This window comes from Lissotriton vulgaris, chromosome 4_1, assembly GCF_964263255.1.
Source record: "Lissotriton vulgaris chromosome 4_1, aLisVul1.2, whole genome shotgun sequence".
In the NCBI taxonomy this organism is placed as follows: Eukaryota; Metazoa; Chordata; class Amphibia; order Caudata; family Salamandridae; genus Lissotriton; species Lissotriton vulgaris.
The window spans coordinates 231,769,498-231,841,586 of record NC_141691.1 but is presented as its reverse complement, the minus strand read 5'-3'; the positions used below and the strand labels follow the sequence as shown (position 1 = coordinate 231,841,586).

The 72,089-nt window shown below is 45.5% G+C and overlaps 1 protein-coding gene across 1 annotated transcript; it reads left to right on the top strand.

Annotated features, from left to right (window-relative positions):
• The first annotated feature begins 36,862 nt into the window (after positions 1 to 36,862).
• On the top strand, positions 36,863 to 40,535 carry NXPE3 (neurexophilin and PC-esterase domain family member 3). Its single transcript, XM_086918573.1, has one exon. The coding sequence runs from the start codon at positions 37,402 to 37,404 to the stop codon at positions 39,073 to 39,075; it is 1,674 nt and encodes a 557-aa protein (XP_086774699.1). The 5' UTR covers positions 36,863 to 37,401; the 3' UTR covers positions 39,076 to 40,535.
• Positions 40,536 to 72,089: the final 31,554 nt, after the last annotated feature.

Sequence of the window (72,089 nt, the reverse complement as noted above, 5' to 3'; positions counted from 1 at the left end):
CTGGAGGAACTAGTGGCGACTACCATCGAGAGGGAGAGTGTGGTTGGAGTTGGGGACCTGGATAGCTCAGCCAGAGCTACAGCTAAAGGTAAGAAGCATGCGCATCATGACACACCCTACCAGACACCTCCCCTTTAGACCCAATGCACAGCCAAACCCCAGCCCAGTACTGCTACCAACAGACATGAGAAATGCATCATGGTAAATGTAGTCAGCAGAACTAGGCAAAAATGCCAGTGCAGAAGCATAATTAAAAGAACTGTGAAACTGAATCAAAGTATTTGAAATGATATGTGCAATGCTTTAATTGTAGTGACTGTAATACATCAGCACTCAATTCACAAATGCTTCTTTATACCTAGGGGCACCATCAGGCGGAGGAGCAGGAGCTACTCAAGCACCAGCACCAGCACCATCTGCCAGTGCGGTGGCAGGGCCAAGCACCAGTCAACCAGCACAGGAGGAGGAGGAGGATGAGAACACCAGTGCCCTGGGAAATGAGGAAGACCTTGGACATTCCCTCACATTTCTACACTCCCCCCGACTATCTGGCACGCCCCCATTGCAGTTCTCCCCAGAGAACTCACCACCACAGAGCCACCCTGCACCTGCCACATCTTCTGCCAGGAGTATTATTGTAGCTCTATTGAACCCCATCGAGGGAGCAGCGGGTCAGGCCCCAGCTAGCAACCCAGTTACACCTGTGGCACCCCAGCCCACACAGCAGGGCAGCAGCAATCCCCGGAGGCAAGAACATCCAGCAGTGCACTTCCAGCATGGGAAGGCAGCGTGTTTCAAGGGCTGGAGGGCAGTATGGTAAAGATCCAGAGGATGCAGGCTAAATCCATCTTGGCCTGCCAGCGCCAGTTGCGGGTGCATAACCTGCAGATGGGAGAGATGGCGCAGGGGTTCAAGACATTTGTAGAAAGCAATAAGGACATTGCTACAGGTCTTGGCCGAATGACCACTGCCATCACGCAGCTCTGTACAAAACTGGATGAGCACGAGCTCTCTCGCCGCAGGGATGCCCGCATGCAGAATAGAGCTATCAACCGCCCTGCTGCTGCTACCGCCCAGCTATGCCAACGTGGGGCAAATATGGAGGCCAGCCTGACCCAGAACACGGCAGAGGTCACTAGGGGCATGGCCCGCATTACGACCGCCATGGAGGCACTTATCATTTCGAACACTGTTGTCAATCCAGCCCTGGACCTGGGCGAGGCTGGGGACAGCAGCAGCCGCAGCAGCCCGGCCAGCGCAGTGTCAGAGCCGCGCCGGAGCAGCAGGCGCTCTGCTGAGGCTGCTGGATATGCAGAAGGGGGAGCGGCACATCCCAGTGGGGCTGCTAAGCGCAGCAAAAAATAAGACTGCCAGGGCGGGTGAGGCAACCCGGACAATTGACATTTAACCACTTTTTGTTTACATTTTCTTTTGTTGCACATCAGTGCAGTAACGTTGTTGCAACATTATTAAATATTTCATTTCCTAACATCCATTGACCTGTCTGTGCATCTGTACTCACTCAGAAATAGTTTTCTGTAATCTCCTCACGTCTGTATCTGCCATCACTTGGCGTAGACACCCCAGTAGGTTGTGTTTGTGGCACAGCAACGTCGTCGTCATGGTCCTCGTAGTCTGACAACTCCACCTCAGTGCCCTTCTTCACCGCAAGGTTGTGCAACATTACACAGACAGCTATGATCTTGCAGCAGGTGATGGGGGTATAGTGCCTTGCACCTCCACTCTTGTGCAAGCATCTGAATCTGCTTTTCCAGATGCCAAAGGTCCATTCAACTACATTCCTTGTGCTTTTGTGGGCCCGGTTATACCTCCTTTGGCTGGGTGTAGAGGGGTTGAGGTAGGGGGTGAGTATAAATGAGCGGAGGGCATATGCACTGTCGCCTAGAAGGAAAAGGGGTAACATTACTCACATGCATACATGTATTTCACTTAGCTACTTTGTGTTATGGGGGTCTGATGATGTGTCTCACCTAGGAGGTATCCTTCACCAAATTCGCCAGCCATCAGCCGTGCATAGATGCCGCTCTGTTGAAAAATGTAGGAGTCGTGGGTACTCCCTGGGAATTTTGCGACCAGGTCTGTGATGGTGCACTTCGCATTGCAGATCACCTGAACATTGATGGTGTGCGTAGACTTCCTATTGCGGTATATGTATTCGATGTCAGCAGGGGGGCAAATCGGAATGTGCGTGCCATCTATACAGCCGATGATTTGGGGAAATTGTGCCATCTGGTAAAAGTCAGCTTTTGTTTGTACCAGTTCCGCATGGGTTGCAGGGAAAGAGATGTATTGGTCCATCCTCTGTATCATGGCATCAAGGAATTTGTGGAAAAACCTTGACAGGCTGCTCTGGGTCACCCCTCCTACCACAGCTACTCCACTTTGATAGCTGCCAGACGCAAGCAGGTGTAGGCTGCATAGCACCTGCACGTGCGCAGGGATGTGGTGTGCCCTTGGGGTGGGGTGGTCCAACAGTGGTTTGAGGTCCCTGATGAGCTCCAGAATGGTGTCTGAGTCCAGCCTGTACCTCTGTAGGATCTCTGCCTCTGTGAGCATGAACAGGGTGATCCTCTGTCTGTAGACCTGTTCCTCTCTTTGCCATTCCCTCTCTCCTTCCTGCTGTAGCCGTAGCCGCCTTGCAATGACATAAAAAGCAGCCATCCTGCAAGTTGCAATGCATTTTGGGTCTATTTTTATAGGTTGAAGTTGGTTACCACCTGATTGTAATCCATGGTAAATACCGATTTTGAAATACCGATTTTGAGCCAAAATCGGTATTTCTATGCTTCCCTACATCTCTCTCTCTGTCCGATTCGGAGATTTACAGATTTGGTAACTCTACCGAACGGTAGGTTATCCGATTCGGAATTTGTCCGATTCGCTGTCTCTACCGATTCGATACATGGACCGAATCAGTATTTTTTCCGATTCGGTATCACTACCGATTCGGTACATGTACCGAATCGGTATTTTTATCGAATCGGTATGTTACCGATTCGTTCTCTTACCGATTCTGGGTATTTCCGATTCGGATTATTTCCGATTCGGTAGCCATTCCGAATCGGTATATATACCGATTTGGACGATTTTCATTGCCCTACATCTCGATGGCTGGATACCGATCGGTAAGGGCCGAAAATCGGTATGTTCGGCCGTTACCGATCGGTAACGGCCTACCTACATCGGGCCCTAGGTCTCCTCCCTTCAGCAGCAGTAAAGCAGACAATCCACTTCTGTCTGAGAAGGTATACTCCATCCTGTGCCATGATTAACCAGGGGCATACAGATACCTTACTTTGCTACTTAGGCAAAACATTTGTGATGCACATCTTAAGGGTAAACATCAAAAGATATGGCTTATTTGCAGAAACTCGTTTCAGTGTTTGCATTACATTTACATTATTTACCCTATAAATTCTCCCATTTTGATTTGACCATGACAATACTTAATCATTCTACATCCTAAAGCTCTGGATACTTCCCTATATATGTATTCAGCATTACTTTTACAATGCCAACCTCTCAGTTGATCAGCAGTGTAGCAATAGCCAAGCAGTGAACTGACTGTTCACCTGATTCTGCAGCCACTCCAAAGTGACTAATACATCAGTATCCTACATGTAAACACTGATATTTCTGTCTATAATTTTGCATCCCTGAAGTGTATGCTATCTCAAAAAATCTATTCTATGGATCTAAAAACCTGCATGAAAATGTTGACCTTCACTTAAAATCGCTGATAATCTCTCTTTTTTTTGTTCTAATGTCCATTTCCTTGCTGTGCATCCTCTGTATGCCTCCTATCTGAGTACAGTCTACTCTAAATCAAATGCACATTTGCCATAATCTCAGGTATTGTATTAGTGCAACCTGCCCACACCTCATCTTAATGATCACAACTTCTTCTTCTTAGAAAGTCATGTCCTGCAACCTGGCAATATATAATCTGCTCTAGTTTATCTACTAATCCCACACACCTTCTGCATGAGCATACCTCAGCTAAGTGATACTAATTATAGTCCATCTTAAAGGCACTGGACTAAATTCATGAAATAGTCTCATTGAGAGAACAAGACTAAACTCAATGCCAACAATAACCAGTCGCCAATTGATTAACCACTTACTTTAGTTCCTGGAGCACTGTGCTGTCTGATGTAAAGAGCTCCAATGTCTCATTAGGGGTAGTAAGTGCTACATAAATATCATTGCAATACAATACATACTAAGTGAGCTGTTAACTTTGTCTACTCTTGGTCCTTCCTTACTGTATCGACTCATCAGTAAATGGCTGCTGAGGGGGCAACGGTCAGACAAGGAATCAACCCTGTGCTGTCATCTTGGGTTAAAGGTTGAGTGATCTCACTTCTGCTACATACCAGTGATTCTGGTTGATCACTCACTTGCTTAGCGAGTTGTCACATGTTTGACACACATGGCCTTAGCAGTAGTGCACAGAGACCGTTCCTTGCTGCACATAAGTAAAACAAAGAAATTAGAGGGAACGTCGGTGGTGTGAAGCAAGTTCTGTGCGGGAGGTTGACAATGAGTCTGGCTGCTGAGTTCTGGATGGATTTTACTATTCTAGTGAGTTGCTTGGTGATCAACCATAGGGGGTGGTCCCATAGACCAACTTCTTGGTGACAAGGGCGTCAGTGACAGTTTTTCTAGTTTTGCTTGTGAGCCACATGAAGATATCTTTCAGCATCTTCAGGGTGTGGAAGCAAATGCAGTGACAGTGTTGACTTGTGCAGTCATGTCCAGTTTGCTGTCGATGGTTCTTTTGAGGTTCCTGGCGTTGGTCAGACCAGGTAGAGTGCCATGGTAAGAAGTTCATGTCATCTTTCCCCTCAATACTCGACTCCTTTCCTCTCATCTTCCCACACAGCCTCTCAATTTCTCTTGGCTCAACTTTTTTTTGCTGGTTCTGCCCCCTTTACATCAACTTCTCCCTTTACACTCTCTGCTCAGCTCAAGGCCCAAAACGAGTCAAGCTTTCACAGAAGGCAATGGTGCCTTGTGGTTACAGCTACCCACCATGGATCTCGAGGAGCCAGGCTAGCATTCTGGCCTTAGATCAGCACCCTGTGAATCCAAGAAAATCTCCATGCTGGAAAAACAATTAAAGTAGTCTTTGTCTGCTGTGAAGATCTCTTATGTTAAAGGCCAAAGCTTTTGCGATATTAAGCTGCCTAAAATACAATATGGAGCCTTCCTTTCACCCAGACTTAAGTCTCATCGTACAAGATTTAAAACATACAAAAAGAAAACATTAAGCTTTAAGGTCATAAAGAGATACCCATCCGGTGACTGACTGCACAGTACGAAACTGGAAAATCTGTGATGACTCACGGCTTCCCTGCTTGACCAAATTGTGTGATCCTACGCAAATGCTTTATTTCACTAATATATATTTTACTCGTTATCATACATCAGAGCATTTTCAAATACATGCATTCAGGGTGTGCACTGTATGACACCTCTGTTTTGTGATGTAATAGACTTTTTCATTTTGCTCGGTGTTGACTAAGAATCTAGCCCATATATTGGTTATATATGAACTGTGAGATGCCTATTAGACACGGCCAATTGAGTATTGTGATTTTGCTGTCGCTGCATTTTCCAACTAGTTATGTATTTGCTGTATTTGCCACATAAGCCATCTTCTGTATAATTTTCAGCTTTGAAAAAAAATTTGAGCTCAAACGTTACTAAAAACGCAGCAACTCACATTGCTGCACAGTGGAAAGCCCTTTTGACTGATCATCTTTTTGTTGCTTATTGATGTATTTGCTTTTGCTCATCGACGATAATCTAAGGGTACCTGTCGCTGAGGACTATTTACTGCTTTTCACTTCCAAATGATTAGCAACAGGCTCCCATGCAATAGCAGCCTCAGAACTAAAATTCCATAACCGGATATGTCCCACTCAAGTCAAGTCAAGAAATACTTTATTCGGTTCAATTTTCAAAACCATAAAAGTACAAGACACACATAAAAAATGGTCCAGAAATCACAATACATCATTAAAAGGAAAAAAGGCAAGCATTAATAGAAACATTACAGAGTAAAATACTAGATTCAGTTATACAATAGGCAAAGTTAGTAATGGCTATTCTGCATCCAATTGATCTTTTTACCCAGTCTCACTGCAATGGTTAAAAATGTGGCCACAATATAAATTTCCCAGATATCAGTTAACATCTGAAGGTATAATAAAGCTGGTTTAACCTGCCTGAACCCTCTCCCTTTTAACAGGGGAATGATGAATTTTTTCCTAATGGCTTTGAAGTGGGTACAAAAGAACAGGTAATGGGCGGTGTCCATAATTGAGTAGCCATCACAGTTACAGATGTTCAGTTCCGAGTCCCTGGTCCAGCCAGGGCGGCCGGAAATTAACAAATGGACTTTGTTCAATCGGAACTTAGTCAGAAGGTACCTATGGCTTGGGTTATTGACGACCTTCAAATAAAGTTCCGGTTCATGATCTGAAGAGACAATCAGTTGATGAGACCTGACAGAGGGTTTTATCAGCTCCCTGTTTTCTCTGTCCATTCCACTATACAACAAAAAAGTGTTCTTAGTCCACTTCAAATCAGCCTTCACGAGGGCGGAAGGATTATGGAACAGTTCAGGCCTTCCCAGCTTAGCACACAATTGTTCAACATATTTCAGCCAGGGGATCTTATTCCAGTGATCTAATTTTAGGCAGTCCTTCAGGATTTCATGATTGACTTCAAGCTCTGGATTGAGCCACACAGATATCCATTTCAGAAGGGGAGCCATAGAAACTCGATCTTCCAAACAATCCACCCCGCATTCCTGGTGTACAATAAAGCTTGCCGTGGATTTTGGTAAGGAAAGAATGGATTTTAAAAAGTTATCTTCGATCACTTGGAGAAATTTAACAGGCCTGAAGCCCCACAGGTCTGCGCCATACATAGCGATAGCTATGCATTTAGCAGCATACACTTTTAGGACAGCCTCTATGGGCTTCACCCCAAGTTTACGTGAGAAACCCAGGACTGCAGATATGGAACGTGCCAAAACCTTTTTTTTCTCCAGCATTTGCGGGAGCCATGTGGAACAGTCGTCAAACACTACACCCAGATAAGGGAATCTGGAAACTCTTGATAATTTGTGGCCATTACAGTGTAAAGTCATGACATTTTTTTTGGCCTTAGCATGGTGGCCTACCACCATTACATGGGATTTGCCAAAATTGATACTTAAATCCAGTTTTATCATAAAATTATAAAAAGAGTTCAACAGACTTTGCAGACCCACTGCAGTTCTAGCTATAAGAGCTGCATCGTCTGCGTACAGTAATGCGGGAAATGTGTATTTCCCTGCCCTAGGTGTATCTTTACATGCAGTGCCCAGTATTCCACCCAGAACGTTAATATATAGTGTGAAGAGCAGGGGAGCAAGAATGCAGCCCTGCCTAACACCGTTGATGATACTAATTTTCCCTGTGCAGTTCCCTTTTCTGTCGTAACGGACAGTAGCGGTGAGGTCTTTATGGAGGTCTGCTAGGAAATACACAATGTTTGGGTCAATGCCTATACTAAGGAGCTGGCCCCACAACTTGGATCTGTTGACTCGGTCAAAAGCCGAGGACAGATCCATGAAGGCAATGTACAGGGATCCATGCTTTGCTTTAGTGTATTTTCCTATCAGCAATTGTAAATTTAAACTCTGATCAATGGTGCTCCTTCCCTTTCTAAAACCATACTGAAGGGGGGAGAGGGTGTTAGTCTCCTCTAGCCATTCAGTAAGTTTGCTGAGAACCACTCTCCCTATGACCTTGACCGCAGAATCTATTAGGGATATAGGGCGATAATTTCCGGGTTCCCCCCTGTCTCCTTTTTTAAAAATGGGGACAATTACTGATTGGGTCCATGATTCAGGAATACCTGTTTTAAAAATGCTGTTGAAAACTCTAGCTAAAATTTTGGACCAGAATAAAATATCCACTTTAAAAAGATCGGCTGGAACCCCATCCTGCCCGGGAGCTTTGTTACTAGTCATTTTTTCAATGGCTAAGGCCACCTCTTCCTCATCCACCGTTAGACTATAGGGGAGTTGATATAGGCTAGTCGTGTCCTCAGCCCCAGGGGTTTCCTGTTCATAAACAGATTTAAAATGCAAGTGCCATTTGTCTTCTTGGATGCCACAATCCAGTTCATTATTGCATGAGTCCGAAAAGAATGGTTGGTTGACCACAGCCCAGAATTTGGCGCTACTTTTCAGGACATCAGTTGAGGTCAGGTCAGCCCAAGCATCCTCTCTAATCTCACGCCGTCTTTTCTCAATGGTGGTTTTGTATACTTTCCTGAGGGTAGCCACGAGCTTTCTGTCTACTGGTTTAGATTTTAAAGCTACTTTTAACTTGTGATTGGCAGCAGAACATTTGTTGTCAAACCAGCCTACCTTTTCTTGAGTTTTCCTTTTACACTGTCGTGTCAGATGGGACACGATGTCGGTGCAGACCCTATTGTACGCCTCTAACACCTCTAAGTCCCCCGCCTGGTCATTCAAGCAGAGTTTAAAGGCCTCCTGACTACTTATACACAGATTGCCAAAAAAGTCCTCAGGAATTATTTTACACCATTTAATTCGGCGGGCCTGATCAGTTGGTCGTAAATCACATTTGTCTACTAGACTCAAGCTGCTAACCTTAATATCAAATACATTCTTAATTTTTAATACAACAAGATTGTGGTCACTAAAGTGGGACCTTACAACAGTATAACAAATAATATGACTGCCATAACTACTGCTCAAAAAAATATAGTCAATGGTGGACCCACTGCCATGACCCATAAAGGTTGGAATGCCCTCTTCCCCCCCGATTGGCAGCATTAAACCGTTTTCAGCTAGCAGAGATTCTAGGAAGGTTCCCTGCTCTGAATGTTCAAAATGGATGTTCTCTTCTTCTGGGGGGCCAAATAGAACATTGGGGGGACATTTTTCCTGGCAACCATGGACATTAAAATCTCCCAGTAAAATAACAATACAATCAGGCTCCATAGACTCCTGGAAATTAATTAGAAAAGAGTTTAACCTCAGCAAGTTGTCAACTGGGTGTTCTCTGTCAAAGGAGTTATAGAAGTTCACTAACAGTACAGCATTAAAGCCCCTATGTGTAATTAAAACTGCAAGACAATAGGGGCTACCAGTGGGAATTTCTTTATAGGTGCCTGAGATTTTTGCGGATATCAGGGTAACCAGACCACCTCTGGCCCGCCCTCTCTTTGAGTTAACAGCTGGGAGGAAGAAGGTGGTGTAACCATCCACTGTAAGCAAGTTTTCGGTCGCCCACGTTTCCTGCATGGCAATTATGTCCATAGTGCCTATGAGGTCTCTCCAATGAGGGTCATCAATTTTATTCCTAAGGCCCGCAATGTTCCATGTGGCCATAGCAATCCCCTGCCTGCCCCTTTCATTCCCATCAATCACACACAAGGCTGTCCCTTCCTCAGTACCCTGACCTATAGTGGACGTTGGTTCAGTACTTGGCTCAGGGTTTAATTCTTGGGCTGGCTGACTGCTCTGTGGAGAGGTGTGTGGGGCGGTTAACAATTGTTTAGCGGAGGGGCCCGATGTTTGTCAATCTACCCAATCCATAAAAGACGGGTAGTCGTAATGATTGAACGTTGGAACATTAAAGTAGTTTTCTTGCCCGTTCCCATAGTGATAATAATATGTCCCACTCAATATCTGTCGGCTTGGATGGTGTGGAGTTGTTAGAATACATCAACATAATGAACATATTTTATAGAGTTACAGTACCATACAATGCTTTTACAACAAAAACTATAGTTTCAACAAATCAAGAACACTTATGTATTTAGTGAATTGTGACTTCTACATTTTACTTTAACAGTGCACTTTAAATTGTAGAAGACGTTTTTTATTCTTTTCCTCTGTTTTAAATATGTGCATGTTTTATTTATTAGTGCAACAGTTTTAATTAACTTTGCTCTTTAAATAAAGAAACTAAATTATTACTGTACTTGGGTGTCAAACTGGTACTAATGAAATTAAATCTTTCCCCAGATAGTTCTGTGCAACAAGCACTGGAAATGCAATAGGTCTTGCATTTGTTGGAGTTGAGCCGTTGGCTTTGTAAATGCCAATGCTTTTTATCTATGGGATAGATATGCCCTCCCCCACCTTAATAAAAATAAAGAACTCTGTTGTGTGTCTTTTCCTAGTATGAGACAAAGTGAATAGTGAGGGTGCCGTACTGTGGTGATTCACTAAAGGGAAAAAATGTAAAATGAAGCAGAAATTACCATCATTAAGAATAATATACTTCTATTGTGCATGTCAAAATAAATAGAGGATGCTAAATATCATAATATAATAATTTAAAGTAGAGAAAAGCCTCACTATCGTTTTGGTCGCAATGTGATATGTAAAGTGGGAATAGAAAGGCGACCACTGTCTGTGTCAAAAGCGATAAGTAATGCACATTCTTGGGTACATGTTCGAGGAGAAGGCAAAAACCTGGTGATTTAATGGAATCACAGTCGGTTTCACATACATTAAATACTTAAAATTCCAAAATTGACTAACAAGTCTTGTGAATTGTTGAAAACGTAATTCCAAAGTGCGTAAATAAGTAGCCTTAGAGACGGCTACAGTAAGTGTTTGAAGAAAAGATGCGTTTCGCAATGACAGTATTATGTACAAATATGTAAAGGTTAGAAGTATACCTGTATGCTTCCAAACAAACGACCCGTAAGGTCTATGGTTAATCTGGAATACTATTGTATTATTGTGGGGTTCTAGTATGGCTACAAAAGAAAAATGTAAGAGTCAAATATTTGTGTGGGGGATGTAGATTAAATAGCAAACTCACAGCCATAACACAGTTCTGAGAGTCCCCAGTTTGGAATGGGAGCACAATGTCTTGTAACATGTACCTGTGGTTAAAAAGCGTGGTGCACATGGAAAGTGCAAATGTAACTAATAAAGAGCAACTACAAGCCTTGATAAGCCTGTAATAAATGGAAACACAGGGTGTAAAGTTGTGTGCCTTAAAGTGGCATAATAATGTAACGATAAAACACAGAGAGTGGGTAGTTTACTTTCGTAGGTACAGCCAATTCTCCCAAGACCGTTGCCAGAATATAGTAAACCGGCATGTGTAACAGGCTCGGCATTTGGGGTGTTTCAAGTAGTCCAAAGAGAAAAATGACTGCCAACTGGCAGTGATCTATTGAAGGGCGAAAGCGGTTGCCATCTTAATACAGAGGTAATAATAAAAATAAGTACATAGATGCATAAATAAATAACATTCAAAACGGTACATAATTACTGGGGTGCGTGTGTAGTGGTGTGTGGTCAGGCATGCCGGAGCAAAGAATACTGGTCAGAGACATTACGTAGCACTTTCATATAGGAGTACAGGAGATTGGGGTTCGTGTGCGGGGGTGTACGGGCAGGGTATGGCGGAGCGAACAATGAATAAAATGCATTACCATTGGTAAAGTAAATAAAATACAATGCATTACGGTCAGCAGTGGGGCAGGAAGGACAGCAGCAATGACGGGTGCGGTGAATGCCCATATCCTGAATACAGAATGTCACAGAGAGAAAGCGCAAGTGCTGCCTAGTTTCCCCTAGGCAGCACTTGCGCTTTCTCTTTGTGACAAAAGACAAACTGGTGAGGTGATAATATCACAAAATAGGCTGCATAATGCCATATAATTAACTTTTTCTTGCTGCATAAGTTAATTAACCCCGATACCTGATTTGGGTCTTTCCGGCCCCATAAATCCAATGATTCAGCTCTTAGTTCACTAATACCATTATCATGAGGGTGGGGAAAGGAATGTTTCTCAGTTCATGTTTAGAAACTCTTACTTTTAATAAATACACTTCCATTGAGTGATCTGTGGTAAAAACAATGCTTTTTTTACATTTAAAGACAGGTCTCTGTTAGAAATGGGGGTCTCTAGTTGGCAAAGGTTGCCACCTTTGTCCAAGTAGGGACCCTTCTTCTTAGTCAGGATGAGGGGGACAAACATCTAAAATAACCCCTGCTCAACTCCTTGGTAGCTTTCCACGACCAGACAGGCTTATGTCAGAGGCAGTGTGTAAAGCATTTGTGCACACATACAGTAATACAGTGAAAAGACTACAAATGGACAACACACCCGTTTAGAAAAATAAATACTCTTTATCTAAACCAAACAAGACCAAAAAGACAACATTTCACAACAGAGTATTCAAAATTGACTTCTTAGAAGGTAAAAACAGTTCTGTCCATAGCAAACTAAAGACGTGACACTTTCAACACAAAGTAATTTGGATGCGTTAAAATCATAAACAAATACAGCTGCAGGAAAGATGTTTCGTAAGTTCCTTACTCGCAGGGAAGGCGATGCATCAGTTCTTTACTCAAGGGGAGGTGATGCGAATGTTCCTTACTGCCACGCAGGAGAGGTGATGCTTTGGTTCCTTATTGAAGTGGAGGTGATGCGTAGGTTTCTTACTGTGGCCCGAGTGTCCTTGTAGATTTGGCGCCCCGGTGCGATGCATTGGGATCTGGAATGCGTTGGTTCTCGCTGCGGCAATGGCGCTGCTTGGTCTCTTCAGCCATAGTCCTACAATGCATTGATTTTGCAGCTGCAGAGCCTGCGTCCTAGTCGGTGCAGTAATCTCAGACTTCAGAAATCTGTGCACAGAACTCGGCGTGCAGTGATTTCTCCAGCTGCGGGCAAGTGCTGCGTCAGTTTCTTCAGCGGCACGATAACGATATGTGGAAGTTCTTCCTGCACGGCGGCGATGCATCGGAAAAGGTGCGGATACATCACACTTCTCTTAGCTGCGTCTCTTTTCCAGCTCCGAAGAGAGGGACAAACTCCAGAGGCCCAACTCAGCAACAGGCATCCCTTGGCAGGTCAAAACTCCCAGCAAGGAAGTTCAGAGGAGCTGGTGGTGAAGTCTTTGAGTCCCCGAGACTTCAGAACAGGAGGCAAGCTCTACTTCAAGCACTTGGAGATCTTCTTCAAGAAGGATACACAGCACACAGCAAAGTATTTGTTCTCTCCTTGGCAGAAACAGACACAGTAGAGGGGCAGTACTTCTCCTTCAGCTTTTCTAGTTCTTCTCCTTCGCAGAGGTTCCTCTTGAGTCCAGAAGTAATCTAAAGGTCTAGGGTCTGGGCCTCACTTTTTATAGTGAAAAGTCTGTTGTTTTCTTGTGGCAGAGAGTGTCTCTGCTCAGCAAAAAACAGGTCTGTCCTCTCTGACCCAGCTTCCCGGCAGGAGGTAGAGACAGCATTGTCCAAGGCAGACCATGCCCATTCAGCTGTAAAGGAAATATCCTCCCCCTACTCTAAATGCAGCCCAGGGCTACTCACCTCAGCCCACACTCACCCGCAAAAGGCAGGACATATCTCACTCCTCCCCCAAGTGGCTGTCTGAAAAGAATGCACATCGGCAGCCCCTGCAAGTCAGACACTCAATACACGCACCTAGCAGAGGCACACTGGATGGGTCAGCATGAAAATGCCCATTATCTAAAATTGGTATTTTCAAACTCAGAATATAAACATCCTCCTTACTAAAAGATGCAACTTTATATTGCTTGTTCAGGCATACCAAACTCCACTTCCCCATCTGGTTACCAGGGGCAGTTAAACTTATAAGATGTTATAAGTAAACTCCCTATTCTATCCTATGGGACAGAAAGCGTTTCAGTAGTGAAAAATGAAACTGGCAGTATTTCACTATCAAGACAGGCCACACATATCAGGACATGTCCCACCTTTCACAAACACTGCACCCTGCCCACAGGGGTACCTTTGGCCTACCTTAGGGGTGACTCACATGTACCAAAACGGAAGTTTAGGGCCCGGCAAGTGGGTGCGCTTGCCAGGTCCACATGACAGTACTAAACTGCACACAGACACTGCAATGGAAGGTCTGAGAACCCTTTCCAAGGCTGCTTGTGTGGGTAGCACAACCAGTGCTGCAGGCCCACTAGCAGCCTTTGATTTACAGGCACACACAGTGCACTGTACTAGGGACTTATTAGTAAATCAAACAAGCCAATTATGGAACCATTAATCCATGACAACAATTTACAGAGGGAGCACATGCACTTTGGCACTGAACAGCAGTGGCAAAGTGCCCAAAACAGCTAGATCAGCCCAGAAAAAACGAAGTCCAACTCACACTAAAAATACATGAGGCAGAGGCAAAAATGCAGGGGGAACCCGTGCTAAGGATGCAAGGTCTAACTTTCAGAAAAGTGAGCTGTCAATAACATACAAAGTCATTGAATTATTCGGGTTTGTTAATGAGTCTACCAAATCTTCTGGTGATGCCATGACTGACACCTGCTTCATCTGAATCAGAGTGTGAATCGATTTCACCACTAAGATCAGACGTGGGACGATCAGGAGGCTCAGATGGAACATCATCAACATTTAAGTAATTATCTCTGCAAAACATCTCATTATTAGATTTCATGGGTCTGGGTACATTTTCTGGTTTATCATAATCAACCCATAAATCATTATTACATCTGTCCTTATTTTGTTGATTAAGTAAATATTGCTTGCCATCCACGATGCACTTTGCTAATCTGTTCATATGCCAAACTTTGCCATCGCTGAGTTTAGCAGCACTGTTATACAACTTGCAAATACGAAGGAGGGTGGTGAATTTATTCTCTCCTTTCTTGACTTTTTTCTCTAGACAAACTTTATCAAACTTACCACAATTGAAGGAATGTTCTTTGACTCCATGTCTATTATCATACCATTATTTATAACACATTTGTGCTTTTGCTATTTTGTTTCTGATGGTTTCAGGTGATCATTCAATTTGTTTTGATGTTGGCATCCACCCTAGGTCCTTGCTAACGGGTTGTCTACTTCTCAAGAGGACAAATGGAGATTCGCTTGTGCTGGAACAGGGTATGATTCTGTACGCCCATATAAGTTTAAAAATCTCTTCTTCCCAATTGACCTTGCTATTTCTGGATAGTTGTATTTTGTCTTTTATGACTCTGTTGAAGCATTCAACGTGTCTATTTCTTTCTGGATGATAGAGTGTAGTATTATTGAGAGTTATACAATTCCTTTCAAGGAACAATTTGAATGCGTCTGATGTAAATTGTGGTCCATTGGGTAACCCCTCACTCATGAAAAGCTTGCCCAGAAATTATATAATACTGGTACTGTCAGGTTTAGGAAATGTTGATCACTGGCCATTTTGAAAAGAAATCCATGACAACTAGTATGTATTCAAAGACACCATTGTGACCTTCAAAGGGTCCGGTTATGTCCACACCTATTCTTTCCCAAGGCTTTCTGGGACATTCTATAGGATTTAAAAGAACTTTAAAAACTTGGAGACTTTTGTCTGAGTCATTGCAGCTGAGGCAGTCTCTAATTAAGACTTCGATTTGATTGTAAATTCCAGGCCACCAGTAGTTACCTTTAACTCTTTGTTTGGTTTTAGTAATGTCAAGATGACCAATAAGGCAAAGTTTAAGTATTTTCTTTTTATGTGTGTCAGGGGGAACCTCTTTGCAAAGCCTAAAAAGTAAATCATTTTCTACATTTAACATACTTCTGAGTTCCCAAAACATCCTTACATCATTATCAAGGTGTTTTTTTAATCTGGCTAATGGCATTTAATGTATTTGCAGATGTATTGTAATGTGTGATCCTTCCTCATGTGTTTTTTCCATTCTTTATTTGTAATACCATTAAAATCTTCACAAAAAAGTAATGCTACTTTGTCATTGTCTTCCGGATACTCTGTGACCTCCATATTTGCTAATTGTAATCTACTAAGAAAATCTGCAACTTTGTTTTTTACATCAGGCCAGTATTCCACTGTATAGTTGTAATCTAGTAACTTTATTGGCATTTTACTTACTCTTGGAGAAGCATTTTGTAATCCTCCCATAGAAAGAATTTTAATGAGGGGTTTGTGATCCGTCCGTAATAGAGTATTATAACTCCATATATAAACTCTAAAATAGTTGAGAGTCCATGAGCATGCAAGCATTTCAAGCTCAATCACTGAATATCTTTCTTCAGCAGTAGTTAGTGATCGAGAAGCAATAGCTACCACCCATTCATTGTTGTCAGAATCCTTCTGTGAAATGACAGCCCCAAACCCTTTATTGCTAGCGTCTGTTGTCATGAAAATCTTAGCATTTGGATCGAAACCTTTAAGAAAAGGTGCATTACTGATTTCTTTTTTAATGTTGTCAGATGCATTCTGGCACAACAAGGACCTGCTGAATTTTACTTTATTTCTGAGTAATTTCTAAATGTGGTACCTTTTTTCTGAAAAATTGTGTATGAACTTAGAATAGTCTTCAGTTAATCCAAGGAATGCCCTGACATCATCTTTATTGGCGGGACAGGGTGCTTTGATACTGGCTTCTACAAGACCTTGTTTTGGTTTAATACCATCTTCAGTGATACAATGACCCAGATATACAACTTCCTTTTGTGCAAATGTGCATTTGTCACGTTCAACAGTCAAACCATTCTGTTTTAAGATTTCAAATACTTACTTCAAATGTGTATTGTGTCCATTTGGTTACTGACCATGACCAGGATATCATCTTGGAAAACATTTATGCCAACAGTGCCTTCAAAAATAGATGACATTATCCTCTGAAAAAGCGCTGTGGCAGAAGCCAGACCAAATGGTGCCGGTGTGTAGCAATAGCAACCAAACGGTGTAATGAAAGTAGTGTACTTCTTGCTGTCTGCATGTAAAGGTACCTGATGATAAGCAGACTTTAAGTCTATAGTGGAAAACATTTTCATGCTCTTAGTTACGCTAAAATTTTAATTACTTTGTGGCAGTGGAAATTGATCAACAATAATATTCTTATTAGGGTCTCTCAGATCAATACAAAGTCTGACCTTGCCATTGGGACATTATACACGACTAAGGGGGAAACCCAATTGGCAGATTCAACCTTCTCGATGACCCCATCATTAATTAGTGTGATGTGCTCCTTCTGACCATCCTCTCTAATTGATAATGGCAACTTTATGCATGCAGGGTACAGCATTATCTTTCAATTCAATTTTATGTTGAAAGTTTTTTAGTAGACCCACATTGCCAGAAAGGACTTCAGGGTAGTCTTTGAGAATGTTATTATTACATTTAATATTATCATCAATGAACATGACTGGATTTGCACTGTTTGAATCAAGTACGATGCCTAAATCTACTTGGTCGTTCCAGCCAAGAACAGCGGGTCCACTCTTCGCCACGAAGAGTTTGCAAATAGCCTTTCTATTTTTTAACTCAACTTATAATTCATGAGTTCCAATAAATTCAATATTGTCTCCAGTATAACTTTTAGCACTAACATTGGATTTCTCAAGAGAGACTTCCACTTTGTCTGCAAATTGTTGATTCCAGATACTTTTATTGACTATCGTAAATGGAGAGCTTGAATCAGCTACAATGTTCTTTAACACTCCACCAATTTTAAAATGTCGTACTCAAGGGAAAATACATAGTTAATGTTATCTGATTCTGATTCTTCTGATTCATCAGAATATCATTTTGTATGTGTTGGACTGACTTCCCACAGTTGTCATTTTTCCTTTTACATACTTTAGCAAAGTGTCCGATTAAGTCACATGAAACACATTTCTTAAATCTAGCCGGACACTTTTTGTAGTCAGCAAGGTGGGACACAGATCCGCAGCGTTAACACTTTCTATCAGAATCTTCACTAGTTTTCTTAAAACACATTTTATCATCATTGCTCTTTTTCTTATAGTCTGCATTAAAGTTGTTTCTATTCTTATGTTCACATGTCTTGTATTTATTACTATTTCCGCTGGTTACCAGTTTTATGTCAGTGGACTCTTCTAGAACAGCTTAAGGACACCTACCATTGAGTTCTGCTTTTTTGACTAGAGCAACAACTTCTTGCAACAGGGATTCACCATTGACCCAGAGTTTGTCTTGTATGTTTGGATTACTAGCGTGCATTACGAGCTGATCACGTGTGAACTCCTCTAGTAAATACCCACATCTACAAGTTAATGCTAAAGCATTTAAAGCAGACACATTCATTGATGGTTTCATTTTCGCATGGTTCTCTTTGAAAAAATGTGTAATGATCAACAGCTACGCATACAATCAGTGAATAATGAGCATCTAGATCATCAAGAGCATGTTGAAAAACATCATCACCATTCCTTGCTTTTTTTTCTATTTGGTTGTAGGTTTTCAGACCACCTGGACCAAAGCAATAATGTAGAACTTTTTTTTTTTTGATCTGGTGTAAAAACTCCTCATCCTCAACAGTATCTATATAGTTACAAAAATATTCCTTCCATTCTTTCCATGGCATGCACTCTTCTCCTTAGCTTAAAGGAAGGGTTGCGGCTGAGATAGGTTTATTGAATTTAAGGTGCACATGGTGGATTTATGCTTGTGCTAGAAATTATTCAATGTATAATAAATAATCTAAATAATATCAGATCTTCTATCTTCTGTTGATAATCTCATGTGAATCTATTTTAAATACTATTTTAAGGTGTGCACATCACCGTGAGATGTGCAGGATTAGGTGGTTGTGTCACCGTTTTAGTATAGATTGCACACTGGATTAAAATGACACACACTTTTAAATGGTGAGCGTGTCACCGTTCCTTGTGCCAAGATGCTCAATTTCTTTTTTTTCTTTTATGTATTTCTTTTTCATTAGCATATATGTTGCAGTGGTGTGCGTGTCACTGTTTTCAGCACTAGAAATGTTACTTTTATACCTTTATTTAATCTTCAAATGGTGTGCGTATCAACGGAGAGGTGCACGCAGCGGTTGTTCACTATTAATCTGAATACAAGCGAAAAGGTTTTTAAATATGGCCACCTCACGCTCATTTATGTTGTTTCTATATTCTGTAGTGTGCGTTGTTGAGGTGTATAGTAGTGCGAGTCACCGATGACGTATGTGTTGATACGTTATCATTAATACTCGCACAACCAAAGGCTAAACATCTCTCCCTCAGCTGACTGGCGCAATAGAAATGTAACCGCTAAGTGCCCAGATATGGCACGGCGAACATCAGATGATGTGGTGTGCACATATCACGCGTAAAGGAGGCCTTCAGCGATCACCTCCGACTCCATAAGCTTCTTATTTCGCTTGAAGAAGATACTTTCATGGGACTGCAACCTTCACAAGTGCATGGTGAGTCCGCTACCTGGTACCCAATCTGGAGAAGTTTTGCATGTTTCCTGGATTCTTTTCGACGATAAGGGGCATGTCCGCTCATCGCCACTTGTAATAAAGATACGGAGGCGATAAGTGGGTTTATGATTTCAAGTTTAATGTAACAGCCCCAAACACGTCTTATCAGTGTAGCGGTCTAGTTGTTCACCGCTAGCCACCCCGGGGACCCTACCCGGAAGCACACCTATACTTTGCAGCATCTTCTAGCCAGGTGTGGCCAAAAGGCTTAAAAAAACGGTCCGGGGTTGCTCAAGACTTCCGGCCCACACGAGTGCCTTACCTGATGTGTCAGTGTCCCAAATTGAAGCGCGCAGGCCGCCCTCATGGCGCAACCCCAAGCGCGATAAGTGGTCTTTACACTGGCAATGAGGGTGAGATAGACTAGGAACACCCACCCCACTGCTGAAGTAGGAACTGTCCACTCCGGCCCGTCAGCCTGCGGAAACAACTACGAAGCGTGACTGACATCCGTCAGCGCATGAGGACACGATCGCATCAGTGTGGTAAAACAGGATCCAGAAAGTCACCAGCCGGTGGCTCAAGGTACTGCCTGACTCCATCCTCCTCACTGAGAGACAAAATCCCTCACGCGAAGCAGCCGTGTGCTGGTGCTCCTGAAGAGACCCCGATAGAGCCTGCGATAAAAGTTGGAGTGCGCGCATGCCAAGCATTGGCAAAACTGACCACTATTGAACAGGCATACCAAGACAAAGATAGAGTTAAACAAACATTGGCGCAGCTCATTTCGTCGACTACAGGACTACAGGCCCACCCAACCATTGGCAAAACCAATCACATCGACTAACGGCACAAACACACAAGGACTATTGTAACACACCCAACCATGACTGAACCGGCTACCACTGCAGCCACTCCACACCCAGCACCTCCGGCAGCACCACAGGCGCATGCACACTCACAAGTCAGTGTGCTCCCACCGTTCAGTGAATAGATTGACCCTGCCACTGCGTCACCGAGGTGGAATGTGTGGATTGGCTGTTTAGATAACTATTTTATCGCGACAAGAGAGACAGATGGCGCCGTTAAGACATCATTGGTACTACATTTCACAGGGGATGAAATCTACAAACTATTTAAGCATCTGCCAAACACCGGAGAGTCCACCAACTACGATGCTGCGGCTCGAGCGCTTAATGCCCATTTTGAACCCCAACTTAACCCAGACTATGAACGTTTTAAGTTGCGGCAAGCCTGTCAAAGGGAGGGTGAATCTACGGACACATTCCATGCCCACCTCAGGGAACTGGCCAGCACCTGCACAGAGGATGACCAAGACAATGAAGTACGAGCACAAGCCATCCAAGGATGCCGCAACAAGACCCTGCGGACCCTCGCCCTCAGGAAAACCGCGTATCTCCATGGAGGATATACTAATCCTAGCACGTTCCCATGAACTATCAGAAGCCAGGGCTACGGCTATGGAAGCAGCGCTTAACAAACCAAACGAACCTGCGGGGACCGTCAAGGCAGAGTGAGTGGATGCAGCTCGCATCCCCGCTCGTGGAGGCCAGGGGCGATAGCCCACCAGAAGACCACAACAGTCCCAATGCGGGTACTGTGGGAGAGAGGACCATCCTCAAAATGACTGCCCAGCAAAAGGCAAGATATGCTCGAAGTGTGGAATCCCCAATCCCTTTTCGAGTGTATGTCGAGGTGCCATGCGAAAAAGAGGAACTCCCGGGACAAGACCCCCGGTTAGATCAGTTAGACACATCTCACTAGACGAGCCCAACGAGTTGAGGATGCAGAGAACACAGACACCACGTAGGCCATACATCGAAGATTGCTCCACAGATGAAGAGGAGGAGTGCTACCTTGTCTCCTTCGTGAGAGATCTGAAGCGGAGACGCCGCCCCCAGCCTACATGTGCCATTGAAATTGCAGGGTCACCTGTCACAGCCCTCATCGACACCGAGCATCCGTACATGTCATGGGGAGTCAGCACTACAAAAAAAATCAACCCATGGCCAACGCTTGTGCCATCCAACGTGAGGATACTCACATATAGCAGCCAAACCCCACTTCCTCTAAACGGGAAAAGGACCGTACAGGTGAAGTCAGAAGACTGCGAAGTTACCACAACATTCCATGTAGTCGACAGGGAAGCAGAAATATTGGTAGGAATCCATACCACAGAAAACTTAAGCCTGGTAACATTTGCAAATGCTGTAAAGACACTACAGACCGAGGACATGTTAGAACTTTTCCCACAATTGTTTAACACCTTGGCTGCTATGGCTTTTCCCCTCCTGTGCTGACTATTTATGAGCCCCATTGTTCATGACGAGCTGAGCTCGTCATAAGCACAGCTCAACCGTGCCTCATGACGAGCTGAGCTCGTCATGAGCATGGAAGGGGTTAAAGGGTTAGGGTGCATGATGCGGCACCGGTAAAACTACGCATCGACACATCGATAACGCCAGTTGCTCTGCGACACCGGCGTATCCCGTTCCATTTGGGATCACTGGTAGAACATGAGCTACAAAAGCTTCAACAACAAGGAGTGATAGAAAAAGTTACTGGGCCAACTCCCTGGGTGTCGCCCATGGTTATAGCTGAAAAACCAAAGCAACCCGGCAAATCACGTCGACTGCCAGAACAAACAAGCATTGGCCAAACCAACCACACATGAACTGGCATACCAAGACATAGATAGAAGCAAACAAGCATTGGTGCAGTTTATCACATCAACTACAGGCACAAACAAGCATTGGCAAAACCGACCACTATTGAAAAGGCAAACCAAGACAAAGATAGAGTTAAAGAGGCCTTGGCGCAGCTCATCACGTCGAGGCTCACCCAAGCATTGGCAAAACCAATCACATTGACTAACGGCACAAACAAACACACAAGGACTATGTTACCACACCCAACCATGACTGAACCGGCTACCACTACAGCCACTCCACAGCCAGATCCCACCGACGCATGCACACTCACAAGTCAGTGCGCTCCCACCGTTCAGTGAATTGATTGATCCTGCCACCACGTCACCGAGGTGGAATGTGTGGATTGGCTGTTTAGATAACTATTTTATCGCAACAAGAGAGACAGATAGCGCCGTTAAGACATTATTGGTACTACATTTCGCAGCGAACTAAATCTACAAACTATTTGCACATCTGGCAAACACCGGAGAGTCCACCAACTACGATGCTGCGGTTCCAGCGCTTAATGCCCATTTTGACCCCCAACTTAACCCAGACTTTGAACGTTTTAAGTTGCGGCAAGCCTGTCAAAGGGAGGGTGAATCTATGGACACATTCCATGCCCGCCTCAGGGAAATGGCCAGCACCTGCACGGAGGATGACCAAGACAAAGAAGTACGAGCACAAGCCATCCAAGGATGCCGCAACAAGACCCTGCGGACCCTCATCCTCAGGCAACCGCATATCTCCCTGGAGGATATACTATGTTTGTTTTACTTTATTTGGCATTTTACAAGAATACCATAAAAGTACAATTTAAAATGACAATAATATACAATTTAAAAGAAAATACAAAACTATTCCAGTTGCAGTTCATTGAGCCCCCATCAAACCCCCACATATTACACGTGATTTAGGGGGGCTTCCTTCAACAGGTCCCTCTTGTCTCTCTCAGTTTTACTGCTAACCTCAAGAAATTCGTGATACAGAGCACGGTCAAGGGATCTTGAGCCATTTGTAAATATAATAAGGTCACCTTAGCGTGCTTAAATGTATCCTTTTTCAGCAGACTGACTAAAAAGCGGCTCCTGAGCAATGAATAAAAAGGGCATAATAATACAAAATGAAGGGTATCCCGCGGAGACCGATGGTCGCAGCCGCACGGACGCTTGAGCTCAACTACACTGGTAAAACCTGCCAGATCGGCCAATAAATGATGTAAAAGGTTGAGTCTAAAACGTGTGATTAAAAACCTATCATGAGCGTTATATATATATTTTTAACATTTTATTTTAAAGGTTTTATATAGCGCTGGCTAGACTCTGAGGTATCAGAGCGCTTTACATGAGCATCAGATCGTAGTTACAGGTTACATCGTTACAAAGGTTACACAGTTATTAGAGCATGGCAACATAGTTACTTGTAAGGTCAAGATAAACAATAAGCAAAAATACGAAAGGGGAAAAGCAAGCAAGGGGAAATATTCAGGGGAGGGGGAAGGAATGGGGAAGTAGATAGGTAAAGAAGGCAAGAAAGAGGAGGGGAGGGTGAAGGACAACGCAAGGGAAGAGGAGGGGAAGGGCGACGGGGACAGAAACCGGTAGACGAGTCAAAGCAACGTCCAAAGTCCAGTAAGCTGTGATCCCAGGGGAAGTGGTATCACTTCCCTATCTCTGTTGCGGGATGCTCCCTTTACGCAGTGGACTCTCTCAGATGGGTCTCTGAGACTCCAAGGCCTACATACTGGATCACTCCCCAAAAAGGGGAGAGAGAGTGCTTTGGCAAGGGATGCCATACAATACCTCAGCTGTGAGTGGCTCCCTTGGCGCAGTGGACTCTCTCAGCGGGTACGCTGAGACTCCAGAGTATAAATATTGGATCGTTCCCCAACAAGGGGAGAAGGAGTGCTTAGTCAAAGGTCACAAAGGGCAGGGGGCTAAGCAGACTAGCAGGCAAGATGAGAGATTCAGGGGGGAGAGGATACGGGCTAGGAGCTTGGGAGGTAAACAAAGGGAGAAAGAGTACTAAATGGGAACAAATTGAATTAATGAATTATTATATTGCGCTGGCTAGACCCGATGAAATCAGAGCGCTTTACATGAGGGACAATAATGTTGCAAATTACATCAGTTAAAGGTTACATAAGTATCAACAAAAGCATTTAAAGAACATAGGGGAACCAGGTGAAAGGAGCAGGAAGGGTAAGGGGATAGGGGAAAGGGGTAGGAGGAAGACAGGACGTAGAGACGATGGGAAAATAGTTACAAAAGATACCAGAAAAAACTTTTTAGGAGCATAGAAGAAAAGGAAAATGTTGTGAGCAATGGAAAGGGGTGAGAGCAAAAGGGGTAGTGTATAGATACAGCGGAGAGATGAAGGGAAAGTTTGTCCAAGGTCCGGCTGGATAGGTGACGGCCGAGGGGGAATCCTCGGTCCATCTCCTCTTCAGCTATCAGGTAGGTACACCAGGCATTGGTCAAATGGCTATGTCTCAACAGAAAAGCAATTAAAGGGGAAGAGGGGGGCGAGAAGAAGGGAGCGCAGAGGGGGATGGGGGGTGAAAGGGTAGGAGGAGGAAACGACAGAGAGACAAAGGAAAGTCTGCCCAAAATCCGGCTGGGTAGGTGACGGCCAAGGGGGAATCCACAACCCATCTCCTCTTCAGCTAACAGGTAGCTCTACCGGACATCGGACAAATAGCAGGGTCTCTACGGTCGAGGGAAGGTTCAGAGTACATGTCCAGGAGGGAGAGCAGGATCAAGGTCAGGTGAGGGATGTTGTTAAGCTCAGGACGCTGACCAGTTCTATTGTCCGGAAACGTTAGAGAATTGTGGAGCGACCGACTGAGGCTGCCAACTTGAGGTCAGGCAGGGGGGTTGAGACCCTGGTGTTAATTTCAGTTGGTCCCCAAAATTCCCAAAGCATAGGGGGTGTAATCTATGCCGTGAAGCGGCAGGAGGACAGGGCCAGTGTCCGCATGTCTTCAGAGGGGGTGAGTGGCAGGTCTGGTGTGGTGTCTCCAGAGTCATTCTGCAATAATCAGGGAGCCCTCCCGTTCTGCAGCCCCATCGAGCATGCAAGCTGCTCGCGTACATAATGACATCAAAGAACAGGCACAGTAGCACATAAGGTGAGAACTCTATTCTGCACCAACCTCATAAGCCTAAATCTAGTAGACCACCACTCCTAAACATTACTTGCATTAGGAAATAAACTTAAACTTAGTAACATAACCTGCAGTAGGGAATAAATCAAACCTAGACCACAGTAGAAAACATCCTAGTAAGAATAAAAGCACATCTATAAGCATAAATTAAGGTGCATAAATCACACTACAAACATTACATTTCCAAGCGCCTATAAAAAGTACACTAGGGCCTTGCGCCCTACAAACCTAATCGTCCCCTGGGCCAACTGGCCATTTATGAGGGGCTCAAATGCCCTCTGTCCAAAAAGTCAGGGCGCGCTGCCAATGCAGCAACGGTCACGGGGCGCACTTGGCGCAAACCTCAACGTGGCAGCTGCCCACTACTAGCTGGGCAGCTGGGAATCCTCAATGAAGGGCCTAAACGTTGCAGCTGGCACTAAGTGCTGCGCAGCTGTGCAGGCCAAGTAGGGATGGGCAAAAGAGTGCGTCTCACTCCTGGAGTAAAAAGACATGTCCCCTGAAATAAAGAAGACCCTAAACGGTGCAGCTGCCCACTATTTTTTGGGAAGCTGTGAAAGTGAAAATGCAGCATGAGCTCTCACTCGCCCTCAGGACAAATGTGCCCCCCATTATTGGAGCCACTCTGGGCTCAGTAAATAATTATTAAAACGCTGGAGCCAAATGCGCCCAGGCTCGCAAGTCTTCCTTGACCGGGCCCTGCACCTCCCAGGTGGCCCCCCGCTTCAGAAATCTCAGCGCCCATGTGGCAGGGAAGCGCGTGGAGAAGCCCAGGTCCGCTCGAACAGGGAGTCGAATACTTGTTGCAAATAAATTCCCTTGTAGGCACCTTTTACTTGTTACTGTATTGCCCAAGCTTCGAAGGGTGTATCGGGTCTCCCAATTATTTACCATTTCCAAAGTCACAGGTCCTCAGCAAACCATGAGCTCTGACTGTATGTTTACCCCATTCCCTCTCTTCTCTACATGAGACTTTATGATTAATAAACATCTCCTTCACTTTATCCTGGTCCCGACCTATAGTTTTGGTCGGCTTTAGGAAGAGGTCCTTGCAGCCAATGCTTTCATAAGCGACCGTTATATACTTCAGCCATGGGATATTCATTCCCCTGTCCCTACCAAGGCAGTCCATAATGATATGCCTAGTCAGCATGGCCTCGGGATTAACCCAAATCTTTAGCCATGTTAGCAAGGGCCTGACCTGCACCTTGTCCCCTATAAATGCTACACCCAGTTCTTCATGAGCAATGTAGGAGGGAACACTCTGTGGAACTTGGAGCAGCCTTCTCAAATATTTATTCTGCTCAACCTGCAGCCTATCAGAGTCAATGAACCCCCAGAGTTCTGCACCATATACCACTTTAGAGCAGCAGATTGAGTTATACAAGTTCCTCATTTGCTCCGGGGACCACCGTCTAAGTCTACGGCCAAAGTTTATAATTGCCCCTATGCTGGACGCTAACTTACTACAGCGCTCCTCTATCAATACTTTAAAATGTAAACGCCCATCGAATAAAATGCCCAGATACGATAAGGACTGCACCTTCCCCTGGCTTTAAGTGCCTATTCTATAATTAAAAAATTTCCGTGATTTAGTCCCTGCCTCCATAACATAGTGTTAGTCAAGTTGGCAGACAAATCTAAATTGTTCATAAAATCCATGAAGCCATCTATCAGACGCTGTAGTCCCAGCGGGGTACGTGCCAACAGGACTGCATCGTCTGCATAAAGCAGGACAGGAATTGCTCTTCTACCTACTCTTGGTGAATCCACGTTTAAATTTCTTAGTGCTTGATCTAAACCATTTATGTACAGGGAAAACAAAAACGGGGTCAAAATGCACCCCTGTCGCACCCCACTAGTGCAAAGAAAAGACTCAGTAGTTCCACCCTCTAGATTATATCTGACTTTAGCCGAGGTGTTCCAGTGTAGGGCTCTCAAAATCTTAATACGATCTTGATCTACCCCCAAGTTACTCATTCAAACCCTCAGCTCCTCCCTATTAACACAGTCAAATCCTGCAGTAAGGTCCATAAAGGCCAAATATACCGCTTAATTATTGACAATGGTGTATTTAGCCACCAATAAATATAGATTTAAGCATTGGTCAGTTGTTGATTTTCCAGCCCTAAATCCGTACTGGACGTCAGTAATAATATGTTGTTCCTCCGCCCAATTCATCAGGCGAGATAAAACGACACGTCCCAGCACTTAAGCAGTTACATCTATAAGGGAGATGGGTCCATAGCACTGGGGGCTATCTCTGTTTCCCTTTTTAAAAATGGGGACTATTATAGCTGATGACTACGAGCGGGGAAGCCCCGTGGCTATGGCAGCATTTATTACTCTTGTTAGGATCGGGGGCCATAAATCCACCTTGCTTAAAAAAAGGTTCGGGGGGATCCCATCCGGTCCCGGTGCCTTATTTCGGGTGAGACCCAGGATACCAATAGTAATCTCTTCCAGGTAAATTCTAGTGTAACATTCCACCTCCCCTCCTCCCCTCATTAACCTGTGCCTCACTATCCTCACGATTATAAAGCCCTCTGAAGTGCTCCAGCCACTGTTCGGGTAGAACATTGGATCCAATCTGAAGGCTATTTGCATACTGAAAACAGGGATTGTTAACAATCTTCCAAAAGGTAGTCATATCTTTCCTTTCGGCAGCTTCCCTCAAATCCTCCCAGGTTTGTGATTGGAGTACACTCTTCCTGCGCTTGACTGCCTGTTTATAAGTTATCCTGCATTGCATAACCCTGCTTTTGTCCCTTGGATTAGTTCTTAGAGCAGTTCTTAGATCCCTTTGTGCAAGGGAACACCCTCTATCGAACCATCTGGGGGTCATTGTTGGGCTTACCCTGCCCTGTCGTCTGCAAACGTCCATGTATCAGGCAACCTATTTCCTCGAATGCCTCCACTAAAGGTGGTCCTTCCACCAATAAATCTAAACATTCCTCTAAAAACTGTTTTCCTTCTTTTACAAGAAACCTATAAAAACTTTCACCATTGATCCTGGACCATTTTAAACGCCTACCCTGATCCGTTACCTTCTCTACATTTGTCCGCTCCCACCTCTTTGTGACCTTACTGGTATTTGACTCTATTACCAACAATATTAGGGGGTTATGATCACAGAAACCACTCAACTCTATTGAGGCTCCTATTAGCCACTTTTTGAGCAATTGGGACACCAATATAAAATCAATAAAGGAACTACAACCCCTTCCTTTAAATGTGGGGTTAACCGATTTGTTAGGCTCCACGGCCATTAGATCCATTGTTTGTTCAAGGGTATCATCTTTCAATACCCTACCCTCCAGCGTGTGCTCAAAATGCGGCCCCTCCTCCGGGATACAAGAGGTCCAAACTTCTCTAATGGCAAACAGGTTTGGACACAGATGACAGTTAAAGTCCCCAGCTATTAAAAGCGTAGGTGCCGGGGGCATGGCCAAGATGGCGACGGAGTAAGACGTGCCTGCGAGCTCCTCCGGCAACCCGAGCCCTTCATAGCCTTGTGTTGCTGTACTGGGGCGATCTCAGCTCCGGAATCGACTCTCTTGGGGTTACTAAGGTGCCCTGAATGCGTTTGAGCCTTTTCCCGACGAGCTACGACCTAGAACGGCGGACGTGAGCTGGTGCGGCCTACATTACATCGCCTGGAGTGCATTGACTCATAGCCCGGGGGACCCTGGGTCACAGCGAGTTGCGGTGTGGTGCGATCGCACTGCGGGACCCCCTGATTGGGGCCATCACGAACGTAATCTGCGCCCCTGTGGTTCATCTGGCTAACGTCGCTTGGACGGAGGTGGCGAGGAGGCGCCGACCTGTCTGGCGGCTGCAGGACAGCGCAGAGGACCGAGAGGAGAAGAGATGCTGATCTGTCCCTACCCCTTATAACCCGGGGGCAACCAACGGACATTAAGAGTACACGGCGATTGCTATCTTCTGATTGCCCCGGCCTCCCAGTGACGGCAGAGCGGAGATCTCGGAGAGGGCGAGGGAGCGCGGCCTGATATCCCGGGACGCTCCTGGTGACCGCGAAGTGCGCGGGGGCTGGCCGAGGCTCCTCATCATGACGACGAGGAACCGCATGAATAGGACTGGGAAGGACGGCCCTGGAAAGGGTCCATCCGGATCGCCCCCGGCTCTAGCAAGTCCCCTGTAAAGGACGACGGGGATGGCCCAGTCACGAAGGCCTTCCTGATTGAACTTTTTGCGTCCATCAAGGACGACATCACGGAGCTGAAGTCACAGCTGGCCTCCGATTTGCGCGAGGTCCGCCGGGATGTGGATGGCATCGGAGAACGGGTGGCGACCCTGGAGGACAACGATCTCGGCCTCACTGGCGACGTCCATCAGTTACAGCAGGACATGCTCCGGCTCCGAGAGCAAAATTTAGACCTTCAGACCCACTGCTAAGATTTGGAAAACCGGTCCCGCCATAATAACATTCGAATCCGAGCAGTACCCTGGGAGGGGGAAGGTGAGAATTTGCGGGACTATGTGGAGGCCCTGTTCCTGCATATTCTGGCGGAGGAGGACCTCTCGGATATCCGCATGGACAGAGTGCATCGGGTTGGGCTGCCGCATGGCGCGCGCGCACCACCGCCGGACATTCTAGTCTGGGTCCACGATTTCCAATTGAAAGAGAGGATCCTACGAAAAGCCAGGGATACCAACAACCTACAGTTTCGAGGACACAGCCCCCAGCTCTTTCAGGACCTGGGGGCTTCCACATTGCAGAAGCGGCGGGACTTCCGCCCGATCACGGCTTTCCTGCGGGAGCACGGGGTGTCCTACTCCTGGGGTCACCCCTTTCGGCTCATCTTTAGGTGGCAGAACAGGCTGGTGCAAGTGAGAACTTTGGCAGCCGCCAGGGACCTTCTGGGTATGGAGGAGGAGGCTGCGTCGGCTGGCGCCAGCGCCTCCCCGGGAAGACGTCGCCGTTCCCACTCCCCGGCTTGGCAGAGAGTGGGCCGGCATGGTATGGCGGAGGCCACGACTCCCTCGGCGAGCCAAAGTGAGAGGGGTGAGGTTCTGGCTTCAGTGGCCCTGGTGACTGATTCGAGCCGGATGGACAGCTCTTCGGCAGCCTAGGCTCCCCAAACAGCGGCCCATGAGGCCGGAGGGGCTCTACCACCTCAGGTACATTGAGGGACTGTGCTCCATTGGAGGGTTACCCCGACCCTGAACTCGAGGGGGGCATTATCCGGGTCTTCTACCCCCGACCCTTATGGTCATGTCCGGCTTTCATTGTTCTCTTTCTGGTTCTGAAACTGTTTTTTCTGTATGTTGTTTTGAGGCTCCTTTGGACTGGGGGAGGGTTGTTTTGGAATGGGCTCAATGGTGGTAGCAGTGGACCTGGTATGATTGCGAGTGTGGTCGGTTTGTTTATGGCACTACGGGGGGCACTATGTGGAGCGGGTGGGGGATGGTAAAGTCTAAATAATGCCTGTTACGATAGGTTCCTGGAATGTTAAAGGCCTTAATTCCCCTCAAAAGCGTCAGATGGTGTGGAAATACATTATAGATCATCATTTGGATGTGGTGGGACTGCAGGAAACTCATTTGGCCCGTAGGGACAAAACTAGACTTAAGAATAGGCAATACCCACTGATTTAGAAATCCTCTGCCACTACTAAGCACCGGGGGGTGGCACTCTTGTTCCGTTCTACACTTCAGTTTCAACCCTTGGGGTTACGAAGCGATAAGGAGGGTAGATGGCTGATGGTGAAGGGGATGCTCCTTGGCAAGCTTTGCACGTGGGTGGTTCTCTATGCGCCGAACACGGGCCAAAATGGGTTCCTTGAGGCTTTCATGAGGGAGGTGGGGGACTTTGGGGAGGGAGCTTTGATAGTAATGGGGGATTTCAATTTGGTTTGGGACAAGGGCCTTAATTGCTCGCACCAACAGAGGACAGAGGCAGGCCTCTTCTCCCCTGAGTTGCGTGACGCTATGGACAGTCTGGGTCTTTTCGATAGCTGGCGCGTCCTCCACCCCCACGCTAGGGACTACACGTTCTTTTCTCATGTTCACCACACGTACTCGCGACTCGATCACATCTTTCTAAATCAGTCGTTACAGAGGGACTTGCGGGAAGGTAGGATATTTCCACTCCCTGTGTCCGATCACAGTCTGTTGGCAGTATGCTTGACTTGGGCCCCGGAGACGTCCCCACACCGCAAATGGTATTTCCCTATCTCCCTTACACGTGACCAGGAGTCATGCAAGAAACTCAGGGCGGCCATTGGCGAATTCTTTGAGTTTAACAAAGCTGGGGACACCTCGGTTTTCACCCAATGGGACGCCTTTAAGGCGACGACACGGGGCACGTGCATCGCGTTGAACTCCGCCCTGAACAAACTTAGGCGCGAGGAAAGGGAGGCGCTGGAGGCGGAGCTGGCGACACTTGAAACTGCGCATAAGCAGAATCCTTCTCGAAGGACGCTTCGTCCACTTGCTGCAGTGCGGGGTAAACTCAGGGCCCACTATAACAACCGGGCGGAGTATACCCTCCTGTGCTTACGGCGCCTTTCTTACGCTCAAGGCAACAAAGTGGGGAAACATCTGGCTCGACAGCTCCGCGATAAGCGTGAGAGGGAATATGTAGGTGACATCCGGGCGCCCTCCGGCGCCGTGGAGCATAAGGCGCGGCCAAGGCGGAGCTCTTCGGCAAATTTTATGCGGCCCTGTACTCGGCGGATAATCTAGAGCCGGAAGAGCAGCGGGACTACCTAGGGGCTGCCGCAGGTTTTCAAGGAGTGGAATGACCTTCTGGAAGCCCCCTTCACCAGGGAGGAGGTGTTGACTGCACTCAAGTCCCTTAAACCGCTTAAGGCGCCAGGCCCAGACGGCTTCACAGCGCCCTTCTATCAGACCTTTGCCTCTGAACAGGGGGACTTTCTGGTGACACTTTTCAATGGCATGAGGGAGGCGGGCCAGACTACGGGCACTATGGCAGAAGCGACTATACAGTACCTTGGGGTCCGGCTGACCTCATCTGTTACCACCTTGTATACGGCCAACTTTCCACCTCTGCTGGCCCAGATACAGACCGAGCTTAATCGATGGAAGCCCATGTTCATTTCTTGGCTGGGCCGCGTCCATGCAGTTAAAATGACGCTGCTCCCCAAGCTTCTGTACCTGTTTCAAGCACTTCCTATCGCCTTGGAGGGGGGGCTTTTTCAGGCGTGTTAAATCCATGATCCTGCACTATATCTGGCAAGGGGGCCGCGCTAGACTTTCCTTTCTCACGCTGCGTCGGCCCCTGAAGAAGGGTGGGGTCGGCCTCCCAGATATGCACCTCTATTATAAGGCGGCGCAACTCCGAGTGCTGGTCGAGTGGACCCAGATGGAATCGGAGAAGCACTGGTTGCATATGGACAGGAGTGTGGCGGTTAGATCGATATGGGACCTGGTCTGGAAGGCGAAGGGGGATCACCCTCGTAACGCCTATATTAGCACTCCTACGAGTACCACCCTGAGGGTCTGGGACTCGGTTTCCAGCGATGAGAGATGGACCTCCTTCCCGACCCCCTTCACCCCTATCCATTTTAACCCGGCCTTTCCAACGGCTCTCGTGGAGGGCCCCTTTGACGGGTGGAGAGCGGGGGGTTGCCACGCGCTCACACACTTCTTTCATGGTTATGAGCCGCTCACCTTCCATAATTGCATGCGTGACTGCGCGGTGCTACCGTCCGAACGTTACCGGCATGCCCAAATGCTGCACTGGGCGTTGTCACCGGAGGTGCGGGATGCAGCGACAAGGCCTCCCACAGATTTCGAACCCTTTATCACCCACGCAACATCCATGAAGGGGGTGATCTCATTCCTCTATGGTCTTTTATTGGCCACTGCTATCTCGCCTCGCCCTAGATATATGAGTTTGTGGGAAGAGCACTTGGGGCGAGATATCTCTGACGAGGAGTGGACTCACCTCTGGCGTGATTTACACAGAGTTAACCATTCCATTGACTTCAGGGAGGCCCATATGAAAACAATGCTGGATTGGTATCTTTACCCGGCCCGGTTGAAAAAGATTTTTCCCTCTGCGTCGGATAGATGTTGGCGAGGATGTGGTCTCTTGGGGGATTTTCGCCATATTTGGTGGGACTGCCCTGTCATTCGTCCCTACCGGGAGGAGATATTGTCCCGGATCAAGGAGGTGCTGGGTTACCCGATTTCTGACTCGATAGACTTTGTGCTCCTTGGTCTCCGTGACACGCTCCTGGAGCATCAGACTAAGGCGGATAAACAAATCCTTTGGCTCTGCATAGGTGCGGCCAAGTTGACCTTGGCTGCGGCTTGGAAAAAGAAGGAGGCCCCTGCACTTTCCCTCTGGTGTGCTAGGCTGTGGAAGTTGCTGAGTATGGAACGTATGGCGGATGTTTTCAGAGACGATTTCAAAAACTTCATCTTTAGGTGGCGCCCGCTAGTCCGCTTCCTTTCTCGAGGCTTACCATCGGCGGTCTGTCCACCCACTTTACGTGCACTCCATTTGTTTCAAGTGTGAGAGAATGTTTGGATGTGTGCCTGTTGCTTGGCTGCCACCACTGGGGGGAGGGGGGTTGGAGGGTTGAGGGAGTTTGGGGGGGGGAGTTTTGTTCTGTCTGTCTCTAGGAGGGGTGGGTCTTTATGTTACACCTCGCTGCATTGTTCTTCTTATGGCCGAGACGTGAGGAGGCGCAAATTGAACTGGTCGAATAAGCCCCTGGCTTGGATGGCTTTTGCCCGGTGCCACTGTGAACCGAAGCCTTTCTAAGGACTCCCCGTCGGGGACAACGTTGTTGGCTGGCGGACTTTGAGAATCATCCTGGCTAGGGTGGCCGCGTTGTACAATCTTCAGGAATATTACCGCTCCTAGGCCATGCAGAGTGAGCTCCTGCGAGGGCGCTTGTTGCATTTACTGTGTTTCTATCTTTTCTTACCTCTTTTTCTCTTCCTTCTTGTACTTTCAATAAAAATATCTTTAACGAAAAGCGTAGGTGCCGTTGTTCCCTGCTACGGCCCCATCAGCGAACTGAGTCTTTCATCTAACTCTCCCACTCTGGAACCTCCTGCATTATACAAATTATTCGAAAAGATATTGAGGCCCCTAATATTAAACCGGAGGCCTATCGTATGGTCTGATTCCATTTTAAATCAGTCCATACCCCTTCCAAACACATTTCTACAAATACTAGTAGTCCTCCCTTTGCTCTTCCGGTCACTGACTTACTAGCAGGGACCCCAAACGATTTATACCCAGCTAGGTGGAAATTGGTGCAGTCTACCTCCCAAATTTCCTGCACACAAATTATTTTAAATGTGTCGATAATTTGCAACCATTCCCGATTTTGAAACTTGGCTGACAGTCCTGCTATATTCCAGGAGACTAGCTCAAAAGAGCTCTCTGGGAGATTTGGAGAGGGGCAAATGCCTATAATAGGCCTATCACTACTTCGACAAACCTCTGTCCTAGGTGGCCTTATTTTACGAGAGGGGGATGGATCTCATTCGAGGCAGCCCATCTTGATTGGCCCTCAGACTGGAAACCCCGAGCCGCCGGCCCTGGTGATAACTGAAGACCCAGCTCCGTCACCCTGGTCATGGATAAGTCTTAAATTTGGGAGTTTCCCGGACGGTCGGACTACAGCGGTTCTGATTGACGGCTACACAAGGTACAAGATTCGTGGAAGTACTACCCTCCACTGTGTTTAACCAACTACTACTGATGCTGGAAAAGACTTTTGCACTATTTGGACTGCCACACATAGTCAAGAGAGATAATGGGCCCCCATTCCAAGGCAGCGAGTTCAAGGAATTCCTAACACGGCTAGGAATAAAACATCACTGCATCACTCCACAGTGGCCCCAGGCCAACGGGGTGGCTGAAGGATTCATGCGGACCCTTAACAAAGTCCTACGCATAGCAGTAGCCGAACAGTCAGTCCCAGATATCGCCCTACAGAGGTTTCTCCAAGAGTACCGGAGCACTCGTCATTGCACAACTCAGAGGTCACCGTGGTCGCTGATGCTATCCGGGCACCGACGGGACACCATGCACGTTAAGTTTTCAGGTCTTGACAATCAGTATTCAGCCCGGAGTATAACTGCCAGAACAACCGTTAAATAGTAAGTGGAATGTGGTAGGGGAACCAATGGGAACAGGGGGAGAGTAATACATCAAAATACCAGCTCTGGTGCAGGTGAGTAGCGTGCCAGTTATTGTCACACGACATCAAAGTGGCATGGCGCATGCAAACAACAGTCATTACAACATCAACATCCTGTAATTCCAGGCAAATCACTTAATCTCATCGTGCCAACCAATAATGTATGTGGAGTTATGGCAGCTTTTGGTCCCGTTGCCATTAACCAGTAACTTTTTTTTAACTGTGCAATTACTTAAAATCTTTACAGTATTAAACACGCCCTGTAGCATTCCAGTAAATAATGAATCAACGTTGAGTTGATGAAAGGAGATTTATTCCAGATGAAAGAGCACGTCTGAATGGATCAGTTGCAAGCAGGAAACTGACCATCAGTAAGATACACTACATTCAGGGCTTTAAGTGGGCCGGGTCTCAAGGGGTCTGAGCACCGGCAGTTTTTTTCTGGGGGCCTCGAAACGGGTCTCTATCGGGCTCTGTTTTGAGCCCTGACAAGGGCAGCCCGTTTTTTTTCCCGGACTGCAATGACCGCTGTTTGCTGTCACTGCAGTCCGGAAAAAAGTGCCAGGGCGCAAAACAAAGCCTGATAGAGACCCGTTTCAGACAGCAGGCACATAGGTGTGCGCTGCTCACACTGCTCACTTCTCAGTAGTAGAGAAGTTACAGCATGACGTCATGCCAGGGGAGAGTTGTGGGGGAAGGGAAATCCTTTAAGAGTCATTTTCTTTCTGGATTTCCCTTCTCTTTCTGAAACTCGGGAACAGCAACATTGTGGTAGGGTCACCAAGGATTTAATTGGAAGCTTTGTCAATATTATATACAAGTTATAATTGCAGCTTATTTATCTTCTGAAAGTAATAACCATTGACAAAGCCAATATTACTTACTTATTGTAGGTATGATGTATCAAATATCTGGATGCAATGACGGAAATAGCCAATTACAAGTTTGGCACACTATGCTAAGCACACATTTTTTGCGTAAGTGATTTAAAGCCACGCCCCCAATACACTGGCCACGCCCCTTTGAGAGACCCCCTAGTTTTTTCATCCCACTTAAAGCCCTGACTACATTCCATAACAACGTGTAACAGAACATAGAACGAACGCATTCAAAAGGATGCATGCCTCTTGAAGGAATACACTTAAAGGAAATATACAAAATACCTAATAGAAAAAACATCCTAAATAATAACTAGCATAATACACGCCCCCCTCCCAACTACCCTTCCCCCAGGAAAAAAAACGGTGTTCAGCTTTAAAATAGCACCGTGGCTACACGGGATCTATAATGTATGCGTCCTGAAACAGGTGTTCTTGTAAAGCGTTCAAACACCTTCAGGTCGAGTTAACTCTATATGAAAACTGAAAACAAAAACGTACGAAGAACCTCGGCAGACATCACTGTCAAGTGCAATTACAGATCGCTCCTCCTAAGAACGCGGAAGAGCACCGCAGTACTTCCGTCTCCATCGGGCGACGCCGCGATGTCGTATGGAACCTCTCATTGGCTTGCTGTCATGTGACGTGTAGGGTTGCTATGGACGCTAAAGGAAATTCCTCTAATGGGACCCAGACTCTACACTTCCGGTTCCACTTTCATTGGTTGTGTAATGTTTGTACAATCCGCCTCGCCAAGCTGAAACCCGGCACGAAAGGACAGATAAATTCGCTGAATTTCATGGCTCCGCTTCAGTCTTCGCCTCGGCAAAACTGGCCTTTCCCTCCTCGGCTCCCACGGAACTGACTTGCATACTTGTGATTCAAATCCCCTTTAAGGTAAAACACGAACGCGCGTGCTAGATGACATGATGCAGTGCTGTAAGGGTCGTTTCAAAGACACTGGAGTGGGAGGACAGATTACAACTGCAATTTTGGAACAATACATTTTTATTTCTTAAAGTGCTCTTTTGCCATGTCCTACTGAACTATCTTACCCAAGATGCGTCGATGCTGTGGTTGATGAAGTGCGATATCCCAGGGGATGCTACGGTACAAGAACTCCCAATGAAGAATCCGTATTCAACTCTGACTCACAGATCAGACCATCATGTGATAAGCAATTCGTGTTTGGGGGAGAAACCAGTGAAGGCTTTGACAAAACACGTTCCAGTTATCAAGAAGACAAGATGAGCCGACAATGTGGGCCAAATTCAGCCGATTGCAACTTTGCCTTTTAATTCTTGCAGTTCTAACTATCCTCATGTTACTCCACTTAAATCGTCTGTTGGATGGCGTGGATGGCAGGATAGGGACTAAGTCTAACTGGATGGCGGAAACTGTTAAACAACAGTTAGTAACGCAGCTGGTGAGTTCTACGATAAAGCCATACTGTGGCTTTAATAAGAATCAACATATTTCCCTGCAAGCACAAGCCGAAGAAGAAGCCTTAATAGCTGAAACTGCTTGGCCGCAACCATCATCAAGAAAAACAAAATTTTTGAAAAGCACTGACCCTATTCATAGTCGTTTTGTTATTTTGAAATCCCAAGGTGACTTTAAAGTGGGAGATCAGCTAGAGGTGTTGCTTCGCGTGTATGATTTTGAAGGGAAACCAAAGCCATATGGTGGAGACTATATACAAGCAAGAATCTACTCTCCGCCAGTAAAAGCTGGTGCAATTGGAAACGTGCTGGATCACGGAAATGGGTTTTACACAATCTATTTTACATTGCCTTGGCCTGGGGAGGCCAGAGTGTCAGTGTCTCTTGTTCATCCTAGTGAAGGGATCCAGATTCTTCAATGGCTGCGTGAGAAGCGACCAGACAGGGTCTACTTTAAAAGTTTATATAAGTCCGGTGACACAATGGAAACAACTCGGTGCAATGTGTGTCTACCTGGAGAGCTGCCAGTTTGTAATTACACCGATCTATATACTGGTGAGCCGTGGTTCTGTTACAGACCGAAGAAGCTGTCTTGTTCTAACAGAGTTAACCATGCGAAAGGAGGGTATCTAAAGGGACTTTTGACAGAAGAGGAAAGTCTGTTGTTCCAAAAAGCTATTAACCTTAAAGTACCGATATTGCCAAGCGGCCCAGATGCGGTGACTGTCAGGCCGTGGAAATCGCTAGCAGTAAGCAGCCATAGTTCATCAGCTTTTCTTTCTGGGTATTATTATGAAGATCTGTGGAAGCCAAGGACGCATGAGATCCGACAGTTTAACGACTCGTCCGACGTTATACAGTGTTTACAAGGCAAATTTGTTTACCTCTTTGGAGATTCCACAGTAAGGCAGTGGTATGAGTATTTGACCGAATTTGTGCCAGAACTTAAAGAACTTAATCTGAGAAGCCCCAAAAACGTAGGCCCTTTCTTATCAGTGGATGTAGAGCACAACATACTGTTGCAGTACCGTTGTCATGGACCACCCATTCGTTTCTCTACTGTTAAAAGCAACGAGCTTCGTTACATTGCAAATGAGCTGGATGGCATTGTAGGTGGAGGAGACACTGTGATAGCTATAGCAATCTGGTCTCATTTTAGCACATTCCCTGTGGAAGTCTACATCCGGAGACTTAGAAATATCCGCGAGGCTATCCTTCGTATGCTGGAACGAAGCCCAAATACTGTCATTGTAATTCGAACAGCTAATGTACAGGAACTTGGATTGGAAATAAGCCTCTTCAATAGTGACTGGTTCTCATCGCAGCTTGATGGAGTAATGAGGAAAATGTTCAAAGAAGTTGGTGTCCACTTTGTGGATGCTTGGGCGATGTCACTAGCCCATTATCTCCCACACTCGTTGCACCCAGAGCCCATCATTGTTAAGAATCAGATTGATATGTTTTTGTCATATGTCTGTACTTATGATTAGTTTGCGTCCAGATGTGCAGTTAAATCCAATGGTTAGTACAGGTTATTCATCATTAGCAGTGGTACCAACTTGTCAGTAAGACATGTACCCAGTAGTCATGTTGTCATGAATACTCAGAGAACACGCTTATTGGATTACTCAAAGCATGAATCAAATTGTATTAATTGCACAGCTTTACTGTAACATGATTATCATGTCTAATCTCCCAAAACAACGTAAAAGTAAGAAAAATAATGTTTTCAGAATTAGGGATGAGACTTGCTGCTCTTTTTCTTATCTCAAAGCTCACTCCTAAACTACTCTGCAATAACTATTTAAGCTTAGAGAAAGAAGCCCAGTCCTGAATCAAGGATTCAAAACATTTAACCGTGATATTCATGAAACAAAATAATCAAGAAAATGAGCTCTACTATTCCCAAAGCAAGGAATCTCAGACTATTATTTAGACTTAAGAATGAGGAATATGTAGTCACATTAGTCCTCAGGTAGCAATTGCAGTCTCGTTGACCCACAGAAGTGCATTTTATTTACTATGCATTAGTTGGTGATATATGCAACTTGTCCATATGGGCAGAAGAACTAAATATAGATAACCGCTGTTGTACCTAACAATAATAAGGACATCCTATTCCACTCCTTCCAACTAAAGCAGTTCCATTATTCTCTGCACCTGAAGCACAGCACATCTTTGATGGGGAATTGTTAATTTCAAGTCACTCTTATGAGGAATAAAAGTGAGCTCTGTATGATGTATCCCTTTTCAAGCTTGTGTTCTGCTTGCCTGCATCTAAATCGAGACTGTGTCCTCAGAGTATGCTTTTGTGCCATGTATACTGCATCTCATTGCTGCTCCTAGAGACTAAAAGCTCTCTCTAATTTACCCATCTTGCGTAGGATTGCAGATTGGAAATCACTGTTCGCTGGCCATTCTGGGATATGCATTCTTTGCCACTGTAGTCACTTACAGAGAAACAGTCAGTAAGAGGGATTCCGAGCCTCAAGTTGACATAGAACTATGATCTTTTTGATCTTTTCCATTAGTGCTTTCTTGATCAGAAGGCAGTCAGATCTCAAAGCAGAGATAATGTGTAGTATCCATCCTTCCCATACCACTGTGAATGAATCTCAACCCCTATTTCTGCCTCTTTATGTGGTATTGGGGCTTAGATAGCTGCAGTATTAACCTGCAACCACAGCGATGTCAACCAATTTACCTTCTCCTGCTCACTGGAATGATCATGGTCCTTCAGTGCTGCATACCATCATTGCTATTTGTCACTCCCTTACATCTATGTGAGACATTTAATGTCGGAGTTAATTTTCTGGGGTGGAGAGCTTAGAGCTAGAACTGCTAAAAATACTTTTTGCTCTTAGTATCTGGTGCTGTGGTACTCCATAAAGTTGTTTGTTGCCTAACTTCTTTTTGAGGTTCAGAAAATAAACCTGTATTTTGAATAAGATCTTGGTTCTAGAGGAGTGTTGCTTGTTCAGCACTGTTTTGTTTATGTGAAGAGGCATTAATCGTGGTTTATGTGCTTGCAAGAGGTATTGTACCCAGTCGCAGTTACACCATGTCTTTTTGCTTACTGCAATTTGGCTGAACCTTCACATTATACACACTCCACTTTATCTTCCATACATCAGCAAAGGAAAGACAGTTCCGTTTCCTCTGGAGTTGGGGGGAGCACTTTTACCATATGCTTCTAGCCAAACTTAACTCATGTTAATTACCCATGAATGCATCACTCCTCACCATAGAAGATGGTGAGGCGAAACTCCAGTTAAAACTCCAGCATATTCAGTTAACTTTGGCAAACTGCTACGACACTACACTCAACCCATTTTAGTCCAGTCGAATCCTTTAACTGGTCTTTTGATTGTCATAAGTTTCCCATGGACAGTTCTTATTTCTGCCTCTTCTTTGTCAATTTGGTTGTTTCCCATACCCCATGCTCAAGATGGGGCAAAACCCTTTCGGTATATTGTATCTTATATATTTCAAGAAATTAATTTAAATGAAACCAATGTGAGTTTAAGTATTGTTTGCCCTCATGAAAAGTAATCCTGGTTATTTTCTTCCAAATGTTTGGTACATTCATTGCTTTTATCATTGCTTCCTTTATTATTTTAATTATCACAGTCAAGGACAGTACAGGAAATAGAAAAATATTAGAAAGCCAGCGATGTTGTCCAGCAGGCACTTTCTAATTTTAGATAATAACCCTGTTTATATTGTTTGGGTGATACTTTATTCATAAGATTTGCCTATACATTTTTAGTAGAGACTAATGAAATAAAAAGGTGCCTGTTTTGCACTATGGGATTCTTCATGTGCCTTTGCCAAAAATGTATGGGCCTGATTCACAGAATGAACTTAAGACTCAATCCTAAACTTACTACTATTTTGGTATTCACAGAATGCACTTACTACTTTTGGCATTCACACAATGAACTTACTACTTTTGGTATTCACAGAAGTTAGGATTTTGTCTTAAGTTTGTCTTAAAACAGACTAAAGACAGACTTAAGACAAAATCCTAACTTCTGTGAATACCAAAAGTAGTAGATGCATTCTGCGAATGCCAAAAGTAGTAAGTGCATTCTGTGAATACCAAAATAGTAGTAAGTTTAGGATTGAGTCTTAAGTTCATTCTGTGAATCGGGCCCTCTAATTTTATCATGTGTTTTCCATATGTCTGTGTTTTTCTGGTCAGTCACACAGGAACAGCAGCAAACGCCACAGCACAACTACACCTACTATCAAGTTGGGCATTAAAGGAACAACTTTACTCTTTGACAATTTTCTACCAGAACATCATTTTAAAGCATGTTTACATAGACATAGTTATCTGGTTTCTAGATTTGATCATGATAAATTCAGCCAAGTAAGAGTGGGCCAATAACACACGCAATTGACAGAACTGAATTTTCTATGTCCAAGTGAAATCAGGAATGCTTGGAAGCCCATAGGAATGAATGTGAAGACATTCTGTATTACACATTCAGTATTACAGAATCAGTAATACCGGGAGGTATTTCAAGGGGGGCAGGGTGTCCAAAGGACACCCTGTTGCACCCCTGAAATGTGCATATTTGCACATGTGGCACACATGCATGCCCTAAGGGCATGGATTTGTGCCACATGGCACACTTCAAAAAGCAAAAAAGTGCTTTTTGAAAGGAAATCTCTATTTACCACCAACTTGGAGTTGGTGGTAAATAGCGATTCCTTAAGGCTGAGGTGCTACCTACATTGCATTTAAGGAATCGGTATTACCGATTCCTTAAATGCAAGGCCATAAGGAATCGGTATTAAGGAATCAGTATTTACAGATTCCTTAATACCGATTCCTGCCTATATCTCAAATGCCTAAATACCGGTCGGTAACAGTGAAAATTAACGAATTTCACCGTTACTGACCGGTTTTGGGTCACCTACATCTAGCCCAATGTGCCTTTATCAACTGAATACTAGAAGGAAGCCAACAATATCAAATTAATCACCGTTGAATTGGCTCCTGAAGAATGCAAATGGAAATCAATTTGGGGATGAGTATGAGAGCACAATTAGTGCCCTTCAGAGTTCGTAGTGAGACATGCTACATTTATTTTGAGCACATACCCGTGATCAGAATGGGAAAGATAGTGGGGATTCATTGATTGAGCCTAGAAGGGCTAGTTTTGCAGCACCATTTATCAACAGAGTTTGTCTCTAGCGTACTTACCAACCAAAATCTTTCTTCTTAGCAATGCTGTGTTTTGTAGCCCTCCTGTTTTTTATTAGTGTTCATTGCTAAATCTTAACTGAGCAGTTACTTAATACCATTAACCTGAACCTGTTATTCACAAGCTGCAATAGATAGAGCGTAAGTGGCGTTATGAGTGTGCATGTTAACAGAGGCAAATGCACACATGGTGCGTCTTGCTCTGTCTGTACTTGGGTAGCTTCTGTTGCAGGAGGAGCAAAGGCATCATATTTCCATTTCCTGTAGGTGCACATGCGGGTAGCTGGCCGGTGCATTGTTGTCACATGGTCAGGATACGCCTACCAAGGAACATCACCATTTACATGCTCATATTTCTTAAGTTGCCTTCTCTTTTACACACACTGACTTTTGAGATACATTTGCAGGCTTGTCAATGCAGTATAACATTATCTGAATCGGCATTGCTTACATTTCAACTTTGTAGACACATTATAATGACACATTGAGTATTCAGTACTAGAGATAAAGTTCACTGTGCCTTTATTGTTATTGGCCGGTAGGCGATGACACTATCTAACTAGAATAAACAATTTCAGCTTGACATAGATAGTGACATGTTTGCTGTTTATTATATAATATAATAGATTACATTTCAATATCAGGGACACACACGCACCTGATAGACCAATCAGAAATAGCGCCTAGACTACTATCAGACCACTCGGCCATTAGCCTAAAATTAAGCGGATACCACAACGAAGATCCCCCTAGAAGATGGCACTGTAATAAAGACAGATGGGTGAGGGGTTTATAAATATACTGATGATTACCAAGGTAAATCTGTTGAAAAAGTACCTGCTTTTGGTCTTGTCCTTTTTGATTTGCTGTAATAAAGAAACCATCTCTGACCCATAGAACAGGAAGGAAAATGAGGTGGCCATTGCTGATTACCTAAAACACAATGACACCCCGGAGACTGGCACTGACACTCTGTGGGAGGCCATGAAGGCGACAATCAGGGCCAAATTAATAGTATTCAAGGTGAAAATAAACAAAAAGACGAACATGAGAACAGACCAACTAGAAGCGGAGATAAAAAAAATAGAACTAGACCACTCGAAAAACCTGAGGAAAGGAGCTCTCCTAAACACTCTAACACAGCATAAATATGAGTACAATAAAATTCTAAGTGAGAGGGCGGGGCTTTGGTTCAACAAAGGCAAAGCATGCAGCCTGTGCGAAGCTAACAGAGCAGGGAAATTACTCGCAACAAACCTTAAGCCCAAACATAATCAGGGAGCAATCGCATCAATAACAGACACTAAGAACGTCACCCACACAAGACACAAAGACGTCCTCAATACTTTCCAAGAGTTCTACGCAGAGCTATACAACTAAGAGCAGACTTTTAACCAAGAGGAACGCACCAGGTACTTATAGGGCTTAGGCCTACCCATGCTAGACCCCTCGGAGTCTATAACACTGGGTCAGGAAATCACCGGCCCTGAAATAGAAAGAGCCATCAAATCTCTTAAAAAGTATAAGGCACATGGCCCAGATGGTTACTCGGCGAATTTCTATAAAGCTTTCTAAACTAACTAACCCCTACCATGAAAAGAGTGTTCAACTAAACAGTAAAGACAGGGTCAGTTCCCCACTCCATGACAGAGGCAAAAATTATAGTCATTCCTAAAGAAGGCAAGGACCAAGTACTCCCAAAAACTTACAGACCCATACCCCTCATCAATGTGGACCCTAAAATCTATGCCAAAATACTTGTGGTTAGACTAAACTCAATCCTCCCTAAATTAGTCAGTAACGCCCAAGTTGGCTTCATTCGTAACCGCATTTCAAGCGACAACACTCGCTTATTCTGCCACATTCTAGAGCAAACCTCCACAAAACGGAGCCAGCAGTGGCAATTGCCTTAGACATAAAGAAAGCCTTCGACAAAGTGTTGTGGGCCTTTTTGGAGGAGTGCATGTAAACTTCCAACGTGGGAGAGGCATACATAAAGATGGCAATGGCCCTCTATCAATCACCCTCAGCCTGCATCTAACGGATCACTGTCGAGACCCTTCAAACTGAAACAGAGAACCAGACAGGGCTACCCACTATCACCATCACTGTTCTTATCGGCCTAAGAATCCCTCATTCAAGGGATAAAACGAAACGAGGACATTAAAGGGGTAGGAATCAAGGACACAGTTTTAAAGCTAACCGCGTACACGGACGACATCCTAATCGTAACTGAACAACCGAAAACCTCAATTAAGGCCCTTATGAACACAATCACAAAGTACTCCAGCCTATCAGGTTACAAGCTAAACAACGATAAATCAGAATGCAAACCACTAAACATACACTGTACTAGGGTCTCGCTGGATGATTCCTGCTTGACTTGGCAAACAGGAAACAATAAATACTTAGGCATACTTTTTGTAACAGATTTATACAGCTCCTTACTACACAACGAAAAGGCCCTGCTAGGGAAAGTTAAAAAGTTACTAGAGGGATGGAGCCCTAAATTCATCACATGGTGGGGGCGAATAGAAACAATAAAAATGATGATCACGCCGATGATCAATTATCTGTCAAGTATGCTCCTACTTGCAGACGATTTCCATCGGAAAATCGACAACATAATCACCAAATTCCTATGGCAGGACAAGAAAGCTAGCATCAGCATTAGGAAACTGACACTCACTAAAGCACAGGGGGGGCTGAACCAGGCAGATTTCCAAACCTACCACCTCGCTTTCTTAATAAAACAGGGTACTCAGTGGGTGTCCCCATCGCCAGACTACTCCCCAGCTTGGAAACAGGTAGTAAAGGCCATACTAAACAACAAGCACCACCTCACACTGCTCACGACAAACACGTACCCAGACATGTCCAAGCAGATTTTTATAAACACCATGATAGCAATACAAAAGTTGGACAGGAAAATTGAGGTCACCATCCGGGGGACCAAATCAGAATCCTTATAGGCAAACAGCAAAATCAAATATATGGGGAAGAGCCTTAACTTTGAGTCATGGATACAGAAGGGCATTTGTTTCCTACACCAACTAGACAAGGGGCCAGGCCTCATCACGTTCACGGACCTGAAAACCAGCTACCAACCCGAAGCCCTAGACCTCTACAGATTTCTAAAAGTTAGGGCAGCCCTATGAAAGGTCAAATAGTCAGCTCCCAACCCTCCATCTTCTGATATGTTGCGAACATCAACAAACTAGAATACCAAGTATCACACATATATAAGCTATTGCGCCCAAATAACACTAAACTCAACGCTAAAATAAATGAATTCTGGGAGAAACAACTAAACACCTGATTAAGTGAGCAAGAGTGGGAAAAGATCTGGACCTCTGCCACACAAAATAAGATCACCCCAGTCCTAGCACAAACCAAACTCTGGCCTCTCCTCAAAGCATACTGGATCCCAGACCGCCTACACACACACTTGGCCTTAGGGAGGACTCTCTCTGCTGGAATTGCAACACACAGGAAGGGGACTTAGCACACCTAATCTTCCACTGCCCAACACTCTGGGATAAAGTGTATGACTTTATAGACCAGGTTTTCAATCACAAAACAAACAGGGACTTCGCCTCCCTTGTCACAGCGTTCATAGGGGCAGATCTCACATTGGAAAAGGAGGAGGAACTAATGAACCTTTTGCTGACAGCAGCGGTCAAAACAGTTCTAAACAACTGGAAAGACTCAAGCAAAGCTACCTTCCATAGCTGGCCAAACCGGATTACGTACCTAAGAGGAGCGGATGCTTGGCGATACAGTACTCCCCATGGAAGGCTTCTATTAAAGGGTTGTGGGAGGCCCTAGACAGGTCTCTTGCCCCGCATAAATCCCTATGAACTGTCAGAACCAAAGTCGCCGGAGTTCGCTGGTCCAACGCTTTGGATCAATAAAATCTGAAGCAGGGAAATGTCATGGTTTTGTTATGATCCCCAGCCTGTGTACAGTACTCCTTCCCACTGGGCTTTCTTATTCCTCTCTTCTTTCCCCTCTTTCCCTCTGGCTGTACTATCCGTTCCTTCTTTATTACTCTCCTAAAAGTTAACCATACCGTAACAAGAAATGAATATGACTGTTGTAAAACTCATGAAATCCTAATAAAAATAATTAAAAAAAATGTTTTTAAAAGAGAGAACCACACCAGTACAGTTCCTCTCCATCAAACTAAATACAAATCCTGGCATGATAAGATGTGTGATATGAAGGATCATCGGTGGACGGTTGGAGAGTGGGTGGTGTTAAAAAGACCTTTAGGAATCAAAATGTAGTGCCCAATATGGTGATTCTTGAAGATAAGGCTTGAAGCATTACCTAAATAGTCAAGTGCTCAGAAGTCCATGATCCTGGTTGAGAGTCTAATCACATGTTGACAGCCATGATGGTAATTTAACTTTTGGGAACTAATCACAGAAGTATCCGTACACCATTCAGATTATAAAGTGGCATAACCATTATATACTGTATATCTGTTATCCTATAATACCCATAATCTCTTTGTCATGGTCTTGGACCTTGTTCCTTAATACATTACCTTCCTATCCCCCACCCCTATTTTCGCTCTTTTCCCAGAAAGGAAGATGTCTTGAAATGTTCCACTTCTTCATTTTCACCCTTGTCCCTTTCTATCCCCGCATTCATTTCCTTTTGGAATATTTCTAGTTAAGTTCATCTAGAATGTTGAGAGAGGCTTAGTCAGAGAGAGCTCTGTGAGGCAATATAGGAGACATACTGATCATCTTTACTCAAATAAACATTTTACCTGCTTACTGGGTTGTGATTTCAGTTCAAGTAATATCAGTCCAAAATGCCAACAGCGTCAATTGCACTCACCAGAACACTTGGCCTTAGTGTTTACCTAATATGTACTGCTTTTCCATCTCACTATGACAGAGAGTATAAAAACACCAGTACTACTATCAGTACTGCAGTAATAAGATGTCCAAGATCATTGTATGATATATGTATGCATGACAACACGTCCTTATCTCCAAGAGCTGTACATGATATATACATGCGATAAGGATGTTTTAAAGTGTACATCGCTTAAAATGGAACACTAAACCAATCTAAAGGCACAACCCACATGCCGCTTCAATTTTCTGCACAAAATATCCATGACTAATTACACAGGATTATATGAAACATACTAAGCAAACAATGTCAACCATCTTTGCAATAATTTATCTCCAAATAGTTCATATATTTGATGCAATCCAAAGAATATATAGACATTTCTAGGAGAGTACTCCCGTCGTCATTTTCAATAATTCAGCCTCTTTACTGAATTATTAAAGATGACGACAGGAGTACTCTCCTAGAAATCTCTATATATTCTCCTTTGGATTGCATCAAATATATGAACTATTTGGAGATATTGAATCTATAGATGACAGATGGAAATGTGAATCTTATGAGGAGAATCAATTTTATCTGGCTTGACAATATATATATATATTTTAAATTTCTTTATTAACAGGAGAAATACAGTCCTTATTCGACAGTGCAGATTAATCACATTTTACATATTATGCATTTGTATGGTATCGTCGTGATAGCAGGATATAGTCATTTTCATTTTCATATAATTATTGAATAACAACCCAACCATAACTCCCCCCTCCCTCTCCCTCCCCCTTATGGCACTTATCCTCGTAACATTACATTCGCTCATGGTTCTGAACACTTTAAGCATGGACATTGCGTATTAATATCCTGCTATAACCGTACTGAAGGTGCACAGGATGCTTTACGTTTATTAGACACTTCTTGAGCACCCGGAGTTGCGTGCATCAGTTCCATCCCATTTAGGACAATACAAATGAGGGGCATCATAATGCTTGTAGTTGTCATCACTCTTGTTGCCCCATATCCATTGCGTGGTCTGACTCTATGTCGCTTCACATCTCAAATGACCCCAATAACGTATTCCTGTCCAGGGAAATGGGGTTTTTCCTGAGCCCTCTACGTTCTTTGTGTTGCAATGATGCACTCTCTGCCTTTCCCCATCTTACCAACTCCGCCCTCCACACCTCAGGGTCCGGGGGTCTAGGCGACTTCCACTTCATGGTTATGGTACGCTTTGCTAAGATCATGGCTAAGTCAGTGAAGCGTGTGCCTACACTCTTTTTCCGCTCCACAGGGCCTAATCCCAATAGGGTGTATTCCAGTGTGGTGTATGGTTTGGCGGGGACCAGCCTAGCCAGGTCATTCTGAATCGTAGTCCAGTAATACCCTAATTTGGGGCATGTCCATAACATGTGCACCAGGCGGGCATCCTCTGCCCCGCATATTGGGCATGTATCAGGTGTGTCAGGGAACATTGTGTGTAGGCGGTGGGGTGTCAGGTATGCCCTGTGTAGGAGCATGAGCTGTATGAATTTGAATTTCTGGTTTCTCGACACCGTTTTAGGGTATTTGAAAATCCGATCCCATTCCTTGTCCCTGAGTGGCCTCCCAATATCATGTTCCCACTTATCTCTTATGGGTTGCAATGAGATAGCCCTGTCCTCCCTCATACCGTGTGTTATCCATCTGGTCAGATGGCTTCCCGAACCCATCAGGTACCGAATTGTGAGCAGTGGGTTTGTGGGCGGCTCCAGCCCATCCGGAGCCCACACCTGTGCGATGTAGCATTTCACTCCTGCATGTAGCAGGAACGATCCTCCGGGTGCGAGGTGTGTATTTCGGAAGTCCTCAAATGCCATTATCCTGCCATCACTAAATAGGTCCCCTACTTGCGTCACACCAGAGTCATGCCATTCCGTAAGCATTTGATTTGAGAGTGTTCTCAATCCAGCTGGGAGTCCCAGTAGTGGTATCGTGGGGGCATAAGTTGACGTGGAGGACGTATATTTCACCGCTCATTTCCAGTACTCGATCGCTATACAGAGCAGGGGGGGTGTTGACCTCGGAACTTCCGCCCTAGGGAGCAGCAGGGTGTGGACCCCTCCCCTGTTCCATTCCGCGTCTGACATGCCAATTTCGTGTAGGTTGCGTCCTGCCAGCCAGTAGGCGAGCCATTGCAATTGGCAGGCGAAGTTATAAGCCCAGAGGTCTGGAACCCCCATACTCCCCGCGTCCGCGGGAAGTTGCAATTTATTCAGGCTGATACGTCGCCTCCCGGAACCCCAAACCAGTTCGGTCAGCAGTGTATCTAGCGTTTTGAATATGTAGGCAGGGACCCTCAGCGGCAATCCAGTAAAGTAGTACAACAGCTGGGACAGAACCACCATCTTGGAAATGGTCACTCTGCCCGCCACCGCAAGCGGTAACGTGGTCCAGAATTGCACTTGTGACTTCAATGACGTTATTGCCCTCCCTAGGTTGCCATCTAGCAGATCCCGTGTCTCTCTGTAGATTTGTATCCCCAGATAACGGAAGGTGGTCTCCGCCACCTTGAAAGAGTGAGGTGCAAAGAGTAAGTGGGTTTCCGCTCTGCCTGCAGAGAAGAAAAACTCATACGATTTGGGTTCGCTAATTGTAAGGCCCGACATTGTGCTGAAGCTATCAAATATGTCAGGTACAGGTCTCAGGTCCCCTCCCAAGTCTCCAAAGTAGAGGATAATGTCATCCGCATACGCTGACACTACATGGGTCACCCCGTCTCTCTGTATGCCCCTGTGCTGTGCAAACTCGCGAAGTCTGCACAGTAATGGCTCTAGTGCCAGTATAAATAATAGCGGGATAATGGGCATCCCTGCCTAGTACCCTTAGCTATTTCCAATTGCGTTGAGATGCATCTGTTCGTGCGGACCCGTGCCGTTGGGCAGGTGTAAAGCAGCCTTACCCAGCAAATGTACTCTGGCGGTATCCCTAAGTATTCGAGTGACGCAAACATGTAGTCCTATTTAATCAAGTCAAACGCATGCTTCAGGTCTAGTGAGATGCATCCCTCCACGCCCGGTCGTCCCGGTGCACCTAGCATAATTTGGCTGAGTCGTCGTAGGTTCATAGCAGTGCTCCTGCCCGGTACAAAGCCGCATTGGTCTGGGTGGACGAGAGACGGAATATATTGGGCCAGTCTCGCTGCCAGTATTTTACTTAATATTTTGTAGTCCGTGTTTAGTAGCGATAGCGGCCTGTAGTTTGCCATATGTAAGCGGTCTCTTCCCGGCTTCAGTAACGACACTATCAGGGCCTGCAGTGTGGTCTGCGGGAGGCCCCGCGATTTCAGTGCCTCCTGATACACCTCAAGGAGCCGTGGCGCCAGAAGATCTATGAAGGTTCCATAGAATTCCACTGGAAGGCCGTCCGTGCCCGGGGCCTTGTTCCGTGGGAGTGCACAAATGGCATGTCGTATTTCCGCTACCATGATTGGCCGAGCTAGCTCCTTCCTCTGCCGGTCCTCAAGCCTCGGTATCTCCAACCCCTCCATGAATCCCTCAAGGGCCCCATCAGGTAAAGGTGTGTGTGTGCCGTATAGTGTCCCATAATAATCCCTAAATGCTATATTAACACTCAGCTTTGTAGTTGCCATCGACCCCCCTTGTTCAAGTACCTCCAGTATTGGTATCTGTACCGGTTCATCTTTCACCAATCGGGCCAATAAAGGACCTGCCCTATCCGCCTGAGCATGCTGTCGGCTCGTGTACTCCCTGTGGTCTAGTATGCGAAGCTCCTCTAGTATTTCTGCGTGTTGGATGTGTGCTTCCTGTAGTGGTGTGAAGGGCACATTTGTGCCGATAGCTTCACTTTCAAGCATGGCCAGCCGTCCCTCCACTTCCCGGAGTCTATCCTGCACATTGTGTCTCATACCCACCCGTGTGCTCATCGCCTCCCCCCAAATTGGCACTTTAAAAGCGTCCCATTCTACTTGGCGGGAACTTGCGGATCCACTATTTGCAGCAAAGTAGGATGTGATGGCTTCCTCAAGTGTTGTGCGGAAGGTCGTATACTCAAGGAGGTCTGGCGCAAGGCGCCAAGTTGGAATGGGTGTTGGGATCCTACCCCACTGGAAACTAACTTCTACCGGGTTGTGGTCCGAAAAAGTCTTACCCATGTGCTCCGCTGCCGTTACCAACCCCAGTAGTGTTGTAATGCAAAACACATGGTCAATTCTAGTGTGTAGTTTATGGGGCGGTGAGTAGAATGTGTACTCCCTGTCTAACCGGTGTTTTCCTCGCCATGCATCCACTAGGTTCCATCCCTCCACCCACTGCGCTAGCGCCTCAGCTTGTTTTCTACTCTCAGTGGCTTGTAAGGGCGGGTGGGACCTATCTAGGGAGACATCCAGTACAGCATTAATGTCCCCACCTATTAACCAAGGAAAATCTGCCCAGTCGACTAGCACTCACATTAACTAGGAAGGCCGATTGGCTTGAGTTCGGTGCATATACACTGCCCAACACAACAGGGGAGCCATCCAATAACCCTCGGATGAACACATATCTGCCTTCAGTATCGGATCTCAGTTCCACTAGTTTGAAGGGGACTGAGTTGCTCAGCCATATAGCTGCCCCTCTCAAGAAAGCTGAATAAGAGCTAGCGAACAATTGCCCCTTTCACTTTTTAAGCAATTTCCCACTTTCTGACAGGTAATTTTGACATTCCTACGGTTCTGTTGAGCTAGGATTCTGTGCCTTTTGTGGACTGACCCCATACCACGAACGTTCCAGGTGCACAGCTTGTAATCATTAAGGGTCCCCATTCCAGCTAGTAGCAGGTAAAGTCAGTGAGTATCGCACCACGGAGCGGGTGCACATAATTAGCCATGAATCCCGTGCCATTACAAAAAACAACCCCATAACTAGCAGGTCCCCGAATAAAACCCTTCGGGATCCAAACAGTACTGCCCAACGTGGGCATGCATTACATCTAAGCATGTCTATAGAGTGGGGAGCTGGGGCCACTTACACCAGTCCAGAGTCTGTTGGTAGTACTCCGTTGCGCCCATAGCAAGTGAGACCCCCACCCCCGATCACCTTACATGTAGTTCATACGTTACCACCCGAAGTCTTCCACAGCTACAGTCATAGATTGTTCGCTTCTTGTGCTGTGATCTTGGGGAACAGTTGGAGGCTGTCAGCCGATCCCGACACCTCCGTGTGCGTGGCGGAGTGGCTGAGCGTTGTGTTCCGCCAGAGCGGCCTTCGTTAGATGACCAACTCCCATCGCCTCCTTGGACCTGGCCGATGGTGACCCTCCTGGAGCCGTGTGTCTGTTCGTACGTCCCATGTTCTCTCCAGTTCGGCTCCGCTCTTCCCGGCGCGAGGGTCCTTCCCCCCGGTCTTCTTCAAAGGGGTCCTGCGTGTTCGGGGGCGTCAGAGTTATCTCCATCCACGCCGCCGCTTCCTCCGGTGTGTCGAAGAAGTATGACTTGTTTTCGTAAAGTATTTTAAGCCGGGCCGGGAACAGTAGTGCCTATTTCAGGTTCCTGTCCCGCAGTCTGCATTTCACCCCCAGAAACGATGATCTAGCTCTTTGTACCGCCGGGGTGAAGTCCGGGTATACCGAGATGGTCTTATCCTCGTAGCGCAATGGGGCTTTTTCTCTCGCCGCTCTCAGGACAGAGTCTCAGCCCTTGTAGTGCAATTGGCGTGCGATTAGAGGGCGCGGCGACGCCCCCGGTTTCGGTGTCTTGCCGGCATCCGGTGCACTCTCTCCACACTATACATCGGTGTGAGGTTCTGGGGGTCCACTATCTGTTTCAGCCAGTCTTCCACAAATTGCATAGGGTTCTTCCCTTTGCTTCTTTCCGGAATACCCAGTATGCGCACATTGTTTCGGCCCGCCCTTCCGCATCATCCAGTTTGTCCCATATCATTTTAATCTGTTTGTCCATATTTTCGAGTTTCGTGGAGTGGACCGTTTGTTGCGGGATAAGATCGTCCAGCACTATCTTATGCTTGGTGACCTTCTCCGCTAGTTTGGTATGGTCCGCCCTGAGTAGCAACAGGCCCGTCGCCATATTGTCCATTCGGGATTCCAGCGCCTCTGGATGCCTTGATTTCAGCTAGTATGAGGTCCAGCTTTGCGTCCTGCTAGGTCTTGCCCGTTGGGGGGATCATTTCCACGTTTGAGGGGGCCAGCAGATCCTCAGATCCCGTAGATTGCACATCGGCGCTGGGTCCGTGTTCCTGCACCTTGGTCTTGTTCCCGCCCATGGCCCTCATTTGCAGGGTGCCAGTCGTAGTGTTCCTCCTGTGTCACCGGATCAGGGCAGTTAAAGGTGTCTCACAAACAAGTAGTATGCCACAAGTGCCGTCTGCTCGCAGTCGGGTGCGAATCGGTGGCCCACAGTGTGCCAGCTCTGCAGTCCCCTTCAGTAGTAGGCCTCACCAGTACCCTCGGGGCACAGTACGCCAAGGCACCGAAGGCGATCAATTGGAAAATGGCGGCCCCCTAGTCTCTTCAATGGCCTTCGCACATCACCGCCAGGGCTTCAGCACGCAATGCCAGTGTCATTTCAAAGTGTCGTTAGGCCGATTGCTCTCACTCCCCTTCTCCACACGGTATATATCGCCAGGCAGCACGAGGTGTTCGGCAAGCAATGTTCCCCGAATCAGTGAAGGTCCTCTGCTCGGCTCAATTCGGTCAGTGCTCGTTCCCGGACCCCTGGTCACAGTAGCAGGGGGTAGAGCAGCAGCAGCCAGCGCCACCGTGGTTCCAGCCCAGCGTGTCGAGGGGAGGCGCACCCAGTTAGGGGTCCAGTATGCCCGGCGCCACCTCTGCTCTGATCTGGAAGGCTCTTCAGTTAGCCCATACGAGCCGTGCCCCGGCTTATTCCCTGTTGTCCCGTGAGTCTCAGGGTCCTCGCTGCCGTCGCTTCTAAGCTCCTCTGCCCATGGAGGTCGGCTCACCTTTCCTCAGCGTCCCGTGTCTCGCCCGCAGTCGGCCCTGGTAGCAACGGGTCGCCTCCTCACTCCAGCCCGCGGCTGCGCCACAGGGTCCAGGCCGCGTTCAGGCCGTGTTCCGCGTTTGCACTCCGGCGGTCGTCAGGGACAGCAGACTGCTGTCGGAGGTTCGCATTGCCTCCCAGGACCCAGGGGAGATATCGTGGCGATCGGGGGAGCAGGGAAAATCAGGATATTTTGCTAATGTTGTAGGCAGTGGACGGAGCCGCTCTAAAGCACGTCCGCCATGCTCGGCTCGTGGCCACGCCCCCCCAGCTGGCTTGACAATATATTGGACCATTAACAGGTCATACCTGGAATGTGGTGTATTTTCTTGCGAGGAGTTTTTATGCCCTGATGAAGTCATTGGGTGATTGTTTCCCGTGACAAAACACATGTCGGCTTGGTTTTCTGGCTACATTTTGTATGATTCCAATCAACATTATATGAAGAATGACTATCTGATGGAAACTTCATGACTATGAAGAGTAAAGAAAGAAAAATAAAGGAATTGATTGTTTGAACTTTAAAAATAGAAAGAATTTTGATTTAGTCTCTTGAACTCATTATATTTTGTATTGTGCTCGGGAACAATAACTTGTTTATTCTGTATACTCTGTGTTCACACAGAGGAGTTTTTGGGACGTAGGTGGCCTTTACCTTTTGTTCTTTGGAGCAACTTATTATGGGATTTTACTAACATATTGGCTTTTCGCAAGAAATAACCCAGCCACGTCCCATAGCACATTGTAAAAGTTTCTGAAAGGGAAGCGAAAACTCTACAGGATGCCATTGTCTCTTGTGTCTGGGAGGGGAAGAATATTATGTAAAATAGATGATCGGGTGGGTTGTGGCTGCAAGATGAAGAACGCTGTTACTATGCTAGCAGCTCTGAATTTTCTTTGAATGGTACCTCAGTGAGCTATAGAGACCTCAGATCTGCATGGACGTAGCAGTAATGGGACTGACACCGTGGGCGATTTCCTGGTTGCCAAAAATGCCAAGTTTCGGTATGCTATCTGAATGAGATTTTCAGACCCCCATTGGAAATTTGGTATGCGACTAATCAGAAACAAGCTCTGACCTAATTTGCCTTCCTATATACTCAGGTAAGGAGAAACCATGAATTCGCACATTGGAATATCAGAGAGGGAACAGGCTACTGGGATGGTGGGGTTGAGGAGGGTTCAAAATGTTTAGACTTATTCAAAGAGGAAGAGATCAAAACATCTGAGCAAATTAAAAAGAAGTTTAGAGTAGGATATACTGACTGCATGGGTATTGGCAGTTGCAACACTGGAAGTTCATCCTGCCTGTGTGGAAGCAGCTAATAGACTGATCACTAACTGGGAGAAATGTGTTTCCACTTATATGTCACCTAAGGGGCACATTTCAAACATTTGTTCTGTGTTAATAGCAATAGGTCCCAATGTGCAGTAGCCTTACAAGAGGCGGTGGCAAAATACCCTGCAGAATGATTTCTCACTGAGCCAATGGAAGAAACTCTATATAAAACAGAGAATACGTCTACGAATATATGAAGCAATTTCACATCACACCCAAGAGTCTGAATTGGACGTACCCGCACACATTAGGGTTTGGCTTTTGGGAGGGCAGGCAAGAGCGGACCGAAAAACATATTTGGTGGCCTTGCCTCTGTTTGAAAATGCTCTGAAAGGAAATGCTCACCCACCTGAAGGGGTGATATACTTCCCAATCGGACCCGACCCTGATATTATCTTGTAAGTTTTAAGACCCCCGGAATACAAGCAATTTACTAATACCGACTGACAGCTGAAACGTTGACAATCCATGAGTCTTAAGAGAAGGAGGTGCCAGGTATATAAGCGACAGTTAGATGGACCACTGAGAAGAATTTTTGATTTGGCATTCTGCATCCTGTTGTAGGAGTTTGTAGGGGTGGACTGGTTTATTGCTCGTCTCCCTAGATGCTTATGATTAAGGCCTGTTATATTTCCTCAAACCATCTAAAACCAATAAAATATCTTTGGATAAACGTCCAAGTTGAACTATCATCCATCCTCCAGAGCAAAGTACCTTAACAGAGGTAAATTTAGTTCAGATATACACACATAACAAAACTCACTAGAAAGCACATCAATAAATAATACCTCCCTTTTGCCTAGACTCTGAATCCTCCTGCACGTTCATCCATATTCTTCCACTCAGTTTTTCCCAAGTTTCTGACTCTCTCAATGAACAACTTCAAAAGTGTAGCCCAGAAACACCCTAAGTACCAGTTTTACACTTAACATGTTCCTGCTAGCCCATCAGATCACCTGTCTACCTCGACTTACCAATAACACAGAACAAACAGCATCTCTTTTAGCTATCTGAGATGTAAGCCATCTTTGGGGTTTTGTACTGAACCTCTAACTGAGATTTATCAAAACTCCTTCTGTCTGAAAGGACATAATTGATAACTATCTACCCTTCAACAGTATATTACACATATTATCCCTAATGAAACATGGTCCATGATGGATTCTAGATATACCTTAATAACCTGAACCCTTCAGAACTTTAAATGATATACAAAGACAGAAACTGAAAAAGGCAGAGGTTCCCAGATACTCTTATCTGAACTAGCGTTCAGAGAGAACAAATGTGCATACTAAACATTATTTGAATGTTTAGTTGTAATTTATTCAATGTACTCAAACAATTATTTTATCACTGCAATACTCTACCGACGACCAGGTCATAAACTAGTTCCCTGGAACTGAAACCGACCATACATCTGCAAACGTCTGCACCAAATACTCTATTAATCTGTGATTTCAACATTTGAGTAGATAGGCCCTAAGCAGACTAGCACAGAGCTTACCTAAAGTATAAATGTGCTGAGGTTTATCCAAGTTATGAGTTGATCCACCCACATAATAGATCACACCTTTGGCACCTTCTGAACATGATGTACACTACAGAACCACATAACATTGTAACAATAACCTAGGCCCAAACAACACTCAGAAACTATCATGAAGCAGATTTAGATTTCCAATGCAAAGCAGCGCAACAAGTGTTAGCTTATACCATGTTAGACTGAGCATCTTTGTCGTGGTTTCCCCAGACCTTTTGCCTCTACCTCCTTCATTTTTTATGCTGTGCTGGATTTCGTTTTTGCTGGCTTAGATGCTTTGGGCACTTTACCACTGCTGATCAGTGTCAAAGTGCAAGTGCTCTCTGTTTAAAATGCTATTACAATTTGTTCTCCCTGATTGGCATATTTGATTCACTAGTAAGTCCCTAGTAAAGTGCTCTGAGTGGGCCAGGGCCTGTAAATCAAATGCTACTAATGGGCCTGCAGCACTGATTGTGCCACCCACATAAGTAGCCCTGAAAATGTGTCTCAGACCTGCGCAGTTTGTTAACTGCAATGTTGACTTGGCAAGTGCACCCACTTTCCAGGCCCTAACCTTTCCTTTTCTTACATGTAAGGTGCACCTATTGTAGGCCCAAGGTGCACCCCTGGGTAGGGTGCAGTGTATGTGAAAGGTAGGACATGTACAGGTGTGTGTGACATGTCCTGATAGTGAAATACTGCCAATTTAGTTTTTCACTGTTGAAAGGCTATCTGCCCCATAGGATGGTATGGAAAAGGCTTTGTAACATCTTACAAGTATAACTTCCCATTGGGACCAGCTAGAGAAATAAAGTCTAGGCCCTCTGAACTTAGAATTTTAATAACACAACTTTTAGTAAGGAGGATTTTTACATTGTGTGTTTGAAAATGGCACTTTTAGAAAGTAGGCATTTTCTTGTTTAACCATTCTGCGTGCCTCTGTCTGTTTGTGTATTGACTGTCTGGTTTTGGAGTGACAGGTGCTGGGGATGTGCATTCATTGTAGACAGCCACTGGGGGGTGCCTGGCATTTCCTGGATGACTCTGAGCTGAGCTCAATGGGGCTTGGCTGCATTTATAGTAGTGGGATGAGATTTCTTTGAACCTGAATAGTCTCCCTTGCGCAATGCTGTCTTTACGCCCTGTGGTCATACTGCACCAGTGCGTACAGAACTGGTTTGGACTGGGCTCAGAAACCCTTGCACAAAGACATTTTGGGGTATAAGTACTAGACCTAAAACCCCAGAACTTTAGATCACTTCTGAATCCAAGAGGAACCTTTGCCAAGGAGAAGGAGGTGTGAGGAGGAGTACCACCCCTTTGCTGTGTGCTGTGTGAAGTTGGCCTGCAGTTGCTGTGGCTGCCAAGGAAAGGATATTGACTCAAACATTGATTTGAGCCTGCTTGAAGAAGATCTCCAAGGGCCTGTGTTTGCTGACCTCCCATTCAGAAGTCTTTGGGACTCCAAGACTTCACCTCCAGCTTCTCTGAACTCTGGTGCTGAGAGTCCCGCCCCTCCAGGCGGTGTTTATTCCAGTTCTGCGCCTCTTGAGGTTGTGCTTGAAGAAACCTAAAGAACTGAAAAAATCGACGCATTGCTCATTGCTCTTCTTGCCTGAAGCAGATGTTCTCCTGTCATGCAACTGACATGACCAATTGTAGGAAAGTCATCCTTTGTGCCCTGATCACCCTTTTTTTGGACTGATCCTGGTGGTTACTGCCTCTGAAAGTGCCCTGGGCTCTGCTAACCAGGCACAGGGACAGTACTCTGTCTTTAAAAGGTATATGGTAATTGATGTAATTATAATTGGCCAAAGCAACCTACCTGTAAGTCTCTAGTATATGGTTGGGCATGTAGGTGTAGACACTCCAGTGGACTTAATGTACTTAAGTTTGCACTGTTGTGGTGTCTGGTGTAATTTTAAAAACAAACTTGCCTTGCAGGCTGGTTTAAAACTAAAACAGTGTCCAAATTTGACTGTGGAATTAAAAGTACTTTCAAAGTCCATTTTTCAAAGCCTTATTACATATATATGACATAGATATATATATCTCAGAGAGCAACTTTTTTTACATAGCAGTAGTCAGCTGCTAGGCATTAGAGTCCTTTCTCCTGATTTCACCATTTTAGGGGACTTTAATCTTCATCTCAAAAACGTAGAATCAAAAGATGTAGCTGCCCTCATTGACATTATGGGACGTGTCGGCCTCACACAGTTAATGGATAGTCCAATTCAAGCCTAAGATGGCATTTTCTCCGATAACCCTTATCTTAAAATGCTCTTGCTCATTCCACTAACTTGTTCCAACCACTCAGCCTTGATGTTCCATAACTGTCCATATGTTACAACTGAACAAGGGCCGCCTCTCCTGCCCAATCTTAGGAAACGCCCCTGGCATAAAGTCACCTCTGTAAATTTTCACAACCCACCTACACCTCTCTAAACCGAGGCTTCCAGTGGACCTGAATGAGGCCACAAATACCTACAACAACTGGATCACTGACACTCTTGACACCATTGCGCCCCTAAAAATTACAAGTAATAAAAGGACTAGCCCCTCCGAGCCATGGTTCGATGATAGCCTGAGACAAGTCTGTCGAAGGCTGGAAAGGAAATGGCGCTTGCATTATTTACACGACGATAAGATCACCTACAAAAAAGCTATTGCAGATTACAAAGAAAGAATCCTAACAAAAAGAAACACATAACTCCTCTGCTAAAATCAGCACATCCCTTGACTCCACCAAAGAGCTCTTTTCTAGAGTGCAGAAATTGAGTAAACTTCCTGGTCAGAAAAATACAGGAGTAGACCAAGACTTTTGCAATTGGCTAGCAGACTCCTTTCCAGCTAAAGTTAAAACAGTCTCTGGACATTCAAATGGTCCCCCTTCCACCACGCCAGAGGGTCCAGGTGGTGAAGGTGTTCCAGCAGCTCCCTGCCCTTGTCTCTATGCTTTTAACACCCCCTCAGAAACACAGGTCATGACAATTCTTAGCCAGACGAGATCAGAGTCCCCCTGGGGCTCTTGCCCCTTAAAATCCTCCACCTGGCCCTGGGGGTTATAACTAGATACCTTACAGACATCTTCAATTGTATTTTCTCCAATGGGTATTTTCAGATAACATGGAAGAAGGCATCTATCCTCCCACTCCTAAAAAAAACCTATAACAGGCCTAACTCTCGACTAACTCTTCCAGCCAAGGCCAAAGAGAAGGCCATGAATATAGAACTCGCCCAGTTTATTAAGGATAACAATCTCCTAGACAGGGCAATTATGGTTTTATATAAGAGAGAGGAAATAGGAGAGGTCCTGGACAAGGATGGGAAGACTGCCCTGATCCTCTTAGACATCTCTGCGGCATTTTACATGGTGGATCATGATCTCCTAATAAACCAACTGATTTCTGTAAGGATAAGGGGCAAGGCTCCGGCCCTTTTTACCTCCTTTCTCCGTGACAGGGAGCAACAAGTGGAGCTTGGCAGACACACATCTTCCTTGTTCACCTCTCCATGCGGGGTGCTGCAGGGTTCCTTGTTGAGCCAGACACTTTTCAATTTATACGTTCCCCCCCCTCTGTTCTATCATAAGATATTTCGGCTTCAAGACAGTGTTGTACGCCGACAACACACAAATCATAGTGTCCTTTCCAGGGGACTCAACGAACACTGCTCAGAGATTTCAGTACTGCTTGAGGTTGAACACAGGGAAAACTGAGGTACTTTTATTTGGACAGGATACCTTCTTTTGGCAACCTAGCTGAGAGATCCCTACTCCCATCTCCAAGGTAAAAAAGCTTAGGAGTCTACTTTGACACCAAGCTGTATTTCGAGGGGCAAATCAATGCAATCACCTCCGCATGTATTCACATGATTATAACTATCAGGAAAATTCTCCCCTACATCCCGTCCGTACTCCAGAAAACTGTGGTTACAGCCTTGATCCTGTCTAGAGGAGATTATTGTAGTGGGCTGTTCCTCAACATACAGTCATGCTTCCTGAACAAAATGCAAGTCCCCCAAAACGCAGCAGCTTGCTACTACTTGCCATCCCAAAACTTCAATCAGTGGCCCGTGCCCTCCCAATTTTACACTGGTTAACACTGGTTAACAGATCAAAGAAGGATAGAATTCAAGGCCCTCTGTATCGCTTTCAAAGCAGTACATGGCCTGGGTCCCGACTATTTCACAAACAAGGTCAAGTGGTATATTCCAGAGTGGCAACTGCGCTCTGCAACCCCTGCAAATCTGATAATCCCCAGGGCTAAAACGGCCTCTTGGGGGGGGGGGGGATTTTATTTTAGGCACAGCCAAATTGTGGAACTCCCTCCCACTGGCACTCAAGGCAGAAAACTATTTACGGGCCTTTCGTAAACTTTTAAAAACTCAGCTCTTTAACAACTCGCCCATATACATACATACAGCAATATAAATACCCTCTCTGGTTAGTACATCATGGGGAGCTGCCGCACCTATACACCTCCAGGTATTAGCATGCGTTATAAATCCAAATTTCATTTAATTTCATTTCTAAAAGTCACCCCAAAGGTCTGACCCAGTTGACCAAAGGGTAGGTTGCCTTTTTATAAAAAGCAGGGACATTATAAAATATGTTTTATATGCCCTGGTGGGTGGAAAACAGTCAAGGAATTTTTCCTCTGTTAGCTCCATGCGCTAACATGGGAAGAGGTTATTTATCTTTACTAAAGTCTAACTTTTCATTGGAGTAAGCTAGCAACATAATTCAAAGTACCAAAATAATAGTTAAAATAAATCCCAAAAATTGTCAAAGTCAGATTTATTACAACTGTTACAGAAAAGTAGTTTTAGAACTTACTAGCCTGATGTTACCCAAAACCGACTGTAGGAGCCTCTTCCGATTGGCCAGCTTCTGACAGCCTGAGCCAAGCGCTCCCTGAGTGCTTGTGAAGAAGCCTTGGTCTGAAACAATACAGCCATTTGGTGAGAGGAGATTTGCATCTTAGAGATCCCAGGAAGGGGGCTGGGGAGATAAACTGAACTTAAATGGAAGAATAACAAATGTCACAGGACCCAAATCAGTCTCCACTTTCTTGATCCCCAGCCAGATGGGAGGCCCCCTAATTAGATTAGAAGAGGGCCTGGAAGGGGTGTGTAGGGAAAAGTTAGCCACACTTGAGGGTTGGGTTAGACAGACATACACTCCAAGGAAAGAATTTCTCCATTTTGATTTTTGGAGACTAGTGCTTTCTGGGTTAAAAAATATGCCACACTTCCCAGGAAGTGATCATAGCAGAGGGTGGCAACTTGAACGCCAATGGTTGGGCAGTCTACCCCCTTTACCAGCCAAGAATGGGGAATAAATATGGGAGAGCTGCAGGAGCCCCTCAGAACACTGTATCGAACAAGAAGAGAAGGACTTCCCTACTGGACCCTTGAACTGCACCACAAAAGACTTGCACTCAGAAGGGTTGCACCTGTTGCACTCTCAAGGCTTCAAAGAGAAAGGACTGTGCCTGTCTTAAAGGAAAAGGAGTGGACTACCTGAGCAGCAACAGGTCGAAAAGTGCTGGAAGAAGCCACCTGCAACAGCCCAGCTGTCAAGATACACCTGGATTTTCCTGGACTGTGCAGGTACATTGTGTGAGATTGAGTCCTAGCCACAGGTTGTAATCCAGAGCTACTGAACCCTTGATCAGTGCTAGAACATAATGATCTCCACAAAGGAACGAACCCACCTGGACTCAGATCCTGGATCTGTCTGAAAGGAGCTCTTGAACTCCAAGAGGAACCTGTCAGGTCCTGGGCCCTTGGGTGGATCTGTACCTTTTAACATCAAGTTATGGCCTCTTTTCAAACTAGCCTGTTCACACTAAAACTGAGCTGCTTGCACAGAGAATCATTGTTTTGGAATCTTAAAGTACATGAATTCTTTCCTCAGTAATCAAGGATATTAAGTGTGCATTAGATCAGCAGGATCTGTCTCTTGCTTGTCAGTTTGAATTGCCACAAGGAATCATTCTTGTAACTCCTTGCCCTAATATTAGATCAATATCTGACTCTATTCCAGAAGCATGCAGTTAGCACCAAATCAACATCCACTTCGAAAAGCACTGGAGAGTCAATCTATGTTCAATGTCTGGACCACAAACAATACTAGATGAGAGAAACCATCCAATGTCTGAACACAGAAAAAAAATATTCTGACCTTATGAGCTCAAGATTCTGCCATCCCTTCATTTGTTTGGCCCGTTACTGGAAATAAATTGCAACAAAGATGGTCCCCCGGGGAAAGTGTAGCCAATGATTTTAGTGGCAATATCGATATGTAGAGAAAGTTAAACCAATCCTACTTTCATTTGCGATAAGTGCATTCATTTATTTATATGCTAGGCCAAAATGGCACAGGGTTCATATTTTTCTCATTTTGTACTTTTTTCAACGAATTATTACTGCACAAAAAACTTTATATATATATATATATATATATTTATATATATATATATATATATATAAAAATATATTTACTGAAAAAAACATAGGTTTCAGGCACGTTCTAGTTATTTGGACATTTCACTCGTACAAAACCAGTGAAATTCGGCAGTTATAGTTAGATGAGCTAACTGTATGTCACGCCCCTGCATTTCACTGCTGATGACATCACATATTACATCATTCATGACATGGTCAGTGACATCACTGATGACATCACTGATGACATCATCCAGTGACTGGGTGTTTCTGTACATTTTAAATATGTTTTATATATGTTAATGCCAAAAGTGTATTGAAGAATGCATGGGTGTATGAGTGTCTGAATGGATGATTTAGTCGATACGTGACTGTTTAAGTGAGTGATTAAACGTGTCTTGCTGAATGCATGGGTTAGTGACTGAACTGTGTGAATGACTGTATCAGTCTGTTAGTTGGTGTGTATGCGGCTGCATGGGTTGGTGAGTAGCCACATATTTGTCTATATGGGTTATTGATTGGTTGTCTGAGTATCTGTATGGGTGCCTGAGTGTCTGTGTGGGTGGGTGGGGAGTGTGTGACTCTGTGCAGAAATATGTGAGTGGGTGATTCACTGGGTGTATGGGTTTAAGACTGCATGTGTGAAGGGATATATGGGTGGGTGAGTGTGTATATGGGTGTGTTGGTTAGCGAATGGATGTCTGAGTTGTACATGTGTGAATAACTATGTATGTGAAAGACAGTATATGAGAGTGTTGGAGTATATAAATGATTATATGTGAGAGTCAGTGATTGTGAGAGTGGCTGTATGGATGAGTGTGTGCTTTGTATCAGTGATTGTATTAGAGAGTTAGTATCTGTATGAAAAAGTGAGGTGGTGTGTATATAACTGTATAGGTGACTAAATGAGAGTGTGACTGATTCTATGCATGACTGACTAGGTGAGTGGGTAACTCTATGGATGAGTGGCGGTGTGTGAGTGTCTGTATAGGTGTATGAGTGCAAATGATAGTGTTGTATTGATGAGTGCCTGCATGTATGAGTGACTGTATGGGTGAATGAGTGGATGTGTGTGTGTGTAGACCTAGGAATCAGTGAGTGGGTATGTAGTAACTGGTATCTGTTTGTCTATATTTTCAAAAATGGTAGTCTGTATTTTAGAGTGGGTGTATGAAAGGTTATATTAGGGTATGAGGAGATGCATCAGATTATCATGTTGATGATGTCATCAGTGATGTCTCAGAGATGTCATTTGAGATGTTATCAGTGATGTCACTGACCATGTCATGAATGATGTAATATGTGACGTCATCAGCAGTGCATTGCGGTAAAGCGAGTTTCACTGGTTTTGTACGAGTGAAATGTCCAACTAACTATAACGTGCCTGAAACCTATGTTTTTTTCAGTGAATTTCTAAGGTTTTTTTAAAATAATAATTTCTAACTATAACATGTCTGAAGCCTTTGGTTGTTTCAGTGAATTTCAATGGTTTTTAAATACTAATTTTTAATTATAATGGCCCTGAGGCCTACTTTTTTTGGGGGAATTTCAAAGATATTTTAAACGGTAATTTCGAATTACAATGCTCAATAAACCTATGTTTTTTTCAGTAATTTTGAATTTTGTTTTAGTGATATTTTGTAACTTTAATATCCTAAAAATAGTTGATGTAATTTGTTTTGTTTGGTATTAAAATATTATAATGTCTTATGTTTTCTTACATATTAATATATCTTTTTTTTTTTAAAGTGGAGTCACGCACCCATCGTGTACTGATCTCGGTGGGTGCGTGGATTCAAACTGCCATATTGGTAAAGTCATGAAGAATGCGCGTTTCAGCCAGCCCACTCCTGTTGCGCTTACAGGGAAGGAACTTCAACGCTACATGCCCCATGTCTTCCCAGTAGTGATCTGCTGATCACAGGTCTAGTTGTCAGCATGCCACAGCCACTCCCACACTGCTGGTTTACACCCATACCAAACCTCACAGGACATGTGACCCTGCCAATTAAAAGGGCCGGGTGCACGTGCTCAAGGCCATATCTATTCTCTATTTGCGTGTATCCATGTGGTTATTATGTATGCATGAGCGCCTAGATACCTACCACATCACGTTCCCCACTGCCAGAGGTGACATGATGACGTCCGCACCACGATATTCAATCATATAGGGCCCATGACTTGAGGTGCACAGAGTTGGTAGCAGCCAAGGCACTTCGGCCAACACAGGCCTCCCGCAATGTGACAATGAGTTGAGGTGCACAGAGTTGGTAGCAGCTGAAGCACTTTGTCCGACACTGGCCTCCTGCGACATGGCGATGACTTGAGGTGCACAGAGTTGGCGGCAGCCAAGGCATTTTTACCGACATAGGTCTCCCGCCACGTGGCGATAACCTGAGTTATACTGAGTTAGTGGCACCATAACTGAGCGGGTCTGCAGCCTGCGATGATGCGTAGGCCTCGATGCACCATCCTGGCAATCAAAACCCGATTTGAATTGTGAGCTCGGCTGGACCACTTGCACACCAAAGGCATCTGGCTGTACAGGCCTGACTCCTCGGCGCTATGCAGCAGGATGCGCTGGGGGCCTGTGCTGCGGAATCCAGCGACGGCTGAGGAGGTTGCTCCGGCATGTGGCGGGCCTTCTTGGAGACACGCCGGTGGCGGCAGGTGAGCATTGAAGTCTGGTGTGTGCAGGGTCGGGCAGTCATCGCTGGGCGGCTGACTGGTCTGGGGACCAGGGCTGGGATGCTTGCGAAAGATGTAGGAATCATGCACACTGCCTGAGAAGTTTGTGACGACATTAGTGTACAGGCCCCAGTGGTCCAGTTTTGCCTGCACATTGTTAGAATGCATGTGGTTTCTATTGCAGTGATTGTGTGCAGTGTCGGCAGGGGGCACAAGTAGTACAAGTGTGTAGTCAATTGCCCCCAACGTGCAGGAAGCCTGCTATGGCATGGTTACCTTGCTTGGTCTCCAGCTGTTTCTGCGCAGTGTGGGTGAAGTGAACATGCAGGTGTATCAAGCTGAAACAAACCATGATGCTTAAAAGTATGATAAATCCTTCATAATGAGACCATAACAGAAGTTCGAGTGGTTGTAACTTTCCTTTTCTTTCCCACGAAGGTTACGACCACACAAACTTCTGCTACAGTCATTTTGTGCAGGATTGATCATACCTGTAACCATCCTGGTTTGTCCAAGTGCAATACATTGTACCATATTACGTTTGTGACCATACTAACGCTTGACCATTGTCTTCATTTATCCACAGGTTCTAAATACGGAGTATTGGGATTTCCAGGACTATCTACTGTTATTTCGATCCACAGGTTGCCCTGATGTTGTTCCCCGTTGGGAATGTCACTCGTTGTTTGATGTTTTTGTGATGTTAATTCATGGTTTCCTAATAAAGTACTGTTTTTCCACTACTGTTGACTACTAGACTTCATGACCTGGCGCACCCCCATTTCAGTGACTACAATCTTGGATCTGGAGCACAGAGGCATCAAGCAACGGCTGGGGTTGAGGTTGGTTGTGCAGGAATACTACGAATTGAGATGATACGGTGGTGTGGATACAGGGGCCCTATGTTGCTTTTATGGACATGCATCTAAGATGTGTGAGGAAGTTTAATTTGGCTGGCTGTGAGACTCCTCCGACTCTGGCAGTTGTTAGTTGGAAGGTACCAGAGGCCAACAGGTGCAGCACAGCCAGCAGCTTTGTCTGTGGAAGGTTTTTGATTGTCCGCTTTGTTGATACCGTCAGCCTGTAGGCAATGTGTGTGTACCAACTTGAGAATAGGGCAATAATTCTTTCGCCACTTTTGCTGCGCTAAAGTGCTGATAACTTGGCGATAAGTCCCCACTGTTGTGTTATAGGGTGACTCTAAAACAAACTCTTGTGTTAGGACTTTGTTGTAGCTACATGTGAATCACAAGAACAAAGATGAGAAAACAAGAAGAGTGGGCAGGGAACAAACACTCTGACCCCCTAGGCCTGCTCAGGGGATCCCACAAAAACCCCCAGGACCCAAAAATTATTATAATTTTGTTTTTTAAGCGGTGGGGTGCGCAAATCCAGACGAAAAAATAAAAAATACAATGGGGTGTATCCTCAAGGACTTATTGCTGAGTTACCAGCACTTTAGCGCAGCAAAAGTGGCAAAAAGTGGCAAAATAATTATCATCCCATTCTCAACCTGGTGCAAATTGCCGATATCGCTAGTTTTCCAGCGATAGCTTCTGCAAAAAACATCACCACGAATGAGTGCAACAACTAACGCTAATGATATGCAGAGTAGGCGTTCCCACGCATCATCTCAGGCTGCGCACACGCTGAATGCCTCTGGTGCCACTAACTGTGCAGCTCAACTCAAAGCCACATGGCTGTGGGCTCTTGGTGACCTCTGCCTCCGGCCTACACTGCAGACAGCAGGGCTCACAATTCAGATCGAATCACGATTGCAGATGACGCAGTCCAGTAGGCAACAGACATTGCTCCCAGTGCGGCCTGCCTGCACCACGCATCATCGCTGACTGCGCACACGCTCTACGCTTCTGATGCCACTTTTCAGTGCACCACAAGCCACCGCCATGTGGCCCTATTAAGGCAGAATTCATTAGGCAAAAGACATTGCAGCCAGTGCGGCTCGCCAGAACCACTTATCATCGCTGACTGCGCACACGCTGAGTGCCACTGTTGCCACTAACTCGGTGCAACGCAAGTCAACACCATTGCCTCCGACCTACAATGCGGTCAGCAGGTCTCACATATATCCAATCCAATCCTGTCCTGCATGGACACACCTTCATTGCTGGCTGTTCAAACGCTGAGCTCTTCAGGTGCCATTAACTCTGTACATAACAACTCATGGACCCTTTATGATTTGTGCTGTAGACACCGGGCGCAACAATGTCACCTCAGGCAGCAGGAATATTCCAAGGGACATTAACAATTTCTTCACGTGAGCATGCTCATCTATGGTGCCCCTATCTCAGTGCACTACAACTCATGGACCCTTTATAATTGAATCTCTGTGTGTAATCCGATGATCAGTGTTGTAGTTGTTGCCAGCACCAACCATTCCCTGAGGGCTGGCTTACACTCACCCCACACACATTCAGCACAGGCATCACTGGGCATGTGACCCTGGTAATAAAAAGGGGCCGGGCGCACATGCCTGTAGCCAGTTCCACTATCTAAATAACTGTGTCCGTGTGTTCATTATGTATTCATGATGACCCCAGGCCCTACCACATTACATTGTGCTGTGGACAGCGGACACAACCATGTTACCTCTGGCTGTGGTGAAAACCTCAGTAGCTTTGTCATTACCTCTGTAAGCGTAAGAGAAGTGGGCAGAGCCGGCTTACGCCAGTACAGCATAGGGGTGTGTAGAATTTGCCAAGGGCTCTGGCCTTGCTTCAGTTCTGGACTCAAAAAGGCACTAACTAATGTGTGTATCTTTGTTTTAGTGTCGGTGCCACCTGGCACACAATCGACAATATTGCAATGTAGCATGCACCTGGAAGGGGAGCTCACATGAACGGAGAAATTAAGGAGTGCAAGACCGCTCGGGTCTTGGCTCATACATGCCAAGAGTTGTGTGTATCTGTATTGCCGCAGCATGAGCCACATGCCTAGCCCTACTCACAGCGCGACTTCACCAGGCATGAACTCTACATCTGTGTCCGCCCTATCCTTACCATAGGCCTACACTCACGTGGCCGCCCACTTTCAACGGCCAACATCAGTGTGTCGTTGCCAGGCTTGTGGACATGCACATAAAAGCATGACAATGATGTGCCGTAGGACGGCACGTTATACAACCGTGCAGCGCACACAAGTGAATAGACTCTGAGGGACAGAGGAGCAGCTGTGAGTCAACGTAATACATAGTGATGCCGCTCATTTGCCACATGCAAGACATGACAAACATGAATTCCTCAAGTGGCACACATTCTACTTCACCCCCAACAAGGCACATTCCACTACCTGAATGCAAGCTGATGACAAACTAACATTAGGGTTGAAAGATCCTTTGTCTGAACTATCAGGTGGGAGCACATCTATTGGTTACACATAATAACCCTTAGCAACTGACTTCCACCCCCATTCTGCTTGAAGCCAGTTTCCTTAGTAACAGTTCATTGAACATTCAACTAAACTGACAGGTCACAAGTTCACCATATTTTCAAGTTCACCACACAATGTCGCAAATGCAAACAGCAGGTGTGATTGACTTTGCCAAATCTGACCTTATCCTTTCTACTGTACCTTTCAAAATGTTTAACTAACCAATAAGAAACATGTCTTGTAAAGAAAGTAAAATGCACCCTATTTTTGAATGTACAAAGTTCTTAAACAACCAATCAATTAACTACTTTCCTAAAAACAAATTCTTGGCCACCATTTTAGATACCTCTCATTCTACCAACTGACTACTTCAGCTACAGACATCTTTTCATTACTTTCAGTCATCCCTTCAAGATGCTTTCAGCTTGGATTGTTGGGCACAGCTATGTTTTCTGGTGCAAAAGGTATGCTGAATGCAGAGGTATTGACAAAGAACTAACTTTGCAAAATGGAGACATTGAATGGATTGGACAGAGAGGATTAAAGGGGCATCAATTGATGCCTTTGGTTAAAACCTTTTTGCATCCTCAACCCCTTGACCATATGATTGTGCACATGATTGTGGCCATGACCTAGGCACATTGACTCGGGTAGGTCTAGAAATGATAATGAAGAACACCTTTGCAGCATTGATGTTGCTTTTCCCCCAAACTGCTTACCTCAGAGACCATAGGATGGGCTCCATCTATAACAACAGTCTACGTTTCCATATGGATGGCATCTACAGAAGTGATGGAGTACACTTCACTGATCAAGGCAATAGAGTGTTTCTCAAAAACCTGAAACTCTGCATCCACACTTACATAGAGCTACAGCAATCTACCAATGAAAACAAGGGCTCTTTTTAGAGCCACCCAATTAACCAACATATAACCAAGCTTTTAAAAAAGTCATAATTACTTTTGCTTGGATCTGCCCGCCAACTGCGTTCAGTGGGGGTTGCACTGGAAGCTGCGCATCCTTCGCGTTCACACTAGGGGGCCACACTGAGGGCCGCGCACCCTTTGTGTTCACACTAGGGGGCTGCTCTGAGAGCCGCGCACCCTTCGTGTTCACACTAGGGGGCCGCGCTGAAAGTCCAGCTAGTTTCGCATCTCCAAATTGTTTTGAAAAAAAAACCCATTCACTTTCATTCATTTATATTTGCCTCGGCGAACCCATCCCCCGAGGCATGCCGACATCTCCATATTTTTTATTTTTTTTAAAAGGGGAGGGAGGCCACAAGGCCCCCATCCAAGGCCATTTCTGGCCCCGGGGCCTGGCCTCTCTGTTGGGGACCGTAGGAGGAGCCCTAATGCCCCTACAGACCCGCTGGCTCCCCGCCTCCTACGGGAGCTGGCATTGCTTTTGGCCAAGGGGAGCTGCTAACATGCAGCTCCCCTTGCCCAAAAGCAATCCTGCTTTGCTTCATTGAAGCGAGAGCACTTTTTCCTCCTCTCGCTTGAATGAAGCAAACCAGGGTTTGCTGTGACAGGGCGGGAGACCTGCTTCCACCCTGTCGTAGCAAACAGCAATGTCCCGGGGGTGGGCTCCCTGGGTTATTGCAGGAGATGGCCCTGAAGAGTGGTGGTCCCCAGGGCCATCAAGGGCTCCAAGAGGGGGGCCACGCGGCCCCCCTCCCTCTATTTTCAAAGCGGTGGTGGTGCCCGGGGCTTTTGGGGGCCAGCAAGGCCCCCCTGCATATTTAATTAAAGTCCCTTGGCAGTCCTGGGGACTTGGGAGGGCCTCGCAGGCCCCCACTAATTTCAAAACCAGTCTCGATGAGGTTGGCAGTCTCCGGGGCTTTGGAGGCCCCGCAAGCCCCCAGCAATATAACTATAGGATTGCCCCCTGAACCTGGTCCACCTGGGGGTCATTTACATGAAGTGAAGGAGCCCCTGATTAATTTTTTTTTAAGGTTTTGTCCGGATTCCCGCACCCAGCGTGCATACGGATGTTTTTAGGCCTGGGTGTCCTTGTGGGACCCCCTGAGCAGGCTTAGGG

Excerpts from the sequence above, each read along its gene's own strand:
- NXPE3 (XM_086918573.1), top strand. The coding sequence starts at position 37,402 with ATGTGGGCCAAATTCAGCCGATTGCAACTTTGCCTTTTAATTCTTGCA.